This window comes from Aethalodelphis obliquidens, unplaced genomic scaffold (genome assembly GCF_003676395.1).
Source record: "Aethalodelphis obliquidens isolate GAN/ISIS:26980383/991018 unplaced genomic scaffold, ASM367639v1 scaffold4, whole genome shotgun sequence".
In the NCBI taxonomy this organism is placed as follows: Eukaryota; Metazoa; Chordata; class Mammalia; order Artiodactyla; family Delphinidae; genus Aethalodelphis; species Aethalodelphis obliquidens.
Window position 1 is genome coordinate 764,820 of NW_020837948.1, and position 71,472 is coordinate 836,291.

The 71,472-nt window shown below is 44.3% G+C and overlaps 2 protein-coding genes and 2 long non-coding RNA genes across 9 annotated transcripts in view; 1 reads left to right on the top strand and 3 right to left on the bottom strand.

The window, feature by feature from the left end:
* Positions 1 to 4,636: 4,636 nt before the first annotated feature.
* Positions 4,637 to 27,476, bottom strand: LOC113614310 (uncharacterized). Its single transcript, XR_003430577.1, has 3 exons — positions 27,349 to 27,476; positions 14,182 to 14,391; positions 4,637 to 4,682 (listed from the first exon to the last, which is right to left on the bottom strand). It is a non-coding gene; the product is annotated as an uncharacterized LOC113614310 (long non-coding RNA).
* Positions 27,477 to 41,273: 13,797 nt separating this feature from the next.
* On the bottom strand, positions 41,274 to 45,684 carry IGIP (IgA inducing protein). The gene has a single exon (XM_027095711.1). The coding sequence runs from the start codon at positions 41,602 to 41,604 to the stop codon at positions 41,443 to 41,445; it is 162 nt and encodes a 53-aa protein (XP_026951512.1). The 5' UTR covers positions 41,605 to 45,684; the 3' UTR covers positions 41,274 to 41,442.
* Positions 45,685 to 50,813: 5,129 nt separating this feature from the next.
* Positions 50,814 to 62,317, bottom strand: PURA (purine rich element binding protein A). Of its 6 annotated transcripts, none has more exons than XM_027095753.1 (2): positions 62,049 to 62,317; positions 50,814 to 56,225 (listed from the first exon to the last, which is right to left on the bottom strand). In XM_027095753.1, exon 2 carries the CDS (start codon positions 56,079 to 56,081, stop codon positions 55,110 to 55,112), a length of 972 nt encoding a protein of 323 aa, XP_026951554.1. In that variant the 5' UTR covers positions 56,082 to 56,225; positions 62,049 to 62,317; the 3' UTR covers positions 50,814 to 55,109. The 6 variants fall into 6 exon arrangements, with proteins under 6 accessions (XP_026951554.1, XP_026951549.1, XP_026951559.1 ...); XM_027095748.1 differs by lacking the exon at positions 62,049 to 62,317 and adding an exon at positions 61,915 to 61,989; XM_027095758.1 differs by lacking the exon at positions 62,049 to 62,317 and adding an exon at positions 61,232 to 61,908.
* The window catches only part of LOC113614347 (uncharacterized), a 13,332-nt gene continuing 3,412 nt past the window's right edge, over positions 61,553 to 71,472 (top strand). The window contains exons 1-2 of the long non-coding RNA XR_003430594.1: positions 61,553 to 61,656; positions 71,059 to 71,163. This is a non-coding gene — a long non-coding RNA (uncharacterized LOC113614347). The remainder of the gene's footprint in view (positions 61,657 to 71,058; positions 71,164 to 71,472) is intronic.

The following is a 71,472-nucleotide window of genomic DNA, read 5'->3' on the forward strand; positions in this document are numbered from 1 at the left end:
CATACTCATCTTGGAGCCCAGAACATTTTACTAAATGTTTTTGGGCCTCAGTTTTCTCATCTGTTAAGTGGAAATAATAATAGGCCCAGGCACATAGAGATGTCGCAAGGGTAAACTGATGCGCACAAAAGCTGCTCTCTTTGCACAGAGCACATCTCCAGGTCACTGAAGCCTCCATGTATCCTCACCATGGCTACCCTCCATCCACACCCTCGGAGAGGGAACAAGTTAAAAGGTATCTGCTTCATCTTGGCCCTACCACTAATTTCTGTGGCTCCTTGGTGAGGTGAAGGAGTTACACATGATGACCAGGGCCACTCTAGTGCAATTCTTTTTTTTTTTTAAATTTTATTGAAGGATAGTTGATTTCTAATATTGTGTTTAATTTCTGCTCTACAGCAAAGTGACTCAGTTATACATATATATATTCTTTTTCATATTCTTTTCCATTATGGCTTATCATAGGATATTGAATACAGTCCCCTGTGCTATACAGTAGAACCTTGTTGTTTCTCTCTAGTGCAACTCTGTAGCTGCAGCAGGGGCAACCTTTGCACCCACTACCCCTAGAGCCTTATTTTGGACACCACCTTTGCCTGAATTTCTGGCTGCTTTGACCACAGTCCAGATGAGAGTGTGCCTGTCGTCCACCTCCTGCTCCAGGCCCCTCCCTGGTGAGGTCACATTGACAGCTCTGTAGGTGTGGAGTCCACCTGCCTCAGAGTGGGAGGGGCACTGTGTACACATGCAGTTTCCTGGGCTCCATCCTAGACCCACTGCTTCCAAATCACTGGAGCAAGGGCCTAGGAATCTTCAAGTAACAAGCCCTCTGAGGGAGCAGAGCCCATAAAAGTTAGCATTTATGGCCCTCTGGTACCTCAAACTCTGTAGATGTTTTCCTCAACCTGTCTCTCCTCGTGTGTCTGGCTTAACTGGACCACCGTCCGGCAGGGAAGCCAGGCCTTCAAGCCAGAGACCTGAACTTCCCTGAGTTCAGGATAGCCCTGATTACCTTGTAGCAGAGTTTGGCCCTTCTCCTTGCCCCACCGGTCCTTGTTCAGGCCTTCCCCGTGATTTCACACCAGAACCAGCAGTCTTGCTCTCCATGTGCCCAATCTGGAGGTCTTGATCTGAAATATAAACTTGGCCCTAATACTCTCTTACTTAAAATTCTCTAGGGGTTTCCCATCCCCTGCAGGATCAAGTCTGATGAGGCGTTTATTTATGTATTTTGGCCGCACCTCACGGCATGTGGGATCTCAGTTCCCTGACCAGGGATCGAACTCTTGCCCCCTGCAGTGGAAATTCAGAGTCTTAACCAATGGACCGGCAGGGAAGTCCTTGATGAGGCATTTAAAAGCCTTTCCCTTCAACCTCAGATCTCCTGCCACTCCCCTAGAGGCAAAACTCCAACAAGACCTATGTTATGCTTAGGTCTTTGAATGTTCCATGGAGCTGCTCACCTCTGGGCTACTCTAGACACAGCACCCTCCACTGGAATACCCTTTCTCCTCTTCTACTCTTCCTTCAAATCTTGGCTGAAACGTCACCTCCTCTGGGAAGCCTTCCCAGATGTTCCCAGGTAGCGCTGACTACTCCCTCCTCTTTCACTGTACACGTCCCCAAAATATCACCCATGACCCTGTATTTGCCTTTATTTGCTTATGTGTTTCTGCTCCACTAGACCCATGAGGGATTTGCATTTTATTCATTTCAAATTCCACACCTTTATTGGGGCTGATAAGGTCGTACGTGATCTGGCTTCCGCCCAACTCTCCACCCTGTCTCGTACCCCTCTCTGCCCTACCCATTTCACTTAGTCACACTGGCCTTCAGACTGGCCCCAAGATTACCAAACTCCTTCCTGTTCTGGGTCTTTGTTCCCGCATTGACCTTTTTCTGGAATGGCCTCCCCTAGATCTTTCCATGGCTGTCTCCCTCTTGACATTCAAATCTCTGTTCAAATGTCACCTCCTCAAGAATCACTTGGCCAACCAATCAAAAGTAATCTTCCTTCCCCCTTACATACCATATTTTCTTCCCTTCATAGCATTTATAGTTAATTCACTTTAAAAATCAGCCTTATTGAGGTATAATCTGCATACAATAGAATGCACATGTTTAAGGTGTACAGTTATGTGAGTTTTGACAAATACCCAAGTATCCACCACTCTACGAAAGATATGGAATATTTCCATAATCTGTACAATTTTCCTGAGTCCTCTTTCCAGTCAATATCCTCCCTCCCCATGGCCAGCCCCAGTCAATCTCAGCTCTGCTTTCTGTTCCCATAGCTTCATTTTGCTTGTTCTAGAACTTCATTTAAATGTAATCATCCAGGAATTTCCCTGGTGGTCTAGTGGTTAGAATCTGGCGCTTTCACTGCTGTGGCCTGGGTTCAATCTCTGGCCAGGGAACTGAGATCCCACAAGCCACGCAGTGCAGCCAAAAACAAAACAAAAAAAACAGTGTAAATATAATCATCCAGTATGTACTCTCCTGTCTGGCCTCTTTCACTCAGCATAATGTTCTGGAGGTCCATTCATGTTGTAGCATTTATCAGCATTTGTTTCTTTTTATTACTGAGTAGTAAGCTATTGTATGAATATACCACAATTTATCTATTTGCTTGTTGATGGACACCTGGGCCATTTCCAGTTTTGGGCTATTATGAATAATGCTGCTTTGACTTACAGACATAGAAAACAAACTTATGGGCTTCCCTGGTGGCGCAGTGGTTAAGAATCCGCCTGCCAATGCAGGGGACAAGGGTTCAAGCCCTGGTCCGGGAAGTTCCCACATGCTGCGGAGCAACAAAGCCCGTGCGCCACAGCTACTGAGCCTGCACTCTAGAGCCCACGAGCCACAACTACTGAAGCCCGTGTGCCTAGAGCCCGTGCTCAGCCAATGCACTGAGAAGCCCACGCACTGCAACGAAGAGTAGACCCTGCTTGCCGCAGCTAGAGAAAGTGCGCACGCAACAAGGAAGACCCAACACAGCCAAAAATAAATAAATAAAATAAATTAATAAATTAAAAAAAAAGAAAACAAACTTATGGTACCAAAGGGGAAAAGGGTGGCAGAGGAATAAATAAGCAGTTTGGGATTAGCAGATACAAACTACTATATATAAAAGAGATAAACAACAAGGTCCTACTGTATAGCACAGAGAACTATATTCAATACCTTGTAATAAACTATAATGGAAAAGGATCTGAAAAAAGAATATCTCTATCTATCTATCTATCTATCTATGAATCACTTTGCTATATACCAGAAACTAAGATGACACTGTAAATCAACTATACTTCAATTTAAGAAAATCTAAAATAAAATAAATAAACCTGCTATGACAATTCATGACAAGCCTTTGTGTGGACACACATTTTCTTTTTTCTTTTCTTTTGTGTGTGTGTGTGTGTGCATGTGTGTTGCTAGTAATTACCTTATTCGCTTAATAAATATTTATTATGTACCAGGCCCCTGGGAACAGGAGTAGGGCCGTGGGGAGAGGGGGACTGGAAAGAAGGAAAGCAGGACAACGGTGTGTTGCGGAGTTGGTCACCACTGTGGGCAAGTGGGGCTCAATCCGGTGGGGAGGATCTGCTGAGGAGCAACACGGAGGGCACCTCAGAACTGTCCACCGAGCATCAGAGAAGCAAGCATATATCTGTGGGTCCAGGGTTGCCCCAGTAGGGTTAAGTTCCTCACACTTCCAAGCCACAGTGCTTGAGTCCAGACACAAGCCTGGGCAGAAGGCAAGACCTGTGGGGAGCAGCTAACCCAGAGGGCTTTTACCTGCCCCAAAACTGGTTGCCACGGCGACGGCTGAGTAAAAGGTGGGCCAGGATGGGAGGAGGGTCACAAGAGGTCTCCGATACACATTCATTAAACAAATATTTATTGAGTGTCTCCTATGTGCCAAGCACTGGGTTAAGCACTGGAAACAGTCATCAAAAAGCCAATCCCTGTCCTTATGGGGGAGACAGACAGTAAACAGTTCAGTAATTGACACAGTATTGTATCAAGCAGAGATGAGTGCCTTGAAGAAAAATAAAACAGGGTAGGAGAATTGTGAGCTGAGTGGAGGGATGGGGCTCATTTGGACCATCAGGGTAGGCCTCTGAGAAGCTGATATTAGACAGAGAGTAAATGGAGCGAGAAACTGAGTCACCTGGATACTGAGGGTAAGAACATTCCAGCGGAACAAGCTTAGGGTGTCAGAGAAACAACAGGGAGGTTGCTGCGGCTGGAGCCGAGTGAGACCCAGAGGTCAGGAGAGAGGGTCTGGCAGGCCTCAGAAATGAGCTTGAATTTTATTCTGAGTGTGATGTGAAGCATATTTTAAGAAGGGTCGTGACACGGTCTTACTTACGGTTTAAGAGTTATGTGGGGTAGTATTACACATGTATTAGAATGGCTGACATTTTTATAAAAAAGTGATAATACCCAGTGCTGGCAGGAATGCAGAGCAACCGTAACTCTCATACAATGCTGGTGGGAATGCAAAATGGTAGAGCCAGCTGGCAAAACAGTTTAGCCATTTCACATAAATTTACACTTACCATGTGGGCTTCCCTGGTGGCGCAGTGGTTGAGAGTCCGCCTGCCGATGCAGGGGACACGGGTTCGTGCCGCGGTCTGGGAAGATCCCACGTGCCGCGGAGTCTGCATGTCTGGAGCCTGTGCTCCGCAACGGGAGAGGCCACAACAGTGAGAGCCCTGCGTACTGCAAAAATAAATAAATAAATAAATAAATTTACACTTAACCATGCAACCCAACAATACCACTCTTAGGTATTTACCCAAGTGAAGTGAAGCTTATGTTCTCACACAAACCTGTTGCACAGATGTTCACAGTAACTTGATTCATAATCACCAAACACTGGAAATAAATTCAAATATCCTTCAACTGGTGGATGGCTAAACAGTGGCACATCCATGTAAGAATACTACTTAACAATAGAAAAGGACAAACTACCGATCATACATGCAACAACCTGGAGGAAGCTCAAGAACCTTACGCTTATTAGTGAAAAAATTCAATCTCAAAAGGTTGCATGCTGTATGATTTCATTTATACAACATTCTCAAAATGACAAAACTATAGAGATGGAGAACAGATTAGTAGTTTCCAGGGGTCAGGGAGGAGGACCAGAGAGGCATGAAGTGGGAGTGGGTTTCACTACAAAGAGGTAGCACTAGAGAGTTCCTCCTAGTGATGTTAACAGTTGTAATGTAACACTTATCAATCTTTTTTAAAAATTTAATTTATTTATTTTTATACAGCAGGTTCTTATTAGTTATCTATTTTATACATATTAGTGTATACATGTCAATCCTAATCTCTCAATTCGTCCGACCACCACCACCACCCCAACCCTGCTTTCCTCCCTTAGTGTCCATATGTTTGTTCTCTACATCTCTGTCTCTATTTCTGCCCTGCAAACTGGTTCATCTGTACCGTTTTTCTAGATCCAACATATATGCATTAATATATATTTGTTTTCCTCTTTCTGACTTACTTCACTCTGTATGACAGTCTCTAGGTCCATCCACGTCTCTACAAATGACCCAATTTCATTCCTTTTTATGGTTGAGTAATATTCCATTGTATATATGTACCACATCTTCTTTATCCATTCGTCTGTCAATGGGCATTTAGGTTGCTTCCATGTCCTGGCCATTGTAAATAGTGCTGCAATGAACAGTGTGGTGTATGTGTCCTTTTGAATTATGGTTTTCTCTGGGTATATGCCCAGTAGTGGGATTGCTGGGTCATATGGTAATTCTATTTTTAGTTTTTTAAGGAACCTCCATGCTGTTCTTCATAGTAGCTGTATCAATTTACATTCCCACCAACAGTGCAAGAGGGTTCCCTTTTCTCCACACCCTCTCCAGCATTTGTTGTTTGTAGATTTTCTGATGATGCCCATTCTAACCAGTGTAAGGTGATACCTCATTGTAGTTTTGATTTGTATTTCTCTAATAATTAGTGATGTTGAGCAGCTTTTCATGTGCCTCTTGGCCATCTATATGTCTTCTTTGGAGAAATGTTTATTTAGGTCCTCTGCCCATTTTTTGATTGGGTTTTTTTGGGGTTTTTTTTGCGGTACGCAGGTCTCTCACTGCCGTGGCCTCTCCCATTGCGGAGCACAGGCTCCGGACGCACAGGCTCGGTGGCCACGGCTCATGGGCCCAGCTGCTCTGCGGCATGCAGGATCCTCCCGGACCAGGGCACGAACCCGCGTCCCCTGCATCGGCAGGCGGACTGTCAACCACTGCGCCACCAGGGAAGCCTGGGTTGTTTGTTTTTTTTAATATTGAGCTGCATGAGCTGTTTATATATTTTGGAGATTAATCCTTTGTCTGTTGGTTCATTTGCAAATATTTTCTCCCATTCTGAGGGTTGTCTTTTCGTCTTGTTTATAGTTTCCTTTGCTGTGCGAAAGCTTTTAAGTTTCATTGGGTCCCATTTGTTTATTTTTGTTTTTATTTCCATTACTCTAGGAGGTGGGTCAAAAAAGATCTTGCTGTGATTTATGTCAAAGAGTGTTCTTCCTATGTTTTCCTCTAAGAGTTTTATAGTGTCCGGTCTTACATTTAGGTCTTTAATCCATTTTGAGTTTATTTTTGTGTATGGTGTTAGGGAGTGTTCTAATTTCATTCTTTTACATGTAGCTGTCCAGTTTTCCCAGGACCATTTATTGAAGAGACTGTCTTTTCTTCACTGTATATCCTTGCCTCCTTTGTCATAGATTAGTTGACCATAGGTGTGTGGGTTTATCTATGGGCTTTCTATCCTGTTCCGTTGATCTATATTTCTGTTTTTGTGCCAGTACCATATTGTCTTGATTACTGTAGCTTTGTAGTGTAGTCTGAAGGCAGGGAGTCTGATTCCTCCAGCTCTGTTGTTTTCCTCAAGACTGCTTTGGCTCTTCGGGGGCTTTTGTGTCTCCATACAAATTTTAAAGATTTTTTGTTCTAGTTCCATAAAAAATGCCACTGGTAATTTGATAAGGATTGCATTGAATCTGTAGATTGCTTTGGGTAGTATAGTCATTTTCACAATATTGATTCTTCCAATTCAAGAACATGGTATATCTCTCCATCTGTTTGTGTCATCTTTGATTTCTTCATCAGTGTCTTATAGTTTTCTGCATATAGGAATTTTGTCTCCTTAGGTAGGTTTATTCCTAGGTATTTTATTCTTTTTGTTGCAATGGTGAATGGGATTGTTTCCTTAATTTCTGTTTCTAATCTTTCGTTGTTAGTGTATAGGAATGCAAGAGATTTCTGTGCATTAATTTTGTATCCTGCAACTTTACCAAATTCATTGATTAGCTCTAGTAGTTTTCTGGTGGCATCTTTAGGATTCTCTATGTATAGTGTCATGTCATCTGCAAACAGTGACAGTTTTACTTTTTTTCCAATTTGTATTCCTTTTATTTCTTTTTCTTCTCTGATTGCTGTAGCTAGGACTTCCAAAACTATGTTGATAATAGTGGCGAGAGTAGACATCCTTGTCTTGTTCCTGATCTTAGAGGAAATGCTTTCAGTTTTTCACCATTGAGAATGATGTTTGCTGTGGGTTTGTTGTATATGGCCTTTATTATGTTGAGGTAGGTTCCCTCTATGCCCACTTTCTGGAGAGTTTTTATCATAAATGGGTGTTGAATTTTGTCAAAAGCTTTTTCTGCATCTATTGAGATGATCATATGGTTTTTATTCTTCAGTTTGTTAATATGGTGTATCACATTGATTGATTTACATATATTGAAGAATCCTTGCATCCCTGGGATAAATCCCACTTGATCATTGTGTATGATCCTTTTAATGTGTTGTTGGATTCTGTTTGCTAATATTTTGTTGAGGATATTTTTTTTTCTGTGGTACGTGGGCCTCTCACTGTTGTGGCCTCTCCCGTTGTGGAGCACAGACTCTGGACGCACAGGTTCAGCGGCCACGGCTCACGAGCCTAGCCGCTCCGTGGCACGTGGGATCTTCCCAGACCGGGGCACAAACCCGTGTCCCCTGCATCAGCAGCCGGACTCTCAACCACTGCGCCACCAGGGAAGACCCTTGTTGAGGATTTTTGCATCTATATTCATCAGTGATATTGGTCTGTAATTTTCTTTTTTTGTACTATCTTTGTCTGGTTTTGGTGTCAGGGTGATGGTGGCCTCATAGAATGAGTTTGGGAGTGTTCCTGCCTCTGCAACTTTTTGGAAGAGTTTGAGAAGGATAGGTGTTAGCTCTTCTCTAAATGTTTGATAGAATTCACCTGTGAAGCAACCTGGTCCTGGACTTTTGTTTGTTGGAAGATTTTTAATCACAGTTTCAATTTCATTACTTGTGATTGGTCTGTTTATATTTTCTATTTCTTCCTGGTTCAGTCTTGGAAGCTTATACCTTTCTAAGAATTTGTCCATTTCTACCAGGTTGTCGATTTTATCGGCATAGAGTTGCTTGTAGTAGTCTCTTAGGTTGCTTTATATTTCTGCCACATCCATTGTAACCTGTCCTTTTTCATTTCTAATTTTATTGATTTGAGTCCTCTCCCTCTTTTTCTTGATGAACCTGGCTAAAGGTGTATCAATTTTGTTTATCTTCTCAAAGAACCAGCTTTTAGTTTTATGGATCTTTGCTATTGTTTTGTGTCTATTTCATTTATTTCTGCTCTGATCTTTATGATTTCTTTCCTTCTACTAACTTTGGGTTTCGTTTGTTCTTCTTTCTCTAGTTCCTTTAGGTATAAGGTTAGATTGTTTATTTGAGATTTTTCTTGTTTCTTGAGGTAGGCTTGTATTGTTATAAACTTCCCTCTTAGAACTGCTTTTGCTGCACCCCATAGGTTTTGGATCATCGTGTTTTCATTGTAATTTGTCTCTAGGTACTTTTTGATTTCCTCTTTGATTTCTTCAGTGATCTCTTGGTTATTTAGTAACGTATTACTTAGCCTCCATGTGTTTGTGTTTTTTACGTTTTTTCCCTTTAATTGATTTCTAATCTCATAGTGTGGTTGGAAAAGATGCTTGATATGATTTCAATTTTCTTAAATTTACCAAGGCTTGATTTGTGACCCAAGATGTGATCTATCCTGGAGAATGTTCCGTGTGTACTTGAGAAGAAAGTGTATTCTGCTTTTTTCAGTTGGAATGTCCTATAAATATCAATTAAATCCATCTGGTCTATTGTGCCATTTAAAGCTTGTGTTTCCTTATTAATTTTCTGTCTGGATGATCTGTCCATTGGTGTAAGTGAGGTGTTAAAGTCCCCCACTATTATTGTGTTACTGACGATTTCCTCTTTATAGCTGTTAGCATTTGCCTTATGTATTGAGGTGCTCCTATGTTGGGTGCATATATATTTATAATTGTTACATCTTCTTCTTGGATTGATCCCTTGATCATTATGTAGTGTCCTTCCTTGTCTCTTGTAACATTCTTTATTTTAAAGCCTATTTTATCCGATATGAGTATTGCTACTCCAGCTTTCTTTTGATTTCCATTTGCATGGAATACATTTTTCCATCCCCTCACTTTCAGTCTGTATGTGTCCCTAGGTCTGAAGTGGGTCTCTTGTAGACAGCATATATATGGGTCTTGTTTTTTGTATCCATTCAGCAAGACTGTGTCTTTTGGTTGGAGCATCTAATCCATTCACATTTAAGGTAATTATCGATATGTATGTTCCTATTACCATTTTCTTAATTGTTTTGGGTTTGTTTTTGTAGGTCCTTTTCTTCTCTTGTGTTTCCCACTTAGAAGAGTTCCTTTAGCTTTTGTTGTAGAGCTGGTTTGGTGGTGCTGAATTCTCTTAGCTTTTTCTTGTCTGTAAAGCTTTTGATTTCTCCATCAAATGTGAATGAGATCCTTGCCGGGTAGAATAATCTTGGTTGTAGGCTCTTCCCTTTCATCACTTTAAATATATCATGCCACTCCCTTCTGGCTTGTAGAGTTTCTGCTGAGAAATCAGTTGTTAACCTTACGGTAGTTCCCTTGTATGTTATTTGTTGTTTCGTTTTGTTGCTTTTAATACTTTTTCTGTCTTTCATTTTTGTCAATTTGATTACTATGTGTCTCAGCGTGTTTCTCCTTGGGTTTATCCTGCCTGGGACTCTCTGTGCTTCCTGGACTTGGGTGGCTATTTCTCTCCCCATGTTAGCAAGTTTTTGACCATAATCTCTTCAAATATTTTCTTGGGTCCTTTCTCTCTCTCTTCTCCTTCTGGGACCCCTATAATGTGAATGTTGGTGTGTTTAATGTTGTCCCAGAGGTCTCTTAGGCTGTCTTCACTTCTTTTCATTCTTTTTTCTTTATTCTGTTCCATGGCAGTGAATTTCACCATTCTGTCTTCCAGGTCACTTATCTGTTCTTCTGCCTCAGTTATTCTGCTATTGCTTCCTTCTAGTGTATTTTTTATTTCAGTTATTGTATTGTTCATCTCTGTTTGTTTGTTCTTTAATTCTTGTAGGTGTTAGTTCTTTAATTCTTCTAGGTCTTTGTTCAACATTTCTCTTTTTTAAAAAATAAATTTATTTATTTATTTTTGGTTGCATTGGGTCTTTGCTGCTGCACACGGGCTTTTCTCTAGCTGTGGCAAGCAGGGACTACTCTTCATTGTGGTGCACAGGCTTCTTATTGCAGTGGCTTCTCTTGTTGCGGAGCATGGGCTCTAGGCGCATGGGCTTCAGTAGTTGTGGCATGTGGGCTCAGTAGTTGTGGCTTACGGGCTGTAGGGTGCAGGCTTAGTAGTTGTGGCGCATGGGCTTAGTTGTCTGTGGCATGTGGGATCTTCCTGTACCAGGGCTCAAACCCATGTCTCCTGCATTGGCAGGCAGATTCTTAACCACTGTGCCACCAGGGAAGCCCTGTTAAACATTTCTTGCATCTTCTCGATCTTTGCCTCCATTCTTTTTCTGAGGTCCTGGATCTTCACTATCATTATTCTGAATTCTTTTTCTGGGATGTTGTCTATCTCCAGTTCATTTAGTTGTTTTTCTGGGGTTTTATCTTGTTCCTTCATCTGGTACATTGTCCTCTGCCTTTTCATTTTGTCTATCTTTCTGTGAATGTGGTTTTCGTTCCACAGGCTGCAGGACTGTAGTTCTTCTTGCTTCTGCTCAACAGTAACAATCTTGACCATGGTGGTAGTTACAAGAATCTCTACTTGGGATTTAAGTGCATAGAACTAAACATACACTCCCACACACACACGAATGAATGCAGGTTAAAAATTGGTAGGGCTTCCCTGGTGGCGCAGTGGTTGAGAGTCCACCTGCTGATGCAGGGGACACGGGTTCATGCCCCGGTCCAGGAAGATCCCACATGCCGCAGAGTGGCTAGGCCCGTAAGTCATGGCTGCTGAGCCTGAGCGTCCGGAGCCTGTGCTCCGCAATGGGAGAGGCCACAACAGTGAGAGGCCTGCGTACCATAAAAAAAAAAAAAAAATTGGTGAAAACTGAATAAGTTCTGTTGTCTAGTTAACAGTAATATACCACTGCAAGTGTCCTAGTTTCGATATTTTACTACAGCTCAATGTAAGATGTCATTTTTATGGGAAGATGGTTAAAGGGTACATGAGACTCTTTTATTTTTGCAACGTCCTATGAGTCTATAACTATTTCAAAACTAAAAGTTTAGAAATAAAACTCTAGTTGGGAATTCCCTGGAAGCCCAGTGATTAGACTTGGCACTCTCACTGCTGGGGCCTCAGGATTCCATCCCTGGTTGGGGAGCTAAGATCCTACAAGCTGCCGGGCTCGGCCAAAAACAAACAAACAAACAAAAAAAACCCCTCTAGCAAGTGGATAAAAACTATAAAAGTCTTTTTTGAAATTTGGGAAATTTGCAAATGGATGAATAGTAGATGACACTTGGGAATTTATTGTCACCTTTCTTAGGTGTGATAACGTATGGTCATCACTCATTCTTAGGTGATATGTGTTGAAGTTTTAGAGGTGAAGTGTCAGTGCCTACAACTTACTTTCCAATGGTTCAGCAAATATATGCCTGTTATAGATGTTATTTTAAAATATAGCAAAATGCAAACAATTATTGAATCTAGGTGGTAGATTTAAAGGTATTCACTCTATTATTATTATTATTATTTTGGCTGTGTGGCTTGTGGGATCTTAGTTCCCTGACCAGGGATTGAACCCAGGCCACAGTAGTGAAAGCACTGAGTCCTAACCACTGGACTGCCAGGGAATTCCCACACTATTATTCTTTTAAATTTATATTGGAAACATTTTAGAATGAAAAGTTAAAGAGAAAAGGGACAAACTGCTGATATGTACAACAATGTGGGTGAATCTCAAAAGCATTAAGGTAAAAGAAAGAAGCGGACTCAAGGCTACATAATGTAAGAATCCATTTTGGAAAAGGCAAAACTATAAGGACAAAATCAGATCAGTGGTTTCCAGTGGCTGGGGTTGGGGGAGAGGTCTTATTTATCACTAAAGAGCAAGAGGAAAATTTGGCAGGGGGACACATTCTATATTTTGATTGTGATGGTGGTTACATGTCTGTGTTTGTTGAAACTCACAGAACTGTACACTCAAAAAGATAAATTTTAATGTGCATCTAACACCCCCCAAAAAAGCAGAGGAAAGTAACATGTATAGAAGAACCATTAAAACACAAGCTACTAAAGACCTAAATATAAGACCAGACACCTTAAAACTCCTAGAAGAGAACATAGGCAAAACATTCTCTGACATAAATCGTACCAGTGTTTTCTTAGGCCAGTCTCCCAAGGCAATAGAAATAAAAGCAAAAATAAACAAGCGGGACCTAATCAAACTTATAAGCTTTTGCACAGCAAAGGAAACCATAAGAAAAAAATGAAAAGACAACCTACAGACTGGGGGAAAATATTTGCAAATGTTGCGCTCAACAAGGGCTTAATTTCCAAAATATACAAACAGCTCATACAACTCAACAGCAAGAGGACACAAACAACCCAATCAAAAAATGGGCAGAGGACCTAAATAAACATTTCTCCAAAGAAGACATACAGATGGCCAATAAGCACATGAAAAGATGCTCAACATCACTAATTATTTGAGAAATATAAATCAAAACTACAATGAGGAACTACCTCACACCAGCGAGAATGGCCATCATTAAAGAGTCTACAAATAACAAATGCTGGAGAGGGTGTGGAGCAAAGGGAACCCTGTTACACTGTTGGTGGGAATGTAAATTGGTGCAGCCACTATGGAAAACAGTATGGAGGTTCCTCAAAAAAACTAAAAGTAAAGATGCCATATGATCCAGCAATCCCACTCCTGGGCATATATCCAGACAAAACTCTAATTCAAAATGACACATGCATCCCTATATTCAAAGCAGCACTCTTTACAATAGCAAATACATGGAAACAACCTAAATGTCCATCGACAGATGAATGGATAATGAAGATGTAGTACATATATACAATGGAGTACTACTCAGCTATCAAAAAGAATGAAATAATGCCATTTGCAGCAACATGGATGGACCCAGAGATTATCATACTAAGCAAAGTAAGTCAGAAAGAGAAAGACAAATACCATATGATTTCACTTATATGTGGAATCTAAAATATGACACAAATCAATATATCTATGAAACAAAAACAGACTCACAGATATAGAGAACAGATTTGTGGTTGCCAAGGGGGAGGCAGGGTAGGGGAGGGAAGGATGGGGAGTTTGGGATTAGCAGAGGCAAACTATTATATATAGGGTGGATAAACAACAAGGTCCTACTGTATAGCACAGGGAACTATATTCAATATCCTGTGACAAACCCTAATGGAAAAGAACATGAAAAAGAATATATATACGTATGTATGTATGTATAACTGAGTCACTTTGCTGTACAGAAGAAATTAACATGACATTGTAAATCAACTATACTTCAATAAAGTTTTTAAAAATTACAATAAAACACAAGCTATAGGGGGACAAAGATCTTATCTAAGACTTGTTTGTTGTCCTTATAACACACTCGGCATCTAATAAGCACTGAATATTAGCTTGTATGTGCAGTAAGTTCCCCCCACCAAGCCCGCCAAAAAAAACCCTGTATTCCAGGGACCCTCAGCTGTGCAGGGCTCTGTAGTACAGGCTGGGCATGAAGCAGCTGCTCCATGACTGTTTGTGGAATGGGTGATTTGGCCTTGTCTTACTCACATGGATTTGACGTATTTCCTGCTACATGCTCTGGAACAGTGAGGTCCTTCGGTGTCCTGTATCCTGATGCTCTCTGTGGCTATGTTAGGGACCAGCAACAGCTCCAGGAAGTGGCACCTGGCTGCTTCAACAGAGGCCCAGGAAAAGGCATTTGCCTTTCTCCTGAGACTTGTAAATCCAAACCAAACTTCCTTCTCCAGGCAGCAAAAACTAGTTCATATTAAAAAGAAAAAAAGAAGTTAGAAATTCTCTTTGCAAACATAAAATGCTAAACAAACATGACACTGAGTTTTCCAACATAACTACTATTTGGCTTTCTCAGTACCAAGTCCCTTCACAGGTTCCCTGTTATCCTCATAGCACTTGAATGTGGTGGCTATTGTTAGTAGCCCCATTGCACAGGTGAGATAACTGAGGCTCAGACAGGTGAAATGACTTGCCCTTGGCCACACCCTGGGATGCTCTAACAGCCGACCCTACTGCTTACTTACCTGCTTTACTATGTGCTCTTTCACAAAGCGTGCCGCCCCCCACCCTGCCCCCTTTCAGCCATTAGCCCTACCCCTACCCAGCAGACAGCCTTTATGTACAAACACTGTGGGTCCAACAGCATCGTATGGGCCATGAAACTCTTCTTCTGACACAGAATGGAATGTTCTCTCTGCGGTGGGGTGAGCGGTCACATCTAGGTCAAATATGGAAGGGAAGGGGCGGGTGGGGTGAAGGAAGGGAAGGGGAGGAGAGAACATGCAGAAAACACCAGATGCTCTTTCTAGTTTTTAAAAAACACAGGCATTAGGGAACACAGATTTTTATCACAGGCTGTTAGGAGGGAGAAGGGGGAGGGGGAAGAGCAGGCTGTGGAGGAAGACAGGGCTTCTATCCAGACCTTAGAATTGGGTCTGGGTCCCAATGATAATGATAATAATGATGGTGAATGATGACAACAATAGTCACAGTTGCTGTGTGCCAGGTGCCGAGCCAAGCGCTCCACATGAATTATCTCAGGTAACATTCTCAGTAACTTTTCAGAATTAAGCACTATTATTTTCATTCCCATTTTTCAGATTAGGAAACTGAGGCCCGGAGAGTACATACAAGGAATCATATATTTTCATATGTACAGACTCATGTAAATTCATTGAATGAGGTCAGGAAGGACACACATCAATCTAACAGTAGCAATTACCTGAGGGTGTGTGTGTGTGTGTGTGTGACAAAGGTTGGGAGCTGTAACTTTTTATTGTATTGTGTAATATTTTTTACAAAGGGAATGTGTATCCCAGTATGTGCTAAGAAAGAAAGAAGGAAGGAAGGAAGGGAAGAGAATGGAAAAAGAAAGAAAAAAAGAAAGAAAGAAAGAAAGAGAGGTAGGAAGGAAGGAAGAAAGAAAGAAAGAAGAAAAGAAAAGAGTGGGTGGTTTTAAAGGCTGTGTCCAGGGATCCCCTAATTTGGAGTTGGGTCTTTCAGACTGCAGATCCCAGTTCCTAACCATAAGGTAGCACTGCTTTTCAAAGAAAGTCCCGAGTTCTTGCCCCAAACTCCTGACTGTGGGCAGCAAGGAGGAAATGACTTCTGAGAGGCGTCGGCCCATTGCCCCACCCGCCTTCCCTGGGATTCCTGGGGGGACAGGGCCAGTCGCGTGTCTCAGCCCCCGGGGGAGCCCAGTGCTCGCCATCCAAGCCCGGGGCCCGCCCACTGTCACGGAACGGACTCCGGGCCAATCAGCCCCGGGTGATGCCACGCCGGGAGACGACAGTGGCAGGAAATCAAGGTCAAGGCTCCGGACACAATGGGGCCATTGTCGGTCTCCAGTCAGTTGACTTTCAAGCAGCAGTTCTCCATCCACCCTCGCTCCTTCTCCCCATCCCCGCCCCCTGCCAGGAAGTCATCCAAACCCACTGCCTCCTTTTCAGCCTCCGCCCGAAGGAAGCCGCTTTCCGTATCCTACCCCAGACCCGGGAGGCCGGGCGACCCCGTGCGTGGTCTGTTACATCCACCAGGTGGCGACAGAGCACCGCACTTCTGAGGGCGGGTGGGGAGGCAGGGGCCGGCGCCGATCTGGGCGAGGGGGGACCCAGCACTTCTTGTTTTATCCAAAAAACCAAGTCAGATTATATTTTCCCTCACTTGTACTCTGAGATCACCGGGACCTGGAGTCTCAAGGCAAATGGCAAAACGGCCGTAGACAACAGCACTTTTCCTTGATGGAGAGGAAAGCCGAATGGAAACCTCTTTACTCTGGAAATCATAGCATGTGGAACTTGACCACCTCTCTGGTCTGGGTTAATCAACTGGCTGATTGATTGGTTATGTTCGTATATAAAAGTCATCTCCACAAGGTCTTCCCGCCCGCTGCTCCTCGCCCCCACACCCCTGGTCTAAGTTATGCCCCCGCTGTTGTTCTGCCTTAGAATCCGCTGTCGTTTTCCTTCTTGGCGTGTATCACAATTTGTAACTGGACACATATTTGTTTGATTCTTTTCCATTGGTATATATGCTCCATGAGAGCAGGCACCGGGTCCGCTTTTGTTCACCAATGCATCCTTGGTGCCTAGGATAGGATCTGGCACACAGTAGGTGTTCAATAAATAATTGTCAACCTAATAAATGAATGAGGGCCCTATTGAGTAATGGGAGTAGGAACAGGGCTTCAGGATCCTGACAGTTCAGCATGTGTGAATACAGGCAGTGCCTGGGCCCATTAACAGGCTGCACCTGCCCCAAACTATCAAATTAGAGAGTCTGCCCCTGACAGAGAAGAGCTTGGGGTTAAGACTTCTGATTCTGGGCTCTGGCCACCTGGCTCCACAATCTTCCCTCCACCCTGCACATGATGGGCAACTTTGCACATATCACTTAATATTTCTGAGTTTCAGTTTCCTCATCTGTTGACCCAGTGGAACCTCAGGTCCTTCCTGGATCAATTAAGATGGGAGAAGATTCAAAACATATGCACCCCAGTACACAGGATCCTCCTGACATCTGCTGTCCTCACTTGTGTCACCCGGGGACATGCCCACACCATAGCAGATCCCCAGCCTCAGCCCTGGGGAAGGAAGAAGAGCCTTTCAGGGAGGTGACCAGAAGAAGTGTGTCACTGGCTCAAAAAGGCCTAGGAAGGGGATCCTGGGCAGCGTGCCAACCCCTGAGGTCAGCATTCCCCATTGCTACCAGGGACTCTTGCAGCCCCTCTGCAAAGTGGAATAGGAAGCAAGCCAGAGGATCTGAGGGCTCAAACACTCAAGCCAGCTGCACATCACACATGGAGGTAGCTGAGAGCACAGACCCTGGAGGCCTATCCCAGCTCTGTGGCTTGTCAGCTTTGGCAAATTATTTCCCCTAAGCCTCAGTCTCCTTGCCTATAAAATAGGGGCGATGATAATAGCACTGAACTCCTAGGGCGGTTTTGAGGATTTAGTGAGATAATACATGAAACATCCTGGCACACAGTGGGTGCTGAATAAACATTAATGTTACTACTATTAAACATTCTTTCTTTAGCTCCTTTATCACAAGGTTCTGTCAGTTTGGAGTTAAGGGACCTGAGACCCAGAGAGATAAAGTAACTTGCTTAGGGTCCCAGGATTCAAACCCAGGTTCCTTTGATTCCAGAGCCTGGGCTCCTGGGAGGTGAAGGAGGTGGTCCCTGGTTCCCCAGGCATGGTGGGGTCAGAGCAGGCAGCAGTGGAGAGGTGGGGAGAGAACCTCCCAGGGCAGGTGGGTACTGAGGGCACCTACAGAGCCTGGTGTGTCAGCCTGAGCCACAAATCTCCGCTCACCTGTGCCCCTAGGAGGTTATGGTCCCTGATCACCCACTCTGTCCTCTTGGGCCTGGGCCCCTCCTTCTCTCCTCTTCCCTCTCAAATGCAGTCATCTCGACTAACAAAAGTGACCATGGCAACTCTGACATGTGAGTGATGCCTGCTGGCCAGGCCAAGCCAGTCAGTGTGCCAAGCTGAGCTCAGGCCCCTTCCCACGCGCCAGGGTGCACGGGCCCTTCCACCCCAGCAGTAGAACCATCCTGCTCCCTCCCCAGCTCTGCAAAGGTGGGCCAGGAGCTGGGGCAGAACTGAGCGTGAGGAAGAAGAGGTCAGAAGGGTTGCAGAGCGTAGAAGATGCTGCCCTGTGAGGCCTTGGGTTTGGGAGTGAGCGGGCGTGGCGGGGGAAGGGATGAGGCAGTCCAGCTTCGTTCACCCTCTGGAGTCAGTGAGACCTTGTTTGAGTCCTGACACTGTCACTTAGTAACTATATGACTTAGGGAAGTCACTTAACTTCTCTGAGCCTCAGTCGTCTCATCTGTAAAATGGGGTTATTAAAATCTCCTGAGGTTTGTGGGGACTTCAAAAGATAATGAAAAATGTGGGAGCTCAGTGCAGACACCTAGCCAACCTTCCATGCATAATCTCCTTTGCTGCTGCTGCTGCTGTGGCCACTGCTACTGTTATTGATGACACCTTGGGGACAAGGCCATGCAAAGAATTTGGCCAGCTTCTGGAAGAAGGTCAACCAGGTCAGCTGGGGGAGGTTTCCTCCTGGCCTGGTCCCCCTGATAATGACACCAGGTCCTTGGACTTGAACTAGGAAGCTCAGAGGTCCTGGAAGGGAGAGTCGCCCTCCCCCACTCCGCCCCCACTCCCAGCAGGTGGTGTCCTGCCAGCCTGTGAGGTGGGATGGGGTCCCCTTACTCTGAGGCAGCCTGGTTTCTCTTCCTTTCCTCTCACTGCTTCTTTGTCTCTAACTATTGCCAATGCCAGAGACCGGCTTCTCTGTGAGGGGACGGGGTGGGGGGCAGGGTGGAGAGAAGACCAAGGGAGCTGGGAGATCAGAGCCAGGAATTTCTCCAGTGTATAAAGAGGATAGGGGTCACTTCTCTCTTAGGCTGAAATTGGTGACATTAGGTAATGTATTTAAGACTTCTGTCCCCATACCCTTCCACCTCCTTAGCTCTTTTCCTAAGCATGATGCTGTTTACATAGTAAAAGGATGGAAGCTTTAATGAAGAAATAAAAATGACTAACGGACAATAGAATATGCAGTCCAGTTGGCCATCTGACACCCCATTTCCAGGGCTGGGGGGCTGTTGCTCCCATATCCTAGCCTGTGTTCCCACTTAAGCCGAGAGCAGACGAGGCTGGGCCTGGTAGAGGGCAGCACAGGCTTGGGCTCAGGCTGGGACTGAAATCCTGCCCTTCAGCCCTTTTCCGAAATACCGGCTTGAGCAGGGGCCCCTTGAGAACCCGGACGGCTCTGAAGTCCTGTTCCTCAGGCAGGATCTTTCTGTCCGGCAGGTGGGCCCTCCCTCCAGCTCCATTTCCATTCCCCTCTGCTCCATCCCTACCCAGTTCCCCCCAGATACCGGAGAGGGAAAACTTCCAGCCTTTTTAGGGTCTGAACCCTTGAGGACCCCTTAGCCCCTACTGGGGCCTGGCCTGAGGGAGCGGGCAAGCTCCCCAGGGGAGGCCAGCCCCAGTGTGTGGAGCCTCTGGAGCTCCCGATCTGAGCTTCGATTAGGCTGGAATGTTCCCTGTCCGGTTCGCAGCGATGTCCGCAGGGAGATTGTGGGAGGGTATCTGGCTGTCCCAGGTTCCTTGGGCTTGGAAACGCTGTGGCTTCTGGCCTGCCCATCCACCCTCTCCTCTTGCCTCTGCTCCCCTCACCCCCCATTTCTCAGCGGCTCTCAAAGGGCTTAGGCTTCCCTGGGCCTTGCTCTTGTGGTCCCCTCTGCCCCTACCTCCAGTCATCCCTTCCTCTCCCTAATTTAACTTTTACTCTTTCTTTAGGACTCCCCTCCAGGAAGCCTTGCTGATCCCTCCCCGTCTCAGGCTGGGCTGGCTGTCCCTCCACACCTCCACACGCTGTCTCCAGGGTACTCGCCTGGTAAAGCATCTGTCCCCTTTCACTGCCAGAGGACAGGGACGCTGCCATCGCTGGACCTACATGTGGAAGGGGCTCAATTGGAATCAACCAATGAGTGGCGGTCACCTTCGGGCTTTAGGTCAAACACCTTATGTACACCTGCGGCTGCCTCTCCCCTCTCTAAGTCCTGGGGTTTAGGGCCCCTTTCTCTTCTGCTTACCCCCACCCCTGCCCCCCACTGCCATCACCTGATAAAGGCCATGGAGATGGTGCAGCAGAGGAGTTAACAGGGGGCTACCTGGCAGATGAGGGACCCAGCTTTCCCAGCTGGGAAAGACCTTGACCCCGGTTTCCTCTTCCGTAAAATGAATAATTGATAGCACCTTCTTAGGGTGGTTTAAGGACTGAATGTAATAATCCCCATATTGAACCCCTTCCCTCCCCCTGGCTACTCCGGGCAAGCGGCGACTCTCTTTTCCCAAGGTCTGTGGTTCCCTCTGGAGAGGGGAGGGCAGCTCTGGGACGAAGTGATATGGTAGAGCTTCCAGGGGAAGCTCTGGGCACACGGGATAAATGAGTGGCTTCAGTGGCAGGTTCTCTGCCCATGTGTTCGTGTTTGGCTTTGAGCTCAGAAGATGCCTCTGGCTCCAAGGGTGTGTCCTCGATCCTATGCCCACCTGCCTGCCAGGTGCCAGGCTCTGAGAAGTCACCACCTAGGCCCAAGGTGGGGAGCAGATCAGGAAGCCCAGGTATCTGGGGAGCTCGGCTCTCAGAGACATGAGTGAGCAGCCACCTCCCGGCCCTGGCATCTGGAGGCCTCACTGCCCATCCTCAGGCCACCATCCCCAAGGCCACAGGAAGACAGTCTGTGTGGAGGCAGGATGAACTTGACCAAGGGCGGAGGCCAGCATGGCACCCACTCCTTCTCTCCAGTGCTCTTCCCTCTCCCAGCTCTGGGCTCTGGAGGAGGGTCTGCAGGAGAGAAGGAAGGTGTGAACCCTGGAGGCACACAGATCTCAGTTTTAATCCTAATTAGCTGTGTGTGAATTTGGCCAAATTACTTCATTTCTCTGAGCCTCAGTTTCCTAAGCTATAAAATGGGGATGACAATGGCAGTTCTCTCTGAGAAAGTCGTAAGGATTAAATACTAAAATTCACGCAGCACGTGGAGCTCAGAGTGCACATATTAAGTGAACAATACATGGTAGTGTTACTGTTATTATTACCTGTCCCTTGCTGTGTTCCCAGCATCTACCCAGGATACCTTAATGCTGTCCAACCTAACAGAATCAGAATTCATTGAACATCTATAATACCTTAAAGTCAACCTAATGAGAGGAGAAAGGTGCCCACCAGGTTCTAAGGCATGGAATGCTCTCCTTTTCTGCCCCTACCCCTGCCTGGAGCCCCAGGTGGTCCTGCTGCTAGCCTTAGCTCTTCCACGTCTAAAAGCTCAAGGAGGTCTTGCTTCACCTTCCTCCTGTGAGAAACTCAGGCAGGCGGGCAGCCCTGCCATTTGAGGCCCAGGTGCCCTGGCTGGGACGTGTGCCTGGCTAGAAAGTGCTAACAAGGATCATGCCTTTGCTCAGTGCTTGCTTCTAGCTTTCCAGTGAGGATTTTCAAACTTTCCTCTCCACAGAGACGATGATACCAGCAGGGCAAGTGGCCTCTTTCTCTGTGCTTGGGTCTCAAGGGCAACCAAATCCAGCCACAAAGCTTTGGAGCCACCGTGAATGTGGAGTGGCTGGCAGAGGGGAAAGGGAGAGGCCAAGAGACCCACATCCCCAAAGGCCTGGGCCACAGAGGGAAGCAGGTGTATAAAGCACTCCCCTGGATCCCAGGCTCTGGCCTCACTATGTGGAGCACACAGGAGGTAACATCCACCACATCTGGAAAGACAAAAGGAAGCCAATGCAGAGGCACAGCTGCCTGTGAGTCTAGGCCACCTTATCCACCACAGGGTACTGCTGGCTAACTCGTGGCAGCCGCATAGGCACTTGTGTGTCAGCTGAGGGAGCCTGGCATTATCCCCAGGCAGGCCACCCTGGAGTCCCCTTTTGGTGACACCAAGAGGCACGAGAGAGAGGCTCTGCCCAAGGACTGAGGCTAGTTGGTGGAGCTCAGGAGGCTGGGACACAGCGGCTCCACAGCCTGAAACCCCACCCCTCTACGGTCCTGGAAACTTCAGTCAGTGGCCACAAGGGGCACTGTGGCCTCCTGCCACCAACGGGCAGCAAGGAAAAGCGACTGGCATCCTCAGAGAGAGAGGCTGGCAGAATTCCTGAGTGTGGGGGTGAGGGATAGGGTACAGGGAGGGGCCTTCTCGAAGCTCTGAGGTCATGTTTCATGAGGAAGATAAGCACCATACCAGGTTCTGCCAGGCCTGGGTCCCGGGCAGTCCCCTCCTACTGCCCCTCCCCGTCGTCAGCCGGTCTTCCCCCTCTCCACACACGCGCGCGCGCACACACACACACACACACACACACACCGCCCCGGCCCTTTACACGTGCTCACAAGCATCCTGTGATTCTCTTTATCAGGGCTTATAGTTCTCTATTTGCCAGATGGCTTGATTAATGTCTGTCTCCCCTACGACTGTGGGTCTACAAGGTGGTACTATTAGGATGGCTGGGGCTGTGCTTGTCTTCTTCGCTGTCTCCCTAGCAGTTGGCAAAGGGACTCATTCATTTGAGTGAAAGAATGAGTTAAAGAATAAACTCCTCCATCAGACACCATGGACTCTCTAAGGGCAGGAATGGCTTCATTTATTTTTGTATTCCCCGACCTCTGCCACCGTGCCTGGCCCAAAGTCAGTAACCAATAAATAGTGTGGGATGGACGACTCACTGGGATTTAAGGGGGGTCAGGAAGAGCCTTTGCAGATGTGTTCATGTCTATCCCTTCCCACCTGTGAGGCAGTGAGGACATGGCCTTCTCCTCCAGGTAGCTCTCCTGGGAATAGAGGGCTCCCCAGCAGAGCTGAGAAGGCGGAAGTGTAGTGCTGACTCAAGAAGAGGATGGGAGTTGAGGTCTCGGGTGGGCTGAACTAAGAGTGCTCTTCCAGGCACGTGGCTGCATTCCGGTGAATGGGGAAACTCTGTGGGAGCCATACCTGGTGAGCGCTCAACTCTGGGAAAGCTCAAAGAAGACAGGGTGGCAGCAGTGTTGGTGTCTGGGCTAAGGTCAGAGGCTGCAGTCATGCCGGCTGTTCACCTGACCCCATCCATCTCCCGAGCCTCCTGAGGTTGGGGACTGGGGCCAGGGCTCCCACAAGTGCCACTCTTTAGATGTGAGGCTCTGGACTTTAGGCTACTCCTTGCCTTCACAGAGCCGGGAAGTCTCAGACACACGGGAAACTGAAGGACAGAAGGAGCGGGGGTGGGATCTTGCCTTGGGCTTGGGGTGGATCCCTGCCCTGTCAGCAGAGCCTTAGTGCTGTTTTGCGGGGGGAGGGGGGTGCGGAATGGGTGAGGCTCCCTCGGGGCTGCAGAATCGCCCAGGCTCTCTGACCGTCAGTTGATTTGTTGATTTCTGAGCCCACCTTTCATGTCCAGATGAACTGAGGAGAAGGTAGAGAGTCTCCTGGGACCCAGGTCCTGTATGCTAAACAGATTTAGAGTCCAGAGTTTGCAGCCCAATCCCACATCCCAGAGCCTGAAAGCAACTTAAGACATATAGCGCTGGCTCCCTTAGCCGACAAACTCGTCTTGTCTTGTGGATTCCTGACTCCCTCCTGGTGGGCAGAGGAGTGCACTCATTCGGGATCCCCTCTCCCAGGGGTTTCTCTGAGCAGCTCTCTGACCGGCATGAATCAGAATACAGCCGACACAGATGTCAACCCTGGCACTCCCGCTGTGAAAGCCTGTGCTAAATGTTAGGATTTGAAACCAGAGCTCACGTGCAGCTTGAGACATAATTTAACCTAAATTCTTGCTTCCAGTGTCGCAAAACCCCCTAAACCTAACCAAATCAAAGCAAAATAAAGTGTGGGTAATTGACTAGCCACAAGTAGAGAGATACTGTTTCTAAGACTCCTTTTGAAACGAAACAAACTTGACTTCCTTTTGTTCAATGGTGGAAATATTTACCTAGAATGGATGCAGGCTAGTGTGTGGGCACAAAAAGGATTTAAACACATACACACGTTTATCACCAACTCTGTCAGGCCCGACATGTTTTGATAAAAGCTGATTTGGATTCCAAAGAACAGACTGTTTTTCAACGGAAACAGCATCTCATCAAGTCAAAAGATCCTCAGCAGTGCCAAAGCCAGGGGGCAGGTCCTAAGCCGTCGGGGGTCTCAGGCTGCAGGCTGAGACTTAACGAAATATGGTCCTAACCAGCTGACCCAAAGAGAAGCCGACATACGCATACATCCATTCTAGATAAATATTTCGTTTTGTTTTCCTAAAGCCAACTGTGGCCCTTCAGTACACGCCCGGGTAGCGTGTACCGTGGAGGCCGGCTCGGGTCCGAGCGCGTAAAGGCCCGCTCCAACAGGTGCAGCGCGGTTGCGCCCGGCCAATGTCGCGCGGGGTCTCTCCCTGGCACCCGTACCGGCACCGGCGCCGGGCCAGACCAGAGCCCTAGGGCGCAGAGACCGGCCTGCGCGTCGCCCGCGGCCGCTTCGCAGTGGTGGGGAGAAGGCAGGGGGCTGAGATGCGTCCTCCCTCGCCCCCTCCTTAAATTCCAGCGTCCTCCATTTGCTGCGCCCGGGGTGCGGCCTATTCAATCGCCGGCCCCAAAATCGGGGCGGCTGCGAGAGCAGAGCCGGGGCTGCCAAGAGGGCGAAGGAGGGGCGGGATGCGAGCGAGGCGAGTCCGCCGGGCAGTGCCCTGTGCGCGTGGAGCTGGGCGCGCTGGCGGCCCGTCACCTGTGCGGGCGCGCAGCGGCTGCGCCCCCACCCAGGCCTGGGGCGCCCAGAGCGACCGAGACGGCCCGAAGGCGGGGCTGGAAGTAGCGGCCTGGCCCCGCTGCGGCGGCGGCGGCGGCGGCGGCGGCGGGAAGCCAAGGAGGTTCTGGCGGGCGCGTCTTCCCTGGCCGGGACGCTCCGGAGCTCAGCGCCGGCGCCCCGGGCGTCCCAAAAGCCGGCGGGCACCCTATTCGCCCCCTGGCGGCTCTGGGGACACGCCGGGCGCCGCCGCCGCCACCGCCGCGGGATGAGCTGTCCACAGCAGCACTGGGCGCCGCCCGAGGTCACGCAAGGATCTGTCCCAGGGCTGCGAACCGGGAGGCAGATCGCCCTTGGGAGGAATGGAGGGGTGGTAGGACGAGGCAACTATGAGGTTTGGGGGTTTTCTTGGGATCCACGTCCCCTACATCGCGCGTGGGCTTCTCCACCAGCGTGATAACTGACACCCAGGCACCTCACTTCCGACTGGTCCTCCCTCCCTTCACCCTGGAAATAAAAGCCTCCCTGTCATTCTCACCCATTCTGGGAAATGGCCCCCATCTTCCCTCCTTCTGCAGTGACCTGACAATGGTAGCCTTGAAGGCACAGCCGCACCGGACCTGCCACTCCCCGGACCTTGCGCAGGCAGAGCGCCCTGAGGCAGTGCTGGTAGGTTAGTAGGAGAGGATCAGCGTTCAACGGGGTCCCGAGTGCCCATTGGGAGCCTAGCACTGCCCTTGGTTTTGTAGGAGGTTAAAAGTCCTTGCCCTCTGGGTGCTTCCAATCTCAGAAGACAAACACACTTAAGAGACTGTTGTCATAGCAAGTAGCCTGGCAGCAGGAGCTTCAGGAGAGGACATAGTGGAGATGGGCTGGAGTGTGAACACTGGAGCCATTAGAACTTGCTAAGTGGACAGGATTTGGAAGGGGAGAGGGAGAGGAAGAGGGAGGGAGGGAAAGAGAGATAGAAGATATTCCTGGTCCAGTCTGGAGTGGTGTGGAGGGCTGGTCTGGGAGAGCTAGAGGGGCCACCCCTAGAGGCTCTGTAAGGGTGGGCTTCTGCAGTGGGAGAGACAGAGAGAAGGAAGAGCTGGAGGCTGGATGCCCTCTGGGAAGCAGCAGAAGAGCCTGCTCTGAGGTGCTGGCTGAGGCAGGCTGCCACTTGCACAGTTCCGAGGTCTTCTTCAAGAGGCTGGGTCATACACTACAAAAACCAAAACAACCCCCCTCCCCCCCGCAAACAAAAAAAACCGTGGGTCACACTCAGTGGTTTTTGTCCAGAAGGAGGAAGCCCAGGTTATGGAAGGAAGAGGGAGCGGCTGTAGGCTAGGTCCAAAGGTGAAAAGATTAAAAGAGTGAGGCGGGAGGGAGCAGATGAAGTAGCGCTGGGATGAGAAGGAAGCACCAGGCTGCTTCCTTGGGGAGGAGGAAGCCAAAGGGCAGGAGCCTGTCTGAGGGGCCAGCAGGGGGCGCAGGGGCCCCAGAACCTCAGGCCCGCCAGAGCGGGCTGTAGTTGACAGTCTGGCTGTCAGTCTCTGACCCATTTCGCATTCCATTTTCCTTACCAAAGTCATCTCAGGTAATTGGGAAGAATGCTTCCCACCCAGCATCTGGCTTTGTACAGAAGATGTGGCAAACCCAGGATGAAACTTCTAAGCCTCACTGTGCCCTCCTGTCCAAATCTGTCTAGGTCTTAGGGCTGCAGGTATCTTGCCTCAGCGTTTGGCTTAGAAAAGCTATCTTTCTGGCAGCGGAGACAGCCACTGGGTCTTGCCTCAGTAGTGTGTCTTCCTACTTGGCCTTAGCATCCAGAAAGGACTATCCATGCCTGGGGTTGGGTAGCTTCATGGTAACCTCTCATCCAGACTCTGGGGCAGGCTCTGAATAGGATCATGGGGTCAAGCCTGGCAGACAAAGAGTGAAGAGCCCACACACCCAGGCACTGGCTATGCCAGCACTCCCACGAGAAGGACTGAAGCTGCCCAGATATTGAGCTGGGAGAGTTAGGGCAGGCTGTCCCAAGCCACCAACCGCAAAGAGGGCTTTGGGCGACGGGACTCCCCGGCAGCCAAGCAGTCAGACAGGGCAGACTATGAGATGCTCGTCGGCATGGCACCCCTGGAGGAGGCAGAGGGAGAGGGCAAGCACTGTCACCAAAGCCTGCCCTAGTGATGGCTCTGTCAGGGCACTCCACAGGAGAGGGCCCAAGGAAGCACCATTTGAAAGAAAAGCCAGGGTCAAAAGTCTTTTGACATAAGAGTGGAGTGGGGTTCCAGTGTGTGCAGAGATGGGGTGATGGAAGGAGGGGAAGGGCCCTGGCCTGGCGGGAATCGCATAGGCCAGCAGCACTCATTTGCCCAGGCCAGATTTCCTTCCCTTAGCAATCAGATCACAATTAAAGGAGAACCTCCACTTACTCATGCTCTGCTTGAATTCCTCTAGGGTCAACCACCTGCACTTTCCCCATCTTCTTTTTTTTCAATCCTTTCATGTTCAACTTTTTTGTGTCTTTTTTTTTAATTCATTTTTTATTTTTGGCTGCATTGGGTCTTTGTTGCGGTGCGCGGGCTTCTCATTGCGGTGGCTTCTCTTGTTGTGGAGCACGGGCTCTAGGCATGCGGGCTTCAGTAGTTGTGGCTCGTGGGCTTCAGTAGTTGTGGCTCGTGGGCTCTAGAGTGCAGGCTCAGTAGTTGCGGCGCACGGGCTTAGTTGCTCCGCGGCATGTGGGATCTTCCCGTGTCCCCTGCATTGGCAGGCAGATTCTTAACCACTGTGCCACCAGGGAAGTCCTTCCCCATCTTCTAAAGGAGCCTGGTGAAAATAGGGAGAAGCATGCTGCGTTTCTTCATGGACAATGCTTGTGGGAGTGTGCCTGAGGGTTTGTGTTCCCTGTGGTATTTGCTACCATTACCCCTCTCTCCCTTGGAACATGCCCCAGAGGGGAACATGGTCTCTCGGCCACCTTTCCCTGCCACTTGTTTTTCAAATTTACAAACACAGTATCAATATCTAAGTCCCTACTATGTGCCAGGCACTATGGCAAACATGTTAGGTGTACGGCCTCATCTGCTCCTCACAATAGCTCAGGGCCCCATCATCCCTACTCTTTAACTGGTTCCAGTTCCCAATCCCAGCCAGGCACAAGGGGTTGAAGTCTGTTCCCTAAGCTGATATAGAGGACACAGTCCAATCTTGGCATCACTCACAGTGTGGTGGCTCAGTAAGTATTAATTAACTCTGAGGACAAGCTGCACTTTGACTCCCCTCTGGCTAATTAAATAAACCTGCCATGTAAATCAGCAGAGGGGACAGAGAGACGTTGGGCTATATTGAAAAGAAACTGGGCTGAGGGACAGTAGGACTGTTGGCCTTCAAGTAGAAATTGATCTTGGCCTGCTCTGGCTCTCTTTGCGTTCTTTGAAGCTAGGGCCAGAGTGGTGGGGATGAGGAATAACCCCTCTTGGAGAAAGCCTCCCCCGTGAAGTCCTGGAGAACTGGGAGGAGGTAGGCAGGACTCCCATGCGCACTGGGCCCCCCAGTTGCCTACAACGACATGTGAGTTCTCTAAGGAACAAGACAGAACTGGCTGGCCCTCACCCTCCCCTCCCACTGCATCCTCATCCTTGAGTCACCATGGCCCTGTGGTCCTGGGTCGGCTGTAGGGGACCTGGGACCCAGGTAAGACATGCTGTGAAAGCCCCTTCCCACCATTGCTGGCAGTGTTAGATTGTTGGGGCCGGCAGGCGCCTTGCTGGGCTCTGCTTCCTTCTGCTTCTTCCAGAAGAAAATGAGCTATGGCAATGGCTCAGGCCCTCTGGAGGCCCAGTTCCCCCTCTGACCAACTGGGAGACCTGGGGCAGGCCATTTAACCTCACCAGGCCTGGCCCTACTCCATTAAATAGGGAAGTAATAATGTCAGCCTCACAAGGGGTCTGTGCGTATAGTAAGGGCTCAGTAAGTAGTAACTGTTTGATGATGATGATGATGACGACGACGACGACAACTGTCTGGTTCACAACAACCAATTGTATCCCTAATAATGCTGGTCTGTCTTCAGATGTAGCTGGAATAGCTACTGTGTTTGAGCCCTAAGCTGTCACTTTGAAGGTGGTTATTTTCTATATGGAAAAAGAAAGAACATCATCTCTAAATAATGTCATGAAGTTAACATGTAAGGATAAAATGAGATAAGGTAAGGGTGAGGGCAAGGGAAGAGTGAGTGTAGAAGTTGCTGAGAAAGGATGTGGCAGTGTGGCAGGATGCCTATGCCCTTTCCCCTCCCATCCAAGTCTCTTCCTGCAGCCACTTGGGAGCCTTTGCCCCTCAGAGCCCTCACTCCTCCTTTTCCCTTGGGATAGTGTTTCGAGCAGGGCTCAGAAGATTAAGGCCAACTCTGGGGGCCTGTGGCTCATAGCAGGCAGTCCCCCACACTGTCCTCTCCTAGGAGAAGTCACACGGGTCGCCATGGTGGGCCACAGGAGCCCTGCAGAGTCCCCTAGAGCTGCCAAGCAGGCACAAGACAAACGTTTACATTCAACGTATTGGAACAGATCGAATGTGGTTCTCAAAAAACTCAGACTTGCAAGCTTTGGAGAAGGCCCAGGTTTGGCTCCTTTTAACTCCCAAACAAATTCTTGTGGGATGTTGCAATTACTTGTGACAATCCCTCTCCCTGCCTGGGACTTTGATTTCAGATTTAGACATGTAAAACTGGGTGGCTGGCTGGGCCTTGAGCAACTTGGGGGGTGTGGTGGGAGATGGCTAGGGAAAATTCTTTGCAGCATATTGTGTTTGGAAGCGAGACCTCGAGGAATCAGACGCTGTAGCTCTGTTTGTGTTATAGAACTTTTCAGCCCCTGTGGCAGATTTCCTGGCCTTGAAATTGGTTCACTATGCGGGAGTGGTTCATTCTGTCCTTTGAAACACAAATGTCTAGGAATCATTTTATGGAGTAACTTTTGGAGTAACTTTCCAATCAAAGTTATGACAAATTCTGCAGTCCTTACCCTGAAATCTTATTCACTGGATAAGCAGCAGGTGAAGATTTATCAAGGGGATATTTTAGTGGTAAGTGGTGCTGACCTTGCCCAAAGGTACCTGGAAACAGGAGGAGGTGATGCAGAGACAGCCAAGTGGATGCAGAAACAGGAGAGGAACATGGCCGGGCAAAGCACGTCCAGGTGTCTGGACTCCATGGCCTTTCTTGGTACTCAGGTGTATATGCAAACACTTCAGGCAAACTGCCTATATCTTTGTGTTGCCATCATACCTGGCCTTAAAGCACATTCAGCTATTCTGGGGGATGAGGTGAGGACCTGGACCCTGGTCAGGCTCCTTTTTCCTACTTCCTGGCTGCCACACCTGCTCTGAGAGCCCAGAAAACTTTAGCTCTGGCTTTTTTGGCTTTCATATTGGCAACAAAACAGCTGGATACAGCTATCCCTGGAAGGGTTTCGAGCAGAAGGGCTAGGACCTCTTGGCCATTGGCAGTCAGCTGGATCTAACAACCTGCCTCTTGAGGCTGGTGCACAGAAATCAGGAATCAAAAATGCCTGGGAATTCCTAGACACTCTGTAAAGTTGAGGGTGGTGAGCAGAGTCATAGGCTGCTATCTGTTGGCAAGTCAGGGGCAATAAGCTCTTCCTTTTAGTGTAGGCATCGGGCATAGAATCATTAACACTGCTATTCTCTCGAATACCTGTGAGCTCTCCTTCCAAGCTATCATCTTGTCTGAATGAAGCTTAGAAATTACATGGAACAATGTGAAAAGAGAGAAGGTCAGAATGAGAGACTGTGTTTCAGGCCAACCAGACTCTCAGGGAAATCCTGACTAAAGAAAATATTAAGCCGTACTACTCTAGATTTGAAATATTGGAATTCCTGAGAGAGCAAGACGAGAAGGGGGATTCTAGGAATGGGATATAAAAGCAGGGCATAAAAGAGATAGGACAATTCCCCTGAGTACTTTTGGGTCTTGGACAGATAAAGCTTGGAATTCCTGAGCAAAAGCAAATACTCAACTGTTTCATCCATCTCTGAGTGGGAAGAGGGAATGAGTAAGCTAGAATCACAGGACACTGCAACACCAGGCTCTGGTGGCTCAGGACACCAGCCAATGGACACTGAGAGACTGCAGGGGTCAGGAGAAGAGAGAATGTCTCCCCTGGAGGCCCTTAAGAACATAGCTGAGGGCTTCCCTGGTGGCGCAGTGGTTGAGAGTCCGCCTGCCGATGCAGGGCACACGGGTTCGTGCCCCGGTCCGGGAAGATCTCACATGCCGCGGAGCAACTGGGCCCGTGAGCCACAACTACTGAGCCTGCGCGTCTGGAGCCTGTGCTCCGCAACAAGAGAGGCCGAGACAGTGAAAGGCCCGCGCACCGCAATGAAGAGTGGCCCCCGATCGCCGCAACTAGAGAAAGCCCTAGCACAGAAACGACGACCCAACACAGCCAAAAATAAATAAATAAATTTATTAAAAAAAAAAAAAAAAAAAAGAACATAGCTGAGGCATTCTATTTCTGGATAAGAAGGCTCAATATTGTAACGATATCAACTCTCTCCCAACTTAATTTACATGATAAATAAAATCCCAACCAAAATCCCAATAGGACTTGTCAAATGAAATTTGACAAGCTGACTGAGAAGTACATCTGGAAAGAAAAAATATGTAAGAATAACAAAACAATTTGGGGGAAAAGAATGAAAGAGAAAAATACACTGTATCGACACACACTCAAAAGCTACAACTATTAAAATGGTACTGCACAAGGAATATAAAAAAGTTCAATGCAACAGAATAGAGAATCCAGACAGTCACATATATTTACGGGACTTTTGAATATGAGAAGAGTAGTATTTCAAGTCACGGGGCAGAGGATGGCCTATAGGATAAATAATTCTGGGCAGCACGTGACCCTCTGCCCAAAGAAAAGAAAATAAGGTTAGATCCCTAGCTCACACCATATATGAACATAAATTCCAGATGGATTAAAGAACTAACATAGAAGTACAACTATTGGGCTGGCCAAAAAGTTTGTTCGGGTTTTTCCGTGACATCTTACAGAAAAACTCGAATGAAGTTTTGGCCAACCCAATATGAAAGAAATATAAGAAAATATGGGAGAATACATTTATTATCTGGGCAAAGGGAAACCTTCTTTAAAAACCATACAATACAAAGCCATGAAGGAGAGGACAGATACATTTGATCAAAATAAAAAGCCTCTGTATAACCCAAGGAACTATTATAAGGTTAAAAGGACAAGTCGGCCTGGACCAAGGGGTGGCTCATTCTGCCTGGCAGCAGACTGTGAGGCCAGATGGCCTTGGAGGCCTTTCCTTTCCCTCACAATTCCTTCGTAGAAGTCAGGGTTCAGGAGGAAGCGAACACCAGAGGGTGGCTGCTTTCCATTGTTATCATCCTCAGAGCCCTACAATCAAGAGACAGCTCAAGTCATAGTTATTCAGAGCCAGCGTAAAATGAGCGGGTTGAGTGGATCAGTGTGCAGGAGAGGAGCAATGAAGCAAGATGGAAGGACCAGAAACAGTTTTGCTGGCCCTGGGTGAGGAGGAGGAGGAAGGGCTGACTCTCTGTCAGACGTCATGGTCTCCAGTCCGTAGGCCCATCTTTCACAGAGGGGATGTGGCTCAGGCAGGTCCTCCCAAGACCTCATTTTCCCTGCATAGAGAGCCTTTTGGAAGAGCATGTGGAGAAAATGTTGCCCTGTGTGGGCTTTAATACCTCCATCAGACCCCTCAGCTCTGTGAGGATCAGGGTAGTCCTGGGATGGTGGCCCCTGTCCAGACCCCTAGTGGCAGTGAGGATGGGTGTACCTGTGTTCTTGGGTGGGCTGGGTGGCCTTATATGGTCTGATGACTCCAAATCAGAGGCCTATGTCCTAGAGACTTGACTCTATTTCATGTCTAGAGAATACTCCAACTCAAGGCCCCCAAAGAAAAGTGAAACTCTTGTCCCATGGAGCTTCTGTCAGCCAATTCACCCTAGAGGGATCAGGTTCTGCTCTTGGGGGAGGCCAGGGAACCATTGTGTTCAGCTAGTCTCAGCCCATACTTCCTACTTGTGAGCTGACTCTGAGCTAAGAGAGTGTTTGCCTGATTCAGGTAGGAGGACAGGCAAGCCTTAGGAAACCTCTGCCTCATTCTGATGCCACCCAGTAAGCTGGGTTGAGCACATGGACTTGAGGTTTGAGAGGAGGGGGAAAATTCTCAGCAGGGAGATAGATGCCATTTTTTAAACATGAACAAGCAGCTGCAACAAGGAATGATGGGTATTGAGGAAAGCAGGAGACAGTACCAGGACTGGCCAGAATTGGAATACACTCAATGATGGAATCATATTCCAAGGAGCAGCAAACAACCTCAAAGGCCCCAAGTTGGCTTTCAGAGCTATTTTTCAGGATTTGTAGGGTGAGGGGTAAGGAGTAAATAAGCACAGCTGGGGAGAAGAATGGGGCTCCTAGCGTCTCATGAAAAGATGCCATAGGGGTAAGGAGAAGCCACTGCCTTGGTGAAATTAAAAAATGGACCATGGAACTTAGATTTAACGTCTCCAAAAGGAAGGAAACAACTACATATCAGTGCAAAAACTGTGGCTGAGTACCAACTATGTAACAAGCATCCAAATGAGGGCAACATAAGGAGACCCCTGCACCTCACCCCCCACCATTACTGCTACCACACAAACCTAGCACAGTCACTCAACCCTGCTTCCCACCTCTGAGATGACACCAGGCCAGTCCCCCCATCTGGCACAAAATATGGCAGTTTAGAGTGCTTTATAATATTGCAACCAAACTTCAGAGAAAATAAGGGATATTTAGCTAGCTCAAAATCCCCAACTTCCAAATGGAGAGGTCAGGCTCCAACCAGTCAACCTAGGTGCAATAAAGAGAATAGCTCTTTTTCCTCAAAGCCTAAGCAGCCCTGCTTCCAGGTCCTCTTCAGTCCTTCTGATCAGCCAAGCTGAAGAATGCAGCTTCTCAGAGACCCACTAGAGGAGGGTTCTATTTCTACTCTCAGATCAGGACCAGTGATTCTGAACCTATTTGGGCTGTAACTTCCTTTGAGAGTTTTGAAGAAAACTATGGATCCTCTTCTCAGAAAAATGTACCTTGCACATACAGGTATAATCTTGTATAAAATTTCAGGAGTTTTACAGACCCCCAAAAGCCCCAGCTTAAGAATTTCTGCCAGCACTTCCCTGGTGGCGCAGTGGTTAAGAATCCGCATGCCAATGCAGGGGACACGGCTTCGAGCCCTGGTCCGGGAAGATCCCACATGCCACGGAGCAACTAAGCCTGTGCGCCACAGCTACTGAGCCTGCGCTCTAGAGCCCACATGCCACAACTACTGAGCCTGTGTGCCACAACTACTGAAGCCCATGAGCCTAGAGCCCGTGCTCCACCACAAGAGAAGCCACCGCAATGAGAAACCCACGCACCTCAATGAAGAGTAGCCCCCGCTCGCCACAACTAGAGAAAAGCCCGTGCACAGCAACGAAGACCCAACGCAGCCAAAAATAAATAAATAAATAAAAATTTCTGCCAAAGGCAAATCTCTCCTTTCCTTATGCAAGAGCTGTTCCCCAGGCCTGATTAACTGCTATCTTAGATGTCCAACAGGTGAATTAATATTCAGCATTGACCTCTAGTCATCCTGCACCCTTGGCAGATGGCAGATTCTCTGTTGTTGCCTGTAGCCAGAAGGAAGCAGAGCCCCTAGACTGAGACCTCATTTTGTTTTTCAAAAGAGCGCTCTCCTCCACCATCCCTAGAAAACCTCAGACATTCCAGGCCTGGAACAGAGATAGTAAGCGACAAACCAAAAATAAATCTGGTCCAGTACACATCTGGGCCTGTGAAGAGAGCACCACAGACTGGATCCTCCTTGGGCTGGCAGGAGAAAGGTATGTAGGTAGGACCAAAGCTGAAATGGGAAGGGGTCAGATTGGGTTCCCCTCCCTTCAGCCAAATGCAGTCTAGCTGGTCACTCTCGAGAGGCATGTGCTCTTTTCACGGCTCCTCCACCTGGGAGCGCAGAGGCTAACGGAAGCAGGGCTCCTATCGGCTACACAAGTTCCACATTTGTCTCCCTTCTGACCGACAACCGCAACAACAGCAAGGATAATGATGATGAAAGCATTTATTAAACACTACTCTGTGCTATAAGTTCTTCACAGGAATGATTTCATTTAATCTTCCCAACAATCAAATGAAGTCAGCCCTCTTATCCCATTTATAGATGAGGAAATTGAGACCAGGGGAGGTTAGGTAGAGTTGCTGAAGACCACAAAGCTAGTGAGTGACAGAGTCTGGATCTGCATCGATTTGATTTCAAACCTAATATTTTTAACCTCCACCTCCATGCTCCTTCCCCAAAGGCCAGAACTCGGACAAAGGCCCTGGAAATCCTCCAGAGTGATGGTCTGGTCTCCAAGTCCTTGCTTCCCCTTCCTTATCCTCTGCCCACCATGCAGCAGCCTGGTTCTCATCAGGGTCTCACTTTATGGCGAGTTGGTTGGAAACTCTCAAACTCTACCTCCTATCTCTGTATGACTTTGCTATTTGAGTCCATATTCCATAGCCCTAAATTTATCTTGGAGCCTAAATTTATTTTAAAGTCAGCTGAGCTCAGGAGCCTCATTTCCTCCTCAGGTTTAGAATGAAGGAGGGAGGTTCTTTTTCACTGCTGCCCTGGAATGTTATGGGAGGGAGGGGGTTTAGTTGTCACCACTCTCATTTTAAAGACTCAGGGGAGGGCCAAGTAACAGAGAGTAGAAGAGCCAGGATTTGGTGAAACGTCACCAGTGATGTTGGTGCTCTATGGAAGCCATACTTCTCTGGACACCTCCTACCCTGTGGCATTTGGAAACAGGGCATATAACCTCTTGGATAGCTAGTCTCCTCCCTTCCCTCAACTCGTGGATTCCAGGGAGAGTGAGTTCCCAGCTCATCAAGAAGCCCAGAAGAATGCTGCCCATCAAATGCTCAGTGGCCAAGGGGCCCCCTGAGTGCATGCTGAATGGCTGGAGCCCCAACCCACAGTGCTTTGGGGGGCAGTTGTGGGCAGAGTGGGCATTAAGCTATCTGTTGAGGCCAGGGTTATTGCCCTTTCCCCAGAACCTCATCTGGAGATGAAATACCTAGGGAGAGGAGATGCTGAGGCCCGTACAGAGGTGGGAGGTGCAGGAAGCTAAGGAGAGTTGGCAGCGGGCAGAGAAGAATCATCTCATATTCAGGGTCCCTGTCCTATGCCACCTGTGGGCAAGAGGTGAGATAAAACAGGATGATAGTACTTGCCTTCAACATGGATGAGGAAGTCAGCCCCCAGAGGCACTCTGGGAGTGGATGAAGTCCAACCGCCAGCTAAGAGATGTTTACTGAGTATCTGCTGTGTGCCAGGCTTGTCTAGGCACTGGGGATGCCTCAGTCCTGCCCTCACAGTGTTAGCGCATCAACAGAAAAAGAAAAGACAGTTTTGGACAGTGATAAGCACTAGGAAGAAAAAGGAAACAGTGCTGTGAGGGAGAGTGATTGGAAGGGGGTCTCCTTGAAAGGAGAACATGAAAGCTGAAGCCTGTTTATGAAAAAGGGCCACTGTGTGAGGATCTGTAGGGAAGCACATTCCAGGCAGAAGGAAGAGCAAGGCCAAAGACACTTAGGTGGCAATGGGCTCCATGCATTCAAGACACGGGAAGATGACCAGTATGACTTAAGAGAGATGAACAAGGAGGTGAAAGGAAGGAGAGAAAACTGAGGAGTTAGATGGGGCCAGATCATAAGGGTCTTGTAACCATATTTATAGGCAAGCTGCTGTGTGGAGAATGGATTACAGGAGGCAAGAACGGCCATAAGGAGACCTGTGAGGAGGCCATTAGGTGAGTAAATGGGGGACCATATAATCTGTTACCCAAACCAGGATACCTGTGTAACTGAACAGGGGTGCCGCAAACAATTAAACAGGGACAACAGGCATAACCAGGACTTGCCACCGACAAAGCTCTAGCTGCCGTCAGTATGCCCCAGCCAGGACTGTCAGAGGAAGCTCCACAGTTTTTAGCAGTTCTGCTCTGACACACAGCTCCCAGCTCCAGGAGAAGAAATCACTTTTCTGTTTGCCCAGGCTCTGGCCTGGTGCCCCATGCCCAAGCATTTGGTTTTTGTTCAGAGGCCACAGGCTACAGTTGCAGCACAAATGGAGCAGGAAGCCGTTTCCCCTGTGTTCTCTGGCACGGGGGCTGTCCACTCTCAGCGACAACCAACAGGACATGAATGAAGGAACAAACAGGGAGCATGTGGCCACCCCTTCTCAAGGTGGTGTGGAGAGGGTGGAAGCCAGAGAGGCATGGACAAGCTCTAAGTTCCAGAGCAGGGATTCTTAACACGGACTTGAGGAGGTCTGTGAAGCAGGCGAGAGGGTCCCAAGCTTTCATGAGTCTCAAACCTAAAACTCCAAAAGAGATAAAGAAGCTTTGCTTTAGAGAGCAGTGGTTCTCACGCTTCACTGTGCCTCACAGTCACCTGGAGAGCTTGTTACAACAGGGATTGCTGGGTTCCTGCAGGTTCTGATTCAGTTCCGTCTGGAGTGTGGACCAAGAAGTTTCTATTTCTGGGGACTTCCCTGGTGGTCCAGTGGTTAAGACTCCGTGCTTCCAATGCAAGAGTTGTGGGTTCAATCATTGGGGAACTAGGATCCCACATGCCGTGTGGCGCAGCCAAAAAGTTGGGAAAAAAATTTTTTTCTATTTCTAACAATTTCCAAGGGGATGCTAATGCTCTTGGTCCAGGGGCCACACCTTGAGAATCACTGCTTTAGAGGATACAAGAAACATGAGGGATTATGAGGGATTATGATCGTCCCTTTTCAGACAAGAGTTCTAATAGATACCACAGCCCTCTCAACCACCCCTAAGTCCCAAGGAATTTCATATTTTATTTTTGGAAGAAGCCCCTGGAGAGTGACACTCTGGACCTTCCCTTAGAGGTCAGGAAGTATCTGGGAAGTAGTATTTTAGAGGATGCAGGAAAGTGCCTTCAGAAACGTAACAGCCCAAGCAAAACTTTGAGCTGGAAACTACAGGGCTGGCCCTGACTGATCCAATTACTTGGCCAATTGTTGGAAAATAGCGAGGTTTGGGGAATCTGGGCAGATCCAGATCCTCTCCTGGAGACTGCCTCCTGTTCCTTTTTGAGCCTATATCTGGAGCCAAATGAACCCAGATAGGAGGTCAGCCATAAGGATGATAGGGTGTCAGCTGCGGGGTATAATCTGGGAACAAGAAAGAAATCGACAGCTCCGCTAGACAGAATTGAAGAGCTCATTCACAGAGCTTTTTGATCAGGTCACCGTGGTGAGGATGGGAAGAGGCAGGAATAGCACTCAGCGCTGTACTTACTTTAAGCAAGAGCAGTGGAGAGAGGCCTGGAAGGGCCATTTGCCAGCTTTCCTCAGACCTGCTCCGAGTAAGTCATTCCCCCATGAAAGGGGCAGGGGAAATGAAAATGTGGATTCATTCATGAATCAACCTTCAGAACAGGAAATGTGGCTTTTGAGTTATACAGAGAAATCTTCCTTTGCCGCAGGGAACGCTGGCTTTGCCATCCAGCTATATACATCCTGAGGTAAGGCACTGTCAAAGTCAGGAAGACCCTGCAAGTTAGGGGAGGAGGTGGCACTAGAGTGTCTGAGACCAAGGGTCTCAGCTTGCCAGGACTCATGACTTGAATTCTGACTGTGTGACCCTGGGCATACTACTCAATCTCTTTTTGTCTTAGTTTCCTCTTCTGTAAAATGGGGATAATAATAGTGCCTATTTCATAGGGTTGTAGTAAGATTTAATGAAATAACCTAGATAAAACACTTAGCTTGCATATTTTAAGCACTCGATATTAGCTTTAAAAACAAAAAAGTGGGGGGGCTTGGAAAAATTTAGGATGGTGGCAGTACAGACCCACCCTTAGTGTCACTGCCAGAGACAGAAAGCGAAGGCCGAGCTAGGTCAGAGCGGCTGCCAATCTCCCTAGGAGGCTGACAAAGAAACTCCTGCTCCCTGGGGAAGGTCTGAGTTGTGAGCTGAGCATGCAGGGAGAGTCAGGATTCCTAGGATGGTGGGGTTAACTGGACAACCCTGCTGGCTGTGAGGTAGGGATATCCTGCTTTTTTAAACATTGCAACATTCAGTGAGTCTGTTTGCGACATATTCTCACTGCCAGCCTAAGTGCCAAATGGCATGATTTGATCAAAATGAATGAAAATCAATGTTGGTAGGAAAACTGGAACGACGTTATTGGAAACACTCCAGAGATTAGCAAAATTAAGGTAGAATCCCCATTTTCAGAGGAAAAAAGTGGCTCCTCCTCCTTAAGTTCCGGAAGCGTGGGGGATGGTGCTGAAGTGAAAGCAGTAGTGACTGTGCTGGCCCTGAGGTTACCGGGCAGCCAAACAGGGAAAAAGGGATCTCTTTCCTCTGATCCTGAATGAGCAGAACCTCTTCCACAACCCAGTACCCTAAGTCAAAAAGTCCAATCCGCTTAGAAATTGTTACTGGCACTAGGAACAAAGGGAGTTCTAAAAACCATGCAAAAGGGCCTAAGTAAATGACATACCACATGGTTAAATAAAAGTTAACATCCATTGGAGGTGGGGGGTGGGAAGCAATTGCCAATTATATCACTTTAGAAAAGAAAGTGCTGAATAAAAATGACTAATAGTTCTGTTGACCATGCTGGGCCCCTTTCTTGAGAGGCTCACATGGGCCTGTAAGCCTTGCCCTATATAGTTCAGACCCATCCCAAGTCTGGGATGTTCCCCCTGTAGCCCTGCAATAGAACTCACCTCCAGCCCTCCAAAATAACCACAGGGCATATTTAATCATAGTCCCATTTGGAATCTTTTAAAGATTAAGGCCACAGGACAGTTAGGAAGGGGCCTGGCTTCTGGCTTTTCACTCCCTTATACTTACTACAAATCGTGGCTAGAGTTTCTACCACAACGTCCTGTACTAGAGAGCCCTCCTCTGGGACAGGGACCCAGGAGTTTGTCCGATTCCACCTTGAGGAGAGAGGGGAATCTTCAGGAAGTACCCACCTGTTCTCTGTGTGCCACCCAAATCAGAGGCACTACCGAACTTAGGGAAAATTAGAGTTTCTTAGTACCTGCCCTACCTACCCAAAACCCTCAGCTTTAAGTTTTCATGCAGCAAAATGTCTATTATTTTTACTGGAGTTGGTGATTGTCAGATGTGGAAGCTGGTCCAAAGCTAGCTAGCTGTGGTTAGCTGTAGTCCAACAGATAGTCAGCTGTTCTCTACAAAGGAGGGCCATTTTAGCAGGAAAAAACCCAAAACAACAACAATGACAACAACAAAACTTTCTTGGAATTTACCCAGGGAAGCCTGAAACTGTGCTACTGTGAACTTGAGATATTTCTATGGCCATGCATCAGTTTTTAGAGTATAACTACTGTCATACACATTTAAATAACAATGAAAAAATTTTCTATAGTGTGACTTTTGCAGGAACGTTGTTCCTGCAACTGCTTGTTCTAAACCTTCTCATATCCAGCCTAAAAGTAAGTGAAAGCATCAGAAAAGATAAAATGAGGAGAAAGCACAAATAAAACTTCCAACTCCATTTCTAAAGGTTGAGGAAAATACCATACACCTGAAGCCACTGTTGCTTTTTGAGTCAGAGGCCATAACTGGGATGGTTCTTTTTGGTCAGATAATCTAATCTTCTCTGAGAAGGTCCGATTAAAACTATTCTGAAGGATCACTCCTGTGCCACATTTTTATTGGTAACTTCATTCACTGTCTACCACTCTACCACTCCACTCACTAGAAGAGCATTTTTGAAAGGATCTTATTTTCAAGCACAACTGCTATTTTCTGCAGAGGATTCTCTTCATCTTTTGTCATGACTCTTTTGTAACCCAAACCAACTTCAAATTTAAAACGACAGAAAACAAAAAGCCTTCTATGGAAAAGGGACATGATCTATGGCAAAAGTTTCTCTTTCTCTTCAATTGTGATAGCTTGGTTAACCATCACACCACCAGAGAATTTAAAAAACTGACTCAAGAAGCAAGATAGGGAAGCCATTCACATAAAATCTCTAAAATTAAATTTGTTTTAAAATAAAATAGAAAATAGTTTTCCAGTGTGAGACAGCCCACTTAATCCTTATAGCAAGTTAATGATTAGGCAAGTATACCTGCTGCTGAATCCTTAAAATGGCTTCTATCCCCCCCTCCCCCCCAAAAATTCCAAGAGCAACCATAACCACCCCCACCAAAGGCACTGAAACAAAAGACTGATCTGTTTATATAGTCACATGAAAAATAAACATCTTTATTTTTTTGCCTACTTTATTTCATTTTTTTCAAATAAAATTTAAATCTGTACAAAGTATACTGTTACAGTATATATTTTGTAAGAATCAATGCCTAAAAGAATCACAATACTTCAATAAGCAGTACAGCAGACCTCGCTAGTTTCAGCTTTGATATTGAACAAACTCAAGCCGGCTGATGCACAACACATTTGCTTGGTTTCCACATGGTGAGTTCCCAGCACTGAGATGGGAGAACATGACAGCAAGTATGGTTATATTACAGCCCGACACACTGAGCTTCTTCATGTGATAATAACTGCACATATTTAATACAGAATGCTCAAATTTACTTTTTAAATTGCATTTGCTTACTTCTTAGTTGGAAAAATTCAGCATTCTTAATGGGGTCCCCAAACAGTGCAAATTAATGATATTCTACTGTATAATTGGCACATCTCCAATAAGGATTAACTTGTAAACTCAAAGAATATTACAACTTTGTCTTAAATTTTAACTAACATACATCTGGTCCATTTAACCAAAATCATTTTGGAAAGATATTAAAGAACAATTCTATTTCTGAAAGGATATTGTTTTGACCATTCTTTAGAGAAGATAAATTTTTAAATTGTCGTTAAAATGTTTTACTACAAAAATTTTACAAACTCGATTAGAAATTTCAAGATTATGATTCACAGCAGACAAATACAAACTGTTTATATTCCAACAATACCTACTCTTAGACTTTCAAACAGAGCACATCCATGTCAGCTGTGTTAACTAAAATTTTGAACAGTGTACTAAATTTATAAGTGGTGCTGGGTCTAGCAAGTGTAAATACACAGTATATTTTAATGAAAAGAATTGTCTTCTTTATACTTTATTTGTTTTCCCATAAGGAAACAATGTTTACATTCTTTAATAAAGTTAATCTTACATCAGAATATAACTTAATACTGTCAGCAACAGGGACCACACACAGTAAATAAGAAGCACATTTAAAATAAGTCTGAATTCACATAGATTAACATTTGTTGGTTAATAAAATATCGACAGTATTACAATCTTACAATATTTACAGTAAGAAAAATCTAGAGTAATATATACCTTTCACAGCAGGATTCCTTTTTTTAATTATTATTTCTTCCAGTTTGGGATTGTGTATACACGAAAAGCTCAAATAAAGCAACTCTGCAATATAATCTTAAAATAATGGCTACTGGGGGAAATTCTATCACAACCATTGAAAATAATGGTGACTTTTCACGGAGTCTGTGGCATCTGAGAACCTAGTTAATTAACCAAAGACTTGCTCAAACTAGCCTCAGTTACCCAGATTAAAGCTGCAGAACTCCGGCCTTCCCTGACTGCTAAAAACCCAACAGATTTTCTCAACATGCTATAAGAAAAGAGGGAAAATAGGTTTCAGTTCACACCTCATGGCTGGAAGCCTCCGGCCAGTGCACATTCCCCAACTTATGCTAAGAAGAGGGCCAGCTTCATCCCTAAAACACCACAAGAGTTTACCTTCCAACTACAGGGCACTGTGACACCAAGCTCACTCATTCCTCAACTTTCCAGCATTAGGATAAGGCATGAACTTGGCCTATATAATACACACCAGCATCTTAGAGACTTGGGGTCGGGGCAAAGAAATATACTAGTGCAGTTTGCACTGAGATCAACAGGGAAAATGGGAAGCGATGCATGTTTCCGATTAGAATAGCAAGAAGACCCACATCCCTAAACTGGAATTTGGCCAGGGCATCAGAGTTAGCACCCCCTCTCTGAGTACCACAAGCAATTAGGATGTGTGCTCTGGGCCTCCTCCAAGAGAGAGCATCTACAGTAAGTAACACCATGTGGGACATTAGTTCAGTGATGACTCCCAAGAAAGCAGATACAAGTCTTAAATCTGGGGCTGTCCACAGCACCTGAGGTCACTCATCAGAGCTGTGACCTGCCCCAACCCTGCTTACTTTAAGAGATCTGATGGGCACAGAGCACTCAGGGATACAGCTGCTGGCTACTTTGGACTCTAGATCTCACAGGTAATCAACAGGTATCTGGGATTGAATTAGCAGACTGTACCACAGCTCCTTAAACAGACACTGTCAGGTATGAAATCATGTCAAGCATGAATCTTCACTGTCAGGTCAGAAATCAAAGTGGGAGTCTTCCCACATCAGCCAAGGTTATTTCGTCAAAACCTTAGAGGAGTTGAACAGTTTTTCATGTTGCAAGTGATTAGTTTACTTATTTCAGTCAAGCTGGATTGGCAAACCAGACTGATTTATTTAGTTAGCTTTGTTTTTTTGATTCTTACGTATGTGTTAACCCAAAGCTGTTCTATTTGGGCTAAATACACTGACAGAGAAAATTCAAACAACAAAAGTTTTCAGCAAACTTCTGTGGCATTTTCTTTTTGGAAGTCAATGCAAGATCTAAAGGTATTTCTACCCAACAAAGTCTGTTTAAGTGTTTAATGTTATTTCCTTTTTGGTCCTATATAGAATGCTATGACTTCTATATAGGTCTGAATGCTGCTCCATGTAGATGCTTTCTGTATATCTAAAAATATATACTTTTCAGTAGTTCAATACATGGTTAATCTTCCCACAGAGGAAGATTTTTGTAATCACATGTTGCAAAGTAGAAAAACATCTCCTTTCTAAGAAAGGAAATACGTATACTTTCCTATTGTACACTTTTGAATAAGCCCAAAGGCATGCACCAAAAAATCATTATTAAAACTAATACATGCACTAAAATGGTATACAGTTAGACTTAAATAAGGTGCTGCTTTCTCAATTTTTAAATTTGAAGAAGATATTTTGTCGGTTGTTGACTCAAAGATCTCCCCCGCCCCCACCCCACTCCATGGCATCAAGAGAGAAAAATAAAAAGTAAGCATAAACCTTTAAACTATTCTTTACATGGGGGAAAGGACAGATATATCAACTATCTTATTTATAAACTGGATTCCCAGTTTTAAATAAAACCAATATTTACTGGTAAAAATTGTCAAAGCTAATACATCCAAACAAATGTTACTAGTAAATAATGTTCTACATAGAGAATAATTTACTTTGGTTTTATGCACCTTCTCAAAAATGATACCGGTGTCCCATACGTCACCAAACTGATGTGTTCCAGCAAAGTTGTAAGGCAAATCTTTTTCTTCCCTAGTGACGTCTTGTTTCCCAATACACAAAACTAAAATCTTTTGGTGAGAAAGGGGTTAAGATAATGGCTAACCCCTTGGCATCCTGAGCATTGTGGTTTATCAAACTCTACCCTGCTAGAAGCTGTCAGGCACCCTGACCCCTGCCTTGAACCAGGAGTGGCTCCCATGTCTAGAGATGCCCTGACTCCTTAAAAATAGCTCTCAGAACTTTGCTTCTTTTTTCCTTCTATCTGGATGTTATAATGTCTAACAAAGCTGGTTGGAATGTCACATTTTGCTAGTAGGGGCCATCATCTAACGATAATTCCAATCTGAAATGTTTTATGCCAATACTTAGTTCTTAATTTTATCAATTAATTGCATTAACGTTTTCTCTACAGAGTTTACTTAGAGATCCTTAACTTGGGTTTCAGAAGATGTGTGATGCCCCTGAGGTTGTATGCAAAATTATCTGTATATGTTGTATTTTCTTTCTGGGGAGAGGGTCCATCACTTTTGTCAGATTATCAAAGGTATCTGTGACCCCCAAAAGGGGTTATAGGGACTTAGAGGGATACCCGTAATTCATTTTATAACAGGATTGGGAAATGGGGGCAGAAAACTAAAAATGGCCTCAAAAAAGGGGGGGGCCAAATTGTTGATCTTTTCCCTTTATTCACATTTGGGAAATAAGTGCTTCAAACTAGGAAAAATAACTAAGCTGATTAAATTCCATTTAAAAATAATCAAAGCCACTTTCTAAAATTTTTTCATTATCCATATATGGTACATTTAGTCTCCAAGAAAAGGTTTGGAGACTGAATTTTTCTCTTTTCCCAAAGGAAGTTCATAGATATAATGCTGATCATCAACCACATTTAACCCAAGACAACATAAAACCTAAGACAACTCTAATGATGTAAGCCTTTATGATTTTGAATAAAGGATTATCTAGAGTCAAATACACATTTGTCAACCTTCATTTCCCAAAATTGGTCCATATTTAGATAACTACCGGGCACAATTCCACTAGATAAACCTAAAATCTGAACAACGGAAGTTTAACTTTCTACCTCAATTAAAAACAAAGCCACAAGTTTCCACAATAGAGTCCAGCCACAAACATTCACACTATGTCACAGAGAAGTTTCTCATTTCAAATACATCACTGAATTTTCAGCAGAATTTGCAAACTTAAGATCCAGAATGAATAGCAAAACATGCTGAGACGAGCATGTCAAGAATTAAAACACCAGCCCCGCCGCACCGCCCCCCCCACCCCCCCCACCCATCCAGAAACACACTCAGGCATTCCAAAAATAAACCAGATCTGAAAAGAGGCCTCTCACTTGTTGGTTTTAAGTATGAAGTGCCTAAAAGGCTATGGGAAAGGGAATATAAAACGAAGTAATTAAATAACTTACAAAATATAATTTTAGCCAAAACACATTTCTGTTCTATTGACAAAACTGTCAATTTTTTTTTTTTTTTGCAATTCCGAACACTAACTGTGTCGCGCAATCTCACTAAGACAAAAAATATGTTCACAGGTACACTTTTTGTTCTCCTATTCTTTCTAGAGCACATCTTGAGGTTATAATAATGCCTCTAGTTAAAATAAAGTCTCTTATCCCCTGCCACCCTCCCCTCCTCAAAAAGTGAGTCAACCTTGAATTCCAAAAAGGAATATTCATTTAATATAATTATTTCGATACCAGTTATATCACATAGACCATGAGGAAACTCCATGAGTATTATGGAAAACTACATGAAAGAGGGAGCTGCCACTTGCCACCCACTTCACTTTCAGCTTTTAAAGCCAATACCCAGCTAGACTCAAATCTCATTGACTTCAGTGAAAACAAATCAACACTCCAAAATCAGGCCATTTCAGGCTGGAAACTGGATCTCAAAGACACCACTTCATGTGTGTGTGTGTATGTGTGTGTGTGTGTGTGTGTGTGTGTGTGTATATATATATATATATATATATACATGTATATATATATATATATAATTTTTTTCTATCCTAAGCTTTCAGTTTGTCTATTCAAATAGTCTAATAAAACTCACAGTTACAAAGGATTTTATTGGCAAATAAAGGCCCATATTAAAAATTTTATCAAAACAAATTTTTGTTCTACATAGCTAACACTAAGAAATATTTTCTTGGACTTATAAAGAATATTTAATTGCATATAAGTTTTGCTTTGGGAGGGATATTGAAAACATAATTCTGTAAGAAATTAGAAAAGACTAGAAACAAAAGTGAAAGTGACTAGTCTTAATTTTCAAAAAATCAAGTGCAAAGATAAATAGTGCAAATAATGAAAACTAGAAATTTTATAGGCAACTTTACAGTCTTTCCTGCTTTTGCACTTTTACATATTGACAACTTTATAAACCCTAACAACTGTATGCAGCATGGAAATGGGCTATCATTTATCTCCATTGACTAGACTCAAGGAAGCCTTTCAAAGACTTGTCTCACAGTCATTTAAATCACTGGTTCTTGACACAGGTTTGGGAATTCACTTCTTTTTAAACAATTCCTAAGGGAGGGGTTATTTAAGAAGGCTCTACACTGACTTAAGTTATAGTATGTAACTATAATAATTTAAAATCTGACACACAATACTATGTGAAAACCATAATAAGTGCCAACTCTACAAAATAAGTTAAAATAAAAATAATTCTTCTATTATTAATGTATTTGACATTTGTAAAAAAAAACCCCACTACATTCCAAATACAAAATCAGAACCTCTTTTTTTTTAGTTATCTTTAAAGAGGTTTTATCACTAACGTATACAGATTTGGGTAAAATGAAACTTGAAAGTAATCTGTCAAAATCACTGAGAATAAGTCCATACTAAACTAGAAAACAGAGTTAATCCAAATATACTTGAATTATATAACTTTAAAAACAAGTATGATAGCAACTCTTTATCTTAAATAATTTACAATGCTCCTGGGATACTGGGAACAGAAATCTAAACACAATCACTTCACCCTACAAAGGACGTAAGAACTTCCAAGATGTACTAAACTATATTATTAACACTTGCCACCAACGAACTCTTGAGAATTCTACAGTTTTAAAGTAACACAGAAAGTGGGAGAACAAACAGAAACTTGAGTTGGGGGGGAGGGGTGTGTGTTGTCTAATTTCAAAAATATAGTATTATTGAGGATCTCATAAGGTCTACAATGTTAAATGGTTGCTAGGATTGTAAATATAAAAGAAATAGAAAGGATGCCTAAAATTGCAATTCAGTGTTTTTACCCGGTTTATTGTCCTCTTCTAGAAATTCATGTGGAACAAAGGCTCAAGGTTCTATAAATGCAAGGCATAATATGGATCTTTGTGGACTATAAAATCAAATAATTTGATCTAAAGAACATTTTGAAAAGCAAAGGTAAACTACATTGTAACATGAACCCAGGAGAATGTAAGATACATATTTCTGATAGTTTAAAAATGGTAACGGTGAAAAAGTTTGAAACTTTCTTATTTCTTCCCCTCAAAATAAGTCTCCAGCAGCAACTTGCCTTGACCAGGAAAGTTGCCATTCCACAATTGTGCTATTTAATTTGTCCAGAAAAGCAAACATCCTACACCTGAAAACAGATTTGTATATTGCATCATCACTATAACATCTAGTTACAGACCAATAGCTTTCCCATAACCAACAAGGGACCCATTTTCTGATTTTACTGAAACTTCCTTAGTGAACATCAACTTCATTGTCCTTAGCAAACAAACTCTCATTTAAGACTCCATCTCAGTGTCTTTTCCTACCTCCAGTAAAAATTTCTTCCACTTTACCTTGAAACCATTCCCTTGTATACCTCTCACTCTCCATTCATAAACACATTAAACAGCTCTCCTCCTTCTGCTCTCCAATTTCCAAACCAGTAAGTCTCAGCTTCCAGGAACTTACCCAAAATACACATACTTCTTACTTTCTTAAATTCACAAATTTCTTAACAATTTCATTGCTCTTCAAACTGCCAACTTAAGACTATGGGGAAAACAGCAGTCAGAAAAAACTGCCCAATTACCTCATAATGCAGAAATCTTTCTGGGATCAGTTAGCTATGTTCTTTTCTAAGGCAGGAGTCAGCAATTTCTTTACTTCCTTCCTAAGGAGGTAAACTGGAGTGCCACTGGTAGGCCTATGGCAAGGAGAAGGATAAAGGAGACAAAAACAGGGGAAAAGGAGGATGGGAAAAAGAAAATTCCAGTGTTTATGGTAGGGAAGTAGCTCAAATGTCACCAACAACTACCTGCACTGGAAACTGCCCACCCATTCCAGCTCAAAGGGAGCTTGACCCATTCCCCAACATATGTCTATTAATTCATCAGTGGATGGCCATCACTGAGCTGGTCAATGTGAATACATAAGTCACCTGTTCCATAAATTTGACTGCCACTTCATAATAAGAACATCTTAAGTCCTCCTAGGATCCTTCTGCGTTAATCCAGTTTAGAGCAAAACACATGCTAACAAGAGTATTTCCACGTTTCTCAAAATTCTAGATTATAAAGGTTTGGTCCTTGAACTTGGAGGCTTCTAGACTTATTAAAGTGTACCCTAAATCAAGAAAATTAGACTCTTTAGCTTAAATTTTCTCCAGGAAATACTACAAAAATTTAATTAACAAGCAAATTACTAATAATCACCAAAACAAAGTATGTATTCATGAAAATGCAAAAATGTTATAATTCCAAAATGAGTAAAATATTTCTGGTCCATAAGAAGTAACCTTATTTTACACAGAGGCTCACCACCATGTTTCTACCTATCAAACAAGACAATTTTCCATAAAAGCAAAGCACATCAGGAAAAAAAAAAAGAAAGGGAGGAAGGAAGGGAGGGAGGGAGGAAGGGAGGGAGGGAAGGAGGAAGGGAGGGAGGAAGGAAATGCCAAACACAATATGGGGACAAAATAAAAATAAATGAATAGCTATGAAATTCTTTTCAAGAAAAATGTTTCTAACAAGTGACGTTTGCCATACTCAACTTTCCTAAAGGCATATATTGCCTAGGACCATTCAACATCAAAATCTGGTAGTCAGTTTAGCAGCTGAAAGATGACAAACTGTTGGCTTGAAACCAATCATGTATTTCACTTTTCACCTGGTTGTCTTGCATTATGAAATTCTACCTGACCCATGCTAATGTTAGTTTAGATGATCTTCATTTAGCCCATAATAATGAAATTTCTGCTCAAAAAGAGTCTATCAAATGGCCTAGGCCTTAAATTCAGGTTTTGTTTTAGGATCAAATAACTCTTCAAATATTAAAATCAGCTTTTCTTAAAAATTTATTGCAAATTCTTCATGGTAATTAATGTTGCTGAGTGAAAACAGTAATTTTAATAGAGGTGAATGCTTAAGCTTTACATTAATTTCACTATGAATGGCCTAAATTTGGTTAATTTTCAATAAAAATAAACAGAAATATTATATGACTTAAAAGTGGATAAACTTCAACGACAACTTTGCACAAATAACTTTAGTGAATTTATTCACTTAAGGAATTCTAATAAATTCTCTTTCCTATTCATTCCACTCTCATGGGGAAGTGTGTATATATATATATATCATTAAGATATTCAGATTTAGGGATCATCAACTATAAATGTTATACTCAGAGTTATCACCAATTTTTCCAAACCTAAGTTGCTAAAGATTCTCTTGTTTTAGCATCCTTTTACATAGAAAGCCGGATCTCATTCTGATATTGAAAATGAAAAAAGTCATCAGATTTGGTATCTCATTTTTTATGGGGGAAAAAAATCTTAAAAGTATGTTCACATGTATAACAAAACAAATCGTGGAGCTATGAAAGCCACCAGAACAATTTCAGAAATCTCCGTTCTGAAATCATATGGAAATGTGTGTATGTGTAACATGAAAAAAATGAATGGGAATATTGAAGAGAGGGTGAACCATGTGTGGGAGATAAAAATAATCATGCCCATGGTGGGGTCAACCATGGCTGGCAGATAATCCAAAATATCATAAAAGAAAAATGTGTTAGTTTAGAAAGTTTCAACATTGCCAAATGCAAAATGTTAAAGCACAGAAAAAATGAATGAGACAACCCCCACAAACATCATTTCGTAAGAAAAAAAAGTAGAAAAAAGTGACCTATACATCTTTTTCAATATACCAAATCTTAACTGACTTAAAGATTACATAAAGTATTTGGGCCATGGTACCCACCCAGATTCTCATTATCAACAGACTTATCTTTTCCCCTCCCTTCCACCCAAATTTAGTTGTTTTCCTGCAGAAAAAGCACAGCATTCCTATATCAATAAGTATAAGAAATGAAAACAGTGAGTACAACTGATATAGATCCATTGACTTTTATTACAAATGTACTTGATCACTTGGCTTCAAAAAGTTTAAAATCAATACCCTATTTTCTGTATGCCAGTACAAAGCAAACTGTTTTACAAATTAAATACCTAAAAATTTGACAAAAATATTAAAATTTGATGAAAAACAATTATAAAAATCCTTAATCTCTCTCTTCAAAAAAGGAGGCAGTCTTCCCAGTCCTATTGTACAATATTAATAATATTCACCATTTTTAGAATAGGTAGCTAAATTATATTTTTCTGTTAGCATACAAAACTCTTAGACTAATAGATTTTATTTGTATATGCTCCAGTTAAGTTTGTGAATGCCATCTGATTGCAATATAATCAACTATCTTTGAGTCCTAATTTACACTTATTTAATAATTTGCATAGTTTAAAAGGGATAAAGGTTATTCTATAACTAATTATCATAGGCTATTACAGTGCTATTTTTCAAGGCAACAAGTATTTGCTCCCAAATGAAATTATCTTCTTTAGGCAGGGGTTAAAATTACTAGCAGCTTTCTCCATTACCTGAAAAATCAAACTGGAATAGTTATCCATCTCTAGATGTGAAGACCTAAAAAACACATTGATACATTTTTCACTTTGAGTCAAATTTCAACCCCTGAATGGGACAACTAGAAAGTGAGACTTTCAAGGTTTTTTATTTCCCTGTTGGTTTTGGTTTCTACTCTCCATGGCTTTTGAGAAGCTGGAAAAGTTTGTCTTTCCTGACTCACATTGTCTTTTTTTCCATTTGGCAAATATTCATCTACCTCCAATCTGTATCTAGTGGAGGAAAAGCCAACATGGCTTTTCTTATGAACTTCCTTTGTTGTCAAAGGCATGTATAATGATTTCTACAGTTCTGGTTAGTTAACTTTAGCTCCCTCTGTGGCTGGATGACTGCTGTTTCCAACATCAGCATGATAAATAGGAGGCACAAATAAAAAGTAGCTTAAAAAAAGATTTGGTGACTTAAAAGAAAAAACAAAAAAACCCAAAAAAACGAACAACACTAAAGCACACACACTTACATGGGCATTTCAAATCTGGTGGCTGATCTCTGGATTAAATTACTTGACAATGTCTCTCATTTTAAAGAACGCAATGCATTTCAAGTGTTCTTTTATACTTAGGCAAATAATACAGTTTAACCAAGTTCTTGGACCTTAATTGTAAGACAAAGCAGATCATTAAAAATAAGGCATACTTGTCATGAATTAAGTTTTGTTTACTTGTTTTTGGCACATTTGATCATACTGTCTTCTATGAATAAAACATATGGTCAAATATACCATTTCCTTTTTTGTTTCAGCACAAACAGGGTTTACCAACTAGTAAAATAAAAACAAGGAAAAACTCCAACATAAAACACTGAGAAATAGAACCTTGGTAAAGTACCGAGCACCTGGGGGGAAGGGTGGGAAAAGGATGAAACAGGAGAGGGGAGAAGGAAAGGTTGGGAGGGGACTTGGGGAGGTAAAGTGAGATGCAAAAAAAGAGCATCTTTACAGTCATTTGTCTTTTCTATGATCACGTCTTAAGAAGTCTTAAAAGATCTGCATGTGGATTTCTTTTTAAACCCACTGACCATAATTCAGACACTGGTTTCAAAATCTGAGTAAGATTGTGATTAACTGTTATAGTGTAAAGACAATTGCACAATACATGTGCTTCTTGATCCGGTAGGATTCCAAGCAGAATCTGAAGTCTATAGCTAAGAAAGGCTTCACTTTAGGTAACTCGGACCCTAAAGAAAACCTCATGAAAGAACTCGCATCTCAAAGAAAGGACACTTTGCCTAAGTTTGCTGTGTTTTTTGTTGACTTGCACTACTTATTGCTGGCTACTATGAAACACTGATCTAGGAGTACTCCAACAACCTGTAGTACAAGGCTTAACTTTAAAAAGCTATAGTAAACAAGAGACAAAATCAAAGCAATTCTCTTTCCTAACTAGTAACAGCACAGAGAATGCAGTCTTTTCCATATCACAGTTAAAGTACAGTGAACAAAACAGCTCAACAAACCTTAAGACAAAAAAGTGCAGGTTATTAATGTTTACATGCAGTTGATAAGCATTCCAAATGTCACATTATGCACTGTAAAAGCTCAACTTTACTATATGGAAATAAGAAAAATGCACCTTGGGGGAAGGGGAAAAGCAATTTAATCATTTCCAGTGATTTTGTAAGTAAAGAAACTCCTAACTATTGTACGGTCACCTCATATTAAACATTGTATGAATATTAAAAGCAAACAATTTAATGGGAAAATGCACAGTACAATGGAAATAGCTTGTTATTCAACACATACAGTAGATCTCAAAGACAACACACTCAACCAGGGAGCTTAAAAATACCAAATCAAAACCCAAAGAACCAGCAGAAAAAAAAAAAATCCTTCAAAGACAACTGTTTCACCTTCCTAGGCCAATGCTTTACAATGTGAGAAGCACTGATACCTTCCAGCTCCTACAGGTGGTGTCTTCTACATACAGCAGTTAGATCTATATGGCTGGATTTGCCAAGAAAACAATTCCATCCCCAGAACTCTTTATGTCAGACAAGATCCATTTTTTTTAAACCAAAATACTTTCTACAGAATTCCAAACCAAAATGTACTGTTTAAGGCATCTTTTTTTATAACATTTTCTCTTCACTCAAAGATGATAGTCATGCAGCAGTTTAATGATAAAAATATATTAATATTTTACTATACAGCAGCAAGAAGTTAGTTGTCAATTAAAAGCACACGAACATCTTTAAATGAAAACCTGTAAAAGACTATCGTTACAAACAATTTCAGTTGGGAGGACACCAGCTTAGTAAAGTGCTCTCCTAAGCTTTGCATTTTCATACCCTACACCTTGAATATATGAGTTATAGAACATACTTTTGATAGAAGGCTTGTACACTTGGGGAACACAAATACACTTAGCATATAATGTAGCCAGTAATAACTAGCACCACAGCTACATGGAAATCCTTTACATACACCAACTTGGCTTTCACTTTTAAAATGAAGCTCAGAATCCATGGCTCAGTAGGATAACTATAATTGTGTTGCTCTGCTTTTTAACGGGTCTACATAAGTTAATAGCACTGGCAAAAATCAAAGGATAGCTTCAGACCTCTTATAAGTTTAGGAGACAGTGCTAGTGACCACAAATAGACTCACTACCTGATGTCCAAGTACAGGTTCACTGGAAATTGCTGCACGTTAGTTAAGTTTTTAAAATCTTTCTACACATAATAAAAAAAATATATTATGAACGATACAAGTACATCTCATATACACAATAATGACAAAACGCCTACTCAGTCAAAGCAAACAGATGCAGAAAAATATTATGGGAGATTTCCTTTTCTTTCTTTCTCTTTTTTCTTTTACTACTTGAATAACTTTGGTTCCAACCGTAAAAATCACAACTTAGCAAATTTCATTTAAATGCCTTTTTTAATAATTTCTTCATGTTCACAGAAGTTTCACTGACCATTTTTAAATGTTTAAGGTCCAGATGCAATGCATATTGTATAAAAGAGAGCACTTATTGTTTACCTTGCATGAATTAACCTACGTACCTTTAACTCTACAAACTTCTGCATAACATTTAGACAAAGCTCAGACACACAGCATGCCTAGCCCTCATATATATACACATCTCTAATCACAGGTATATAGGGTGTCAAATATACTATAATAACCTCCATGTAAGGTTTGAAATTTGGTAACAAAATGAGAAAAAACTAAAAATATTATTTTACGTGTTCTAAAATATCTCTTTTTTGTGCTAAAGTCAAATGTTAGCTCAACATGAAAAGGACTTTTATAGAATTCAGCAATATTATAATCTTGACCATTTTGCAAACACTTTTAATAATAATAGCTTAAACGTGTACAAAAGTTCTTGGTTAATTAGGGAAATAAACACTCAGTTCTTTATATTTTTTAATCAAGTAGGAAACACAGTTCATATAATGTTATTACTTTTTGTATTTTTTTTGTTTTTTGTTTTTAGCAGCTGCTTACTGTTTTATATGGTGGATAAAGTGGACAACATCCAGCGATGGGTGGCAAGTCAAGAAGAGAAACTGTCAGTTGGTGGAGGTTCTGTGGGTGGTGCTCCCTTGGAGTTAACAGTTCTTTTTTTTTTTTTTTTAACTTTTTAACTTTTTATTTTCTCTCTTTCTTTACAGTATATTTTCTCTGTGTGTGGCGCTGTGTGTGTGTGTGTGTGTGTGTGTGTATGCATGTGGGGGGGGTTCCATTCAGTTTGATCAATCTTCTTCCCCTTCTTCCTCACCCTGCAGTAGCAGGGTGGCAGCGGCGGTCTCCTCCTGCTGCTGCTGCTGCTGCTGGTGGAGCTGCTCACAGGCAGCTCGCTTCTCCCTCTGCTTCTCTTGAATCTTCTTCATCTCCTCCGAGTACTTGCAGAAGGTGTGTCCGAACTTGGCCCACACCTTGTAGGGCACGGTGATGGAGTTGCGGTAGGTGGGCTTCACCTCGCTCACTCGCATAAACACGCCGTACTTGTTGGAGCCCACATCAAAGAAGAAGCGCTTGTTGTCCACAGTCAAGGAGGTGCCCTCGGGCAGCTCGGCCGGCTCCTCCTCCACTCCGTAGTCGTCGATGAGCTTGGCCAGAGCGTCGCGGAACTCGATGAGCCCCTGTGCGGGCAGTGCAATGGTCTGGCCCTGCGTGGAGCCCAGGCCGGGCCCCCGGTTGACCGTCTGGCGGATGCGCAGGAAGCGGCCGCGCTGGTTCTCCTTGAGATCCATGTAGTACTTGCGGTTCTCGCGCACCAGGAACTCGCTCTTGAGCGCCCGGCGCGGCTCGTCCTGCGCCTGGGCCAGGTCGGGCGGCTGGCTGGGGCCCAGCTGCGCGTAGTGCTCGATGAAGTCGCCCAGGTAGTCGCGGAACTCCACGGCCACTGACATGGAGAGAGTGAGGCGGCTCTTGTTGCCGCCCGCGCCCACCTCAGCGATCTTCAGGAAGCGGCCCTTGGCGTTCTGCTTCACGTCCAGGTAGAAGCGCTTGTTCTGGATGTCCACCCGCTTGGAGGCCAGCTCCTGCGTCTCGTGCTGCAGCCCCCCCGGGGCCCCGCCGCCGCCGCCGCCACTGCCGCCGCCGCCGCCCCCGCCGCCACCACCGCCCCCGCCGGAGCCCGAGCCCGAGCCCGGGTGCCCCAGGGAGCCGCCCGAGCCCAGCGCCGCACCACCCTGCTCGCTGCCGCTGTCTCGGTCCGCCATGATGCTGCGCTCCGCCGCCGCGCTGCCGCCGCCTGCCGCTCCGCCCGCCGCCGCCTCAGTCGCCTCAGCCGCCGCTGCTTTCCCTCCCCGGCTCCGCCTGCTGCCGCCGCAACCCCCACAGCCAGTCAGCCACTCTCGCGAGATCTGCGGGAGAGACGAGACAGACGAGACCCGGTAACAGGGCACTGACTCCCCAGTACAGTAGCCGGGCGCCCTACTGTACGCGCCCACCCGACCGCCAGCACGTGACCCGCACCCCCTCCCCGTTGCCAGTCCCCCATCCGCCCGCCCGCCAGGCGGCGCCCACCCACCGGCCCTCACCCCGCACCCCTGGTTGGGGTGGGGGGGGGACTAGAACGCGCCGCGTCGCAGCTGCTGCCGCCACTGCCGCCACCACGGTGGCTGTCGCTGTTGGCCAGACCCTGAGCGGCCTCGGCCCGGGGAGTTGGGGGACTGGCGTGAGAAGGGGACTGCCATACTAAGCACAGGGAGTGGGCCTGAGCTCTGCTTTCCAGTGACCCCAAAGAAGATGTGGGGGGAGGGGCCCGCGCAGCGCAGTTGAGCCCGCTGCAGAGAGGGGACACCGAGTCACGGCCACCCCCTCCCCAGCGGGCCCCATCCAGACCCAGATCGGCCCACCCGTCACTTGACTGGACTGTCTCCTACCGCAGAGCCCTGGCCGCAGAGGCGGGCGAGGAAGAAGAGAGGTGGTGCAGCGGTAAACCTTAGCTGCAGAAGGGGCTGCCAGGGATGAGGACGGGGCGCCGGTAGCAGTGGCGCGGAGCACCAGACACCTAGCCCTTCCCTCCCCTCGCTCCCGCCGCTCCCCCTCCCCGCGCACGGCAGCGGCTCTGGCCTCAGATGATCCCGCTCCCCCCTCCCCCCCAACCGCAGCCCCGCACAGTCGGGCGGGCGGGCGGGCGCACTCACCGGCAGGGGGGGAGCCGAGCAGAGGACGGCAGCCGCACCAGGGCCGGGGTGCCCGCAGTGCCTTTTCCCGTTGGCTCTGCCCTTCTCCCCAAGCAACAATCAAAAAGAAACCCCACACTCACCCCAAAACCTTCAACCAGCCCCCTCTGGGACAACGACTGCCCGCCTGCCTCCCCCTCCTCCTTCTGAGATTTGGGGAAGGGGGGCACCCTGTTCAGGGCTGAGCCCAGCCTGGGTTGCCGGCCAGCTCTGCGGATAAACCAGGCCCTGCCGAGCCTTCAGCCCCTAGCCCACTCTTCCTCTCTGGAAGGACCCAGATGGAAGAGAAAACCAAGCAGGCTTTAGGAAATTCACGAGCTAAAAATGTCAGGAATTTCCTGGGAAACGCAGTTCCTTACGGGATTCATTAACGCAGGTTCGCTCGCCCCTTTTACTCCTCCTCCCAGAAACTCCTAAGTGTCAAGGAGAGCCCCCATCTCTCAAAAAGTAAAACATTAAATGATCGCTGGTTTTTAGACAGACAGCTAGGTTACCGACCATTACCAATGACAGCTAAGCCAGTGAAAGCTAAAGGGGGTCTTCTCTGGTCTCAGGAAGGGGCTCAGAAATAAAAGATTTCTCTCTTCCTAGATCTGAGGCATAAACTAGGGCCTATTTTCCTTCTTCCAGATACATAGCAAATGCTCATACTCCCTCACTGCAGTCTGCAGTCCTAGCAGCTGTGGGAAAGCTAAGGCCTGTCTCCAGGGCACCTCCTGCCTATGCCCCTACATGTTCCCCATCACCTTCTGCAAGGGGCTTAGGTGATACAGACCTCACAGCCCTATTCCTGGCTTTCTCAAGCATGGATTGTTGCCTCCATCCTGAGAAGCATATCCCTATCTCATCTGTAGGCTCCATTCCCATTTAACACCCCCCAACCCCTGCCCCCAAAAGTAAGGAGACTTGCCTCCCTCACTCTTAGCTCCCAAGACATCTGAGTACCTGGCTGCCCAAGCTTCCTGGAAAAGAGAGGGGTAAAGAGAGGACTAATGATAAAGAAACCCAGACCAGCCCAGGGCATAAGCTTTGTCAATGCTTGAGACCTTAAAGCCCCCTGATATATCCCTTCATCTCCTGGGCAAACCTGCCTGCTAAGTATTCACAGCTACCTTTTTCTCTTAGCAAGGGCCCCATTTAACCCAGCATTAGCTACTTCAGCTCTGGGCTGACGTTCGCTACCTCCCGCTAAAGAGGAAGAAACAGGGCAGAGCACCCTGGCTCCCAAGAAGAAAACTGGGATAGTCCTGTGAACCAGCCTCAGAACCACCCACCTGTCCAGCTGTTCCTGAAATGGCTCCCTGAAGACGAGGCCCACTGTGAGAGATGGAAATCCAGATTTTGGGCCCCATAAAGAACTTCCCCTTAATTTAGGGTCATCCTCTAGCACTGCGTAGTACCCTTTCAGTGCTGATTTTTCTGCACTCCCTCCCCTGTCCCCAAGTCTGTCGGGAAGGAGATATAGGAACTGTTGGTGCACTTCCCACCACACAGAAATACATGTGTAAGAAGCGGCGGCTCCTCTAGGTTTGCACGGTAGCGATCAGGACCCTGGATAGACCCCGGCCCCAAACAGGGTCTCAAAGGCTGAGTGGCAGGGTCTCCGCACAGAACTGGGCGGGGCATTACGCTTCCACCTGTAAGCTGAGACTACTACGACCTGGTTAAGACCGCTCTAGAAGAGCCGCTATTCTTCCTCAAGGGTTTACTTCGCGCTGAACCAAGCCCTTGACCCCTCAGGAGAACTCAAAGCAGCAAGGCCAGTGGGGCTGCGATAAGGGGGCACGCGCCTGCCGGTCCCTGTCACTCTTCCATGCTAATGATCGCTTCCCCCAGGACAAAAAAGTAGGGCTCGAAACTGCCCGCCTTCTTGAACCAACTTTGGAGTCTAAATTTCTTGCCCTCTGTCCCAAACGTTTATGTCCAGGGGCTCTGAATTGGTTTGAGTTTGGGAATGCCCTGATTTTCTGAAAAAGTGACTGTCACAGGAACTGAGTTCTTAGTTCCCCAGCGCAGAGGCAATTGATGAAGTTTCTAGACAAAACACAAGTTAAATATCATTTGCACGCATAAACTGGGAATTTTAAGCTCAAATCAGTAAACAACTGAGACCTGGATCTCTCCACATAAATATGTTCTTACTTATTTCATGTTTTTTATTATATATGTATAAAATTTTGCCTTTATCTATTAGCTTCTTGCCTACTTTATAAATGTATCTAAAAGCAAACAAGGTTAATAATGCCTTTCCCAAAATAATACAATGATAAATAGGATATTTAACACATTTTCACTACTCAAACAAGAGAGTTTATTTCAGGATGAGCCTGTAAGTGTGGGCTTTTGGTCAGAATGGAGGGGGTGGTGAAAGGCGGCTTTCCGTAGGCTACAGAATATAGTACCCTTAAAAGGCAGTCTGAGAGAAAAGTCTTAAAACAAAGAGTTTAACCTTAAACAGAACTTCAAAGTTAAATTTGCGTCCTAACATTGAAAATCCATTAGCAAAGTTGTGGATTTAAAAACACACCTAGCTATTTGTTAATTACCAAAACAACATGCTAACTTGGTAAATGAAAAGCCAGTTCTAGTGTCTAGATGTTTGCATTGTCATTTTAAACCAAATAGTTGTAAAATTAAAATTATAATTGCAATACAATGTAGGAAAAACAAAGGGAAAACGAAATATATTAATATGCACAAAATATCTGTGTTAATGAAAGAACTATCAAAAAATATTTCCTTCCTCCTCAAAGTTTGCTTATATTTTTAAAACCTAATAAACGTCTCTAGATTTAGTGTGCTCTCTTATTAACACTACACACACATTTCGAGAATAGAGATTGCTTTATTTTTAATCCCTCTATCTCTACATCTTTAACAAAATCTTACCAACAAAAAACTGTTCACAAGAGAAACACATACTAGGCTGAACAAGAAGGAAAAAACCTCATTTTCCTCAGCCTGAAATACGGTCTGAAATGATCTAATTCTAAAAGTAAAAATTAACATACACATTTACAAAATAAACTTGGAGAGAGGGGATCTACCTCTGGGTAATAAACCCTTTTGATTACGGAGTTCCCAACAGAAACAATACGCTCATTAATATTTCACAGAATCACAGATTTCCCAAATAAAAGAGAAGCAAAAACATTAGAACTTGTGTTTTCAAGTGCTACTTAGGTTAAATGCCTGTCTTAAACCAGACAATTATCTTCAATACCCAAATCATTAAAACTAACTGGAATGTTGTACTGTAACTGTTCAAAGTGGAGGAATTACCCATTTCTTCTCATGGCTAGCTACCAGGAAAATTAAGGGAAACTCTCAAGTAAATCTTAACATTTAACAACAACGACTAATAGTATTTCACCGACCATTTTTAAAAAGTCTATTCCCTTTCTATAGCTCATCTAATCTTTAAAATTATGCCTCTCCAATGCTATTTCAATGTTTAGGGTTAAAGATATGAATTAAACATTTAAAATCTGAAGAGAACAATCCATGTGATAGAATCCTCACATTTCCCCAAATGTTATTTTAAGCATTTGCAGAAGAATTAAATAAATGTAGCACACATTCTAAATTCGATAAAAGATTCAGAGAACCCGACATTTTATGTACCCAAAAGGTCCAAACAGAACCGATGCAAATGTCAACAGCTCTCTCTCTTTCGGCTGATTCTTAAATGGTTTTACTAGTACCCAAAGGAATGAAATCAGCAACTCTCTCCACACTCTAGTCAACACTCCAATTTTCAAAGCCGCAATTCGAAAACGTCAGTTTGGGCGGGGAACAGTGAGGGTCTTGAAGTAATCAAAAAATTCCTTTTCTCCTCTGACAATCTACCAAAAGATGTCAAACCAAATTCAGCCTATTATAAAGCACTGGGGCTTCCTTCCAAGGACACGGGACACCAGCAGAGACACCGCTGCAAAAAGCTGTCCAAAAGCGCCTGGCCCGACAGAAACGTAAAGGGGCCCATATAAGAACGAATTAGAAGCCTCAAGAGGGTCCCGCAGAGACAACGGAAATTAAAGTAGCATTTATTCAGGGGTAGACAGCAACGAACCAAAGAAAGTTTTCCCAGCCGGACTCTTGGGCCTTTCTCTACCCAAGATCAGGCTCAAGACAAATATATTTGTTGGGGTCCCTTCCCCATAGCCGCTGCCGGGGCCTACCGTCGCTCAAAGGGAAGACCCTCTAACTTCACATCCGTCCGTTTTGCCCTCGGACAAAGGCAGAGGAGACTGTGGAGCTGACCTAGCTCTGTGGGGCAGCAAAAATGCCTTGTTCGGGCCACCCATCTTTGGGCCTGGCTTCGTCTGCGCTGTCAGCACCAGTGTATTCTTTTTTATTTTTACAACGCACACTGGGAGGGTGTATGCATTGCGGGGGTGGGGCGGGGGTTGAACAGAGGAAAGGAGGGGTTGGTAGTGGAGCCTAGAAGCCTCCTTCCTCTCCTCTCCTGCCAGGGTTGCTGTGCAGGGAGTGTCGGCCAGGTTTGGCGAACTGTCCCAGGCCCCAGGCAAAGGTGGTCAGGGGGAATGGGGCTCAGGCATTGCTAAGCAAACGGCACCACTGGTGGTCTCCAGCGCCAGAGGAGGTAGGATTGCTTTTTTTTTTTTTTAAGGGGCGTGTGATTTTCTTCTTTTTTGGAGGTGGGAAGGAGTTCGTTCGTTCGTGCGCTCCGGAGGGAGGGGGGCGCGTTGCTGCACTACCAGGGTCCCCGCAGGAAGGGTGCGGGGATGTCTACAATGCTACAGTAATTATTCCTGGGGCATAAGAGGGCAATTAGAGGGGACAAGGTGGGCGGCACCTCAAGCTGTGGCAGTGGCAGCAGAGAAGGTCGCGAGGGGCTTACCCGGGCGGGCGGGCGGGCGCTGTCCTGCCGCAGGTGAGGGAGGGCGCGGGCTGGAGGGAGGGAGGGCGCGCGCGAGGCAGGCGCTAGGCGGGCGCGAGGAAAGGGGGAGGGGAGGAGGGCGCGCGCGCGCACACCTGTCCTGGACAGCGGCGCGAGCCGAGCTGCGCCTCACTCGGGCTCTGCCGGCTGAGGAGGGAGAAGGGCGGGCTGGCAGGCGGGGGCGGGACGCCGAGGGGAGGAGGAGGAGGCGGCTCGGATGGCTGGCTCGGCTCTCACTCGTTCTCCCTCCCGCTGGCAAGTCCGGCTCACACCCTGCTTCTCCCGCTCACTCACAGCCCCCTCGGCTCTCCCTCCTCCTCCTTCCCCTGCGGGATCCGCTCGCTGCCGCCGCCGCCGCAGACGGCAAGTCGTGGCAGCCAGACGTCGGCGCGTAACCCGGCGCTCCGTGCGTGACTCCGGGCGACGTCAGCGCGCGCTCCCCGCTACCCACCATCTCCCCCCCACACTCCTCCCGTGGCTCGCGCCCTCCGCCCTCGCGTTCCTCCGTTTCAGTTGCAGCGGCGGCGGCCGCCGAGCGCGCTCCCTCCGCCCCCCATTTCGCGCGTGCGCGCGCCCTCCCCGCCGTTGGCGCGTCAACAGCCCACGGCCCAGGCCTTGAGGCGCGTCTGAGGAGGGGGCTGCCTGCGGCCTCTTTGCCCACCCTTCCTCCACTCACTGCCGGTAGCGCCCCCGGGAGGACTTCTCCCTTGTTGGGCTCTGAGGGCGGAAGCCAGGCTCAGGCGGGGAGGGAACCCTGTAGGGCCTGCGTCAGCTCCAACTTAGGGCCCTCAGCGTCGTTGTCAGTGTCGCTACCACCCTGTCACCCTGCCCCGCGCCCCCGTTCCGCCCGCATCTCTTAGGAGGCGATAGGCCTTTCATCTCCCGGGAGGGTCTCACCTTGGCCTTCAGACGCCCGCCGAGAGGGGCTAGGAGGGCATAATTAGCATAAAGAAGAAACGGGCTATACCACGTTCAGGCTGTAGCCCCAGGAATCCTTGACAGGAAGCGTGGGGTTGCTGCCCAGCCTCCCACGCAGTGTAGGTGAAACTGGGCCCCTTTGAGGGACTGTGACTAAGGACAAAACCCTGATAAATATTATTTATGCGTCCTTGGGCCGAGAGGGAGAGAGTAAAAGGGACGAGTTAATATTCATAAATTACTATGCTAGGGCGAAATGCAGAACTATAAAATGTCCTTTAAGAGTTTTCTTGAAATCTTTGACCAGGTTTGACAAGATTTTTGGTACACGTTAACTTTTTCCCTCATTTTGTATGCTGTCACATCTCCATCCTGCAACACTGCATACATAGAAGATGGATCAGTTAAAAATATCGGCTTCAAAATAAGCAAAAAACAGCCTTCCATCTTTATCATTATTTAAATAGCTCTCAGAGAAGTCAATCTGTGATTTAAGAAAACTTATCAATGTTTTACCTTATTTAACTGAGTATATTTTATTTGGAGGTAACTTTGCAATACACTGTGAGATATTCTTTTATTAGGCAATAGTAGACTTCTTTTTTTTTTATGTTTTAATAGTAGACTTGTCAACTCACTTATTATAGGACCTTCCAAGAAGCTTACCTAGCTAAGCCTTAGAGGCAAGTAGGAGAGAGGTGAAATTAACCCCATTTTATGGACGAGAAAATTGAGTTACAAAAATATGTCAGTTGTTGAGAGTTGCAAGCAGTCTGTCACCGATAAAGGGAAACACCATAGGTCTATTATTACCTGCTTTATCCACTAAACCAGAGATTCCTCAATAGTTTACTTCCGGGTATCTTTTGATTCCCCCCTCCCCCAACCCCACACTTGTGTATTGTAGGCAGTGCCTAATGTCTGAGAGAAACAAATTTGGGGAGTTTCCTGGAGACCCCAAATCACAGATTACTCTAAAAAGTTTGAATTTGAAAATTTCTGCCATAGAAAATTACAGCTCAGCAATAATTTATTGTGAAACAAACTTCCATATTAACAAAACAGCAAAATGTTTATTAATCCCTAGTTAGAAATGAGAAAAATTTTGAGACAGCCTTAAGAATGATGGGTCATTTCCTTTGAATTGCTTCTTTATTCGCCTCATCTTTAGGTGGCAGCACTACTATATAAATATCTTTAAAACTACAGTCTTCTGCAACTTGATATCCTAAAGAGTGTTTTGTCCTAAATGCTTCCAACTATATTGTGCAGATTAGAAGCTGGTGAAAATATGAAATCATAGCTGAGAATTAGAATACTTAGGAGGTTCTAAAGGTGGAAAAACAGGCTTTCAGAGGAATGAATAAAATACATGGAGCTACTGAGGGAAAAGATTAGAAAGGGTCTTTTTTAAGCTTTTTAATTTATGTTTACTTTTTAGCTATATGAGGAGTAAGCAGCATCTTTAAAGATCTCTTATTGAAAAAGCACAAGATAACCTTCCCAAGCAAACCATAGTTTCTCAATACAGCATGTTTTTCAAGTGTTTACAAATTTAAAGTTGTTAGTTGTATAGTTGCAAGTATTCCCTACAATTTTTAAATTCAGGTGCAGTTTTCCTCATTAAACTGCATCAAACTTATGAAGATTCCAAATAGGACCTTATTGTTGACCCTTGTGGAAGAGAAGAACTCATCTTGGCTCCTTTCCTGGCTTCCTACATTTTTCATGTAAAAAATAAAACACCATTACTCAAACTCAGAGATGTAAGAAGATGAACTAAAACAAATGTAAAGTGATAAAAATTTACAGATATTCTATATCTTAATTTCTCCCCCATTTTTCAAGGGTAATGAATTGGGATATATGGGGTTATTTGGATCAAGTGTTTTCTAAGCAGAACTTTCTTGTAATTAATCTTGTATATTTACAGTCGTTCTTCCTGTACTTCTATATCCAAGCAACCAAGCAAAACTGAATTTACATGCATTTCAAAATAGACTGCTTTAGATTTACAATATAAATACAACCACCAAGGAATATAGAGGTATGACCATCAGGAGTGGGGAATTAAAGCATTTCTGAGTAGATGATGAAGTGTTAGTAAAGTCTTTCTTGATGGCAGCTTCCATTTTTCTTAAGTCAAACTTGGGGAAGGAGTCTTAAGCAAATTGGTAGAACTCAAACTCAGCAGTATTATGTTAAGATTTTTAAGCTCTCTTGCGCCAGCAAATCATGCAGCCTGTGGGCCTTAGCTCCAAACTTCTGCCAGCTCCGTTTTGGCAGTAAAGTGTTCTGTTGAACAAAGTTTGCACGTGTTTGGGGTGTGAAGTGGCTCCTCAGGCATTTATTGGTTTTATTCCAGTTTAGGGACTTGAAGACAAGGGTCAGAAGCATGAGGCTTGTATAGTTCATATGTGCCCTAAAACAGACTATGCTGGTGATCTTGAATTTTCACTTAAACAAGAATAACTTTTTCTTCGTTGGTGTCTGAGTTATTGAAGTGGACCCTTTAGTTTACTCCTTAAGTACTCACATGATATTCAACCAGTTCTCAGAAGCAGGTAAGCAGGATCCTTTCTGTTGAGGGAATAGAGCTGTGGAAAAATCACTCCTCATCCTCTTACCCACAATACCAGCAAAATGTGTTTATCCAGATGAAACTCACTAAGTATAATATGCAACTTGAGAGCAAAGGGGCCAGTAATTATTTAAACTCAATCTCATTGTCAAATTATATAACTATGAGCTTCTGATCTTTTTTTGTATCAATTGTCTGACTTCAACTTTTTTACCTACCTCTTCCCATCCTGGAGTCATTGGTTAACAATACCTGGTGCAGATATGTGTGCTAATTTGTTGTATTTCAGAGGTCCCTTGTCCTGTTGGAAATATATATAAACAGTCTGTTTCCATTATTTTTTTCAAGCAATTCTAATAGAAAATCCTTGCATAATCCGCGGTAACACAATTTGAAAACCATTAGAGTGCTGTTGGAACATTTTTTTTTTCCCTTCCTGATTTAAGAGTAATGGGGGGGAAAAGACAAAAGTAAAAGTAACATGTTGAAATGAAACTATCATCTTACCTTTAACCATGATCAATGGAATGTCAATTTGTAGGCTACAAGTATGGTCATTTGAAAAAGGTAGTTACTCTTGATACTTTTGCCAAGGGACTGTGGCCTAACTCCTTATTTTTACCTTTCCCTTCTCTTTCCTTCTCTTTAAAAGTAATTCCCAAGTCAGAACTAACATATGAATGTTAGAGATGGAGAGGAAAGCTGGGCTTTTCCAAAGAGTGGATCTATCTGGACTGGAAAGTACCATTGAACTTTGTTGCACATTTTATGGTGACCCCAAAACCCTTTGCTTGCATACTATAGGATATCAATGTGTTGCCATTTTATTACCTGGAGCAAGACTAAACACATTCATGAGTAGGTATGTACATGCAACCAGATACCACTGCCCTCTGAGGCTAATTTAGGCCATTTTTACAACCCAGTGCAGTAGCACTTGGCAATTAGAAGAAGAAGATCAGTTGCATTTCTTCCTGTTGTGAGTAAAATGTGTGAAGGGAAGAATCAAAATATACCGTGGGAAAAATACAAAGGGAGTTCTTTAATATTTTGTGCTATAGAATTTTTGTCTTTCAAGTATAATTTTTCTTCTTGTCTATTTAAATACTCAAAATTAATTATTAAATGTAATGTAATGATTAGTTTTTACTCGCTAGATAGTAAATCAATATTTACTTGATAAGTATGTGTATAAAGGAGAAATGTTTTTTAATTACTATTTCGGAATCCCACAATATACATATTTCATAAACATATTACAACTGATGCTTAGTTTAGATGGCTTTTTTTTCCTCTTTTTTCCCCTTGAACTTCGTTTTGGAAAGTATCACCTGCTATTTTAGAACTGGTCCTTGGAACCCACCACTGTTTATCAATCAGCCTTATTTTCTTGAGTCATTTATTGAACAGTATCTATCTGTTCTAACAGTATCTATCTGACAATGGCAGACATTGTTTTAGGTGCTTGAACAAAACAAAGTCCTTGCTCTCACAGAGTTTCCAGTCTAGTAAGACAGATAATATAATAAACACATATATAATATAATGCTGTATAGTGATAAGTGTTAAAAAGAAAAAAATAGCAGGTAAGGGGAAAAAGTTTTCTGTGTGATTGTGTGTGAATGTGTATGTGCATGTCTCACACCTGATATTTTAAACAGAGTGATCAAAGAAGCCTCTCTGAAGAGGTAGCATTTGATCAGAGACCTGAAATAGTCATGGGAAGATCTGGGGAGATGTTCCAGGTGTTTATATAGGCCACAAAAACTCAGTCACTCAAGTACAATACAGGTAACATCCCATGTATAATCTAGATATACATCACACTATGTATACATTTTTTTTTCTTAAGAGAGAAGAAAATTCATTAGGTTTTCAGAAAAGTTTTTCATTTAATATCAGCATTGTTCTATATTTCCCATGATTATTATTCCATTATTTAATACAATAACATTTATGGCTCTACGGACAAAGCTTCACAGTCCCTTATCTGCAATTCCAAAATCCAAAAACTTTTTTCTTAATTCATTTTGTGGCAAAAATGGATCTGAACTGACTTGACTCTGTTTAAAGTCTTCATTTGGTCCATTTGGTGTGACTATTGATGCATTTCATTGTGGAAATATGTGTTTAATTAAGGTATGCTGCCCCAGACAACACAAGTTAAGTAAAATATAGGTAGCATAATATCTTACATTCCTAAAATATGAAATGAATTTTAATTCAGAAACACATCTGGCCCTAAGGATTTGGGTTAAAAGATTGCAGACCTGTATCAGATTTCTTCTTGGTTCTCTGATTAAATATCATCACTGACGTTAATTCAAAAGTATAATGTTTATATAATGCTCGTATTATGTACCTGGCACTGTGTAAATACTCTCTATTTATTATCTCATAAAATCCTCACAGCAACCTTATGAGTAAGTTCTATTATACTCATTTTACAGATGAGAAAACTGAGCCACAGAGAGATTAAGAAACCTAAAAATCACACAGTTACTAAGTGACAAAGTCAAGAATTAAACCTAGACAATTTTCCTTCATAGTTTGCACTCTTTGCCACTAAACTAACTCTCCCTCTCCCCATCCCTTTCACCCTCCCTTCTTCTTTGGAGAAGTTTCGAATATAAGCCCTTTCCAAGAGCATGGTTTTTTCCTTCTACTCTGAAGTATCAGACATCAAAACTTTACATTTTATTTACAAACAAATATCTGTCAATGTTTTTCATTTTATTTGCTCCTGCTATAATTTCAGCCATTTCTATTTCAAACTGACATTAGAGATTTACTTATTCTCATTCTAATAAGTTTCCAGTTTAACTTCATCTTTCACCATCCTTTTCATTTGAATATCTTTGGATAATTATGAGACACCTCCCTTATTATTGTGGTCTTGTCCAATGTCAGATCATATTAAAAGTTTAGATCTAGTTTATTGAGCAGTAGCATCTGCCAACTAAACCTCTGTCACTGCTTTGTAAGTTTCTCTCAATGAATTACATAGCTTACTTCAGATCACTTTATTCTAGGAATATTAAATTTGTGTTATTGAGTTGGAATTGATTATGTTTTCATTAGTTTGTCCTCAGGTAAGAGTTCTTCCATAAGTAATTACAAACTGAGATAGTTTCTGCTTTTATTTATTTACTTGTTATTTATTGGCTACCTAAAATCAAGATTGATTGAGTATATGTCATGAAGCTGTGCAAAGACTTTATTATGACTGTATAACATAGGTAGGGTCAATTTGAGTAAGTGTATTATGTTGAACTTTCCAAGAATCTATTCTTGATTGTCCCAGAGATCCATTGTGAGACATTAAACAAATCACTTTATTTGTTCTCTGTGAAAATTAATGTGTTGTCCTTGAATACAAACATGAAGGTTCTGACACATACTCAGTAAAGCATTATCTTTTGTGTAACGTTGATAGACTTGTTCTGAGCCAAACAGTTTCTCTGGGGTCACTCAACAGCTCATGTATGCTAAGTTTAGGGGTGCAGTTCATGGCCACTAGAGCTAAAAAGGAATTAAACCCATCAATTTTACCTCATTAGCATAGTGCTGAAGCAAATGAGCCAACAAGTCAGTTATTAAATTGCTGAGAAAGCAAAGAGAGACTGAATAAATATGTATGTGGGTTGAGATTGGCTATAAAGTACATCAGTTTATTACATGAGAAATTGAGGTCTTTGCCAAGGCTTACCTTGAGTAACTTCCTGTCTCCTGAGGGATCCAAAAGATGAGATTCTTCTCCTAAGACCATGCCCTGGAGACACAGCTTCTCTCTACTAGTTCTGCAATATTCCATGTTCCTAGTGCCCAGTACAAAAGTTCTGAGGCAAACGTAAAATAGATAGCTAGTGGGAAGCAGCCGCATAGCACAGAGATCAGCTTGGTGCTTTGTGACCACCTAGAGGGGTGGGAAAGGGAGGGTGGGAGGGAGGGAGATGCAAGAGGGAAGAGATATGGGGACATATGTATATGTATAACTGATTCACTTTGTTATAAAGCAGACACTAACACACCATTGTGAAGCAATTATACTCCAATAAAGATGTTAAAAATAAATAAAGATGGCTTCACTCACCTGGAAAAAAAAATGTTTTGAGGCACACCATTAATATTTACCAAGATGTAATAATGTCTCAGGGTAAAAATCTTAATATTTACAGTTTACTTCAACTGTATATAAACTTTAATGAATTCATATGATGAAATACTTTTTTAGCTCTTCTGTTTTCCCTAATTTTTATTTAGGCGAAACATCCTCTGTTCAGTGTGGTGGTCAAGAATGTGGGCTGGGTAATCAAATCTCCTAGGTTCAAAACTCTGCTTTCAAATTCCTAACTTCGTGACTTTGGCAAATTACTTAACATCTGTAGGCCCCAGTTTCCTCATTTATCAAATGAGGGTAATAATACCAACTGCTTCATAGGTATACTATAAGGGTTAAATTAGTTAATTCATAAAAAGCATTTAGAAGAGGATCTGGCACACAGTAAGTATTCCATAAATGTGAACTCCCACCCACTGTGGCACCAACTTTTCCTGCCCTTCACTCAAGGCCCAAAGCCAAGTTCTCTTTCTATTTTTTTCCCTTCTGATTTCAGGCTCACCGGCATTGGCCTGAGATTAAAACTGTCCTCTTCCTCACTACTAGATTCACCACCTGCATTGTTCTTGAAAGCCTCCAAGCATTCTTCCCTTTTCTAGGTTTTGGGCCATTTTACTCCATCTGAAAAACTGTTTATGGGTTCTGTAGAGAAGTATCTCTTCCATTTACACGTTGAAAGGTTTTTCTCTGATTACTAGAATATGAGTTCCTTGAGAGCTGGGACTGTGTCTTAATTATCTCTATTACCTCTGTCCCTTCCCCCTCTCTGCTGCACAGTCTAAGTTAAAGAAAAGTGAAAAAAAGAATCCATTTAGCTTTTGTATTTTTTGCTCATTTTATCCTGGGTATTCTGTTCCGAACCTCCCGTTTTCCTGAAATTTTTCTTGCTCCTTTTATCTCTGGAAGTTTTAACTTCACCTAGTGATGCTGAGATCCCATCTTGGATCATCACTATTTCCTGGCAGGTAAGAGGTTCAGTTTATCACACAATCCATTCACATGTTAGAAAAAAAATTCCCATTTAATTCACTTGGATTTAATTTCACTTGTATTTTCTTGGCTCCAGTTAGACAGACCATTCTCTTTTAAAAAATCTATCAGTAGCTTTGAGAGGGATTCTATTTTGCAGAACTCTTTGTCTTATTCCTTATTTGAAGATAGGGTCATACCACCCTAAGTTTCTTTTTCTTTTTCTTTTTTGAATAAATTTGACATGTAACATTGTGTAAGTTTAAGGTGTGCGTGCAGTGTGTTACTTTGATACATTTATATATTGTAATATGATTGCCAGTGTAGCAGTATTTATCTCATTACACAATTGTAATACAATAGTACTGTCTATATTCATTATACTATGCATTAGACTCTACGGCTTATTTACTACTCATTCAAGTTTGTACCCTTAAACACCATCACCCTTATCCCCCCACCCCCACCCCTGATAACCATTATGTTAACTCTCTGTTTTTGTTTTTTTTTTTAACAGGTTTAACTTTTTTAGATTCTACGTGTAAGTGATATCATTACCCTCGGTTTCTTTATATGCAGAATAAGAATCAGCTCTCACTTGGAGAAGATGAGGATAAATTAGGTCAATCTCTTAATTTTTTTCTTTTTAATACATGCAAAAGATATATGGAAGACATATATTGGGTATAAAACTTAGTCATGTAATGAACTACCCAAGAACTAGAATATTTACCAGTAAATTGCATCTACAATCGTGTTTCTCCTCTATCTCTTCCTCCTGCCCTCGGAGGTAACAGTATCCTAAATTTTGTGCTGGTTTTTTTTTCTTAATTTAGTTTTAGCACAAATGTATATGTGCTAAAATAACATATTGTTTAATTTGTATGTTTCTGAGCTTTATAAAAAATGCTTCACTCAATATGTAGTTTTC

Coding starts and splice junctions, on each gene's coding strand:
- IGIP (XM_027095711.1), bottom strand. CDS start 41,604: ATGTGCAGTTATTATCACATGAAGAAGCTCAGTGTGTCGGGCTGTAAT.
- PURA (XM_027095753.1), bottom strand. CDS start 56,081: ATGGCGGACCGAGACAGCGGCAGCGAGCAGGGTGGTGCGGCGCTGGGC.